This window comes from Lytechinus variegatus, chromosome 2 (genome assembly GCF_018143015.1).
Source record: "Lytechinus variegatus isolate NC3 chromosome 2, Lvar_3.0, whole genome shotgun sequence".
In the NCBI taxonomy this organism is placed as follows: domain Eukaryota; kingdom Metazoa; phylum Echinodermata; class Echinoidea; order Temnopleuroida; family Toxopneustidae; genus Lytechinus; species Lytechinus variegatus.
Window position 1 is genome coordinate 15,508,392 of NC_054741.1, and position 72,089 is coordinate 15,580,480.

The window sequence follows — 72,089 nt, forward strand, 5'->3', positions numbered from 1 at the left end:
GGAAGACAAGGTCAAATCAAGATCCAAATTCACAGATTCCTCGCAATCAATGTCGTCTGCAACTGCACGATCTTTCCGCTCCAGCCATATAGCACGCTGAGAAATGGGAAGAAAACCGTACGCACACACGTACATGTGTGCGTTGGTACTCTCATCAAGGAGCGAATACTCGTACTTCGGAAAGATCTGATCAACCAGGGACGAGATCGCGGGTCTGATGTTGTTTTGGGGGTTTCTTTCTCACAACTATGCATCATGCACACCCTTTCGTTCCCAGCTGATCAGAGGGCCGATTCACCCCCCCCCCCAAAAAAAAAAAAAAAAAATTGTCACGACAACAGAAAATAGATTAAAAAAAAGAAAAGGAAAGGGATTGCTCGCTAGCGGCATCTTATTAATTTCACGCAATTCGCCTTCTCGAACCCCCTCAAATTTGTTGGCTCATTACCACTGCCCCCCCCCCCTTATTGGTGTTGCAAAAATGAAAAAAAGAGAAAAAACAAAAAAATAAGGAGAAGATAGATGGAGAGAAAGGGGATTTGAAGAAATCAAAGAAAGAAAAGCAGAGAGGAAGAAGAGAACAAGGGAAAGGGGGAGAAGGAGTGTTCAAGTCACCATTTAAGAATAACTTTTCGGCTAGCGCTTCGCGCCCACATCATTTGAATAGTTCTATTCAAATACTATCAACCATCCATAACTTACCACCTCCCCATCATTGTTCTCATGATTAATCACCATCTTTATCATCTCGCCAACATCAGTTTCGTCATCAGGACTGGTCGTCATCAATTCAGAATGATCATCATCGCCATCTTCATCATCATCGTCGTCGTCGTATTCATCGCCACACTCTTTTTTCTCATCACCTTCGCGCTCGTGCTTGTGTTCCTTCTTCTCCTCTCATCACATGCTCTATACTTGCCATAAATTCATTGTCAGCAACACCGCCCCACATGCACCACCAATGACATCACCATTACCATGCATGCACCATCATCGCTATCATCATCAAAAACATCAATAACATATTATATTATGCAGGGCCCGCTGGAAGTATAGCTTACAGCTGAAGTGGCTACTATCCTGGGTAAATAAGAGTTATTATCATTTTATTATTATTAACATTATTATTATTCCTCTAAACAGGATCATTATTATTATTATTATTATTATTGTCGTTATCATTATCATTATTATCATCATTCTAATATTATTATTATTATTAGTAGTAGTAGTAGTAGTATTTATTATTATCATAATCATCATCATCATTAATTATTCCTAGGGGGCAGGAGTCCGCCCCCCCCCCCCCATTATCGGAGCAAAAAAACGAAAAGGGAAAGAAAAAAATAACAAAAGTAAAAGAGAGGAGAAAAAGAAGAGGAAAATAAGAGGAGCAAATAAAACAAGATGATGGGAAGACTTGCAAAATAAAAAAATAATCTTTCATTTTACTGTATAAGATTTTCGCTCGCGCTTCGAGCTCGCATTGCCTGATAATTAATATATATTTTATTTAATATATAAGCTGATATATATAGCTTATAATATCACTTTTGAAGTCAATATGCAAAAAAATATTTCAACAAATAGACATCGTGTGTTCATTATTTTGTTTGATTTACAAACTAATTTGAAAAAAAGTCCTTTGTAAAACTTTGTTTCATGTTTCATTAGGCCTGTTACTAGATTAATAAATAAGATAATAACATCGTTATGAATTACTATAAAGTGTCCCTTTATTCAGAATGGAATATCGGCAAGTTTAATCTCGCGCTTAGAAAGATGAACAGGAGGATATTCATCATTTTCATATGATGACGAATGTTATTAGAATGTCCCGGTCGTAGGTCAAAATAATAATTTAAAAAACATCAGCTCGCGCTTCGCGCTAGCATCATTTATTAAGTGCAATCCATATCCACTTCACAATTTTCCTACACAGTGCTTTAAATAGTGCCTAGATTGACCCTTTTCAGATCGGACTATCAAATACTTTCGACTCGTGCTTCGTGATCGCATTATTGATTTTCATGATAAATAATGTATTAAGAATTCCCAGATTCTAGGTCTAAATCTAGAACGCGCTCACGCATGTTTATTGAGATACGCAGCTTGTTCTTTATCTAAAACGTGCGTAAAATATCCAGTTTCAGATCAGAATATCAAAAAATTTCTGCTCGCACTTCACGCTCTCATTATGTACAAGAAGAAACCAAATTGCCCAGTTTTCATGATTTGCAAAGCACGAATAAGAGTGTCCCCTTTTTGGTCTAAATCTCAATTGTTTTCCGCTCTTGCTTCGCGCTCGCATCAATAGTTTAGTTATTCACCTATCCTGTTCATGAATACAAAAAAGTGCTTAGAATTCCATACTTTGGGTCAGAACGTCAAATATAATTCAGCTCGCGCTTCGCGCTCGCATTAATCGATTGTTGAAATATGTACTGGCTTCAAGGCTAACTATAAACAGCCCTTAACAGATCCCTTTTCGATCAGGTTAGAATGTATATCAAATTTTAATTCCGCACTATTTACATAGGGCTTATGAGATTATTATATATTTATGTTATTTTAAAATAATGAAGCTGTAGTCACTGTTAGGACTACCCCTTCATAGAAACAAACAAAACTCAATTTTGAGCGGCTGATCGGGGAAATATGGGTAAAAATTTTCACCCTCCCCACCATTGACGGAAGATGGATCCGCCCCTGTAACCATCATCATTAATCATTCCCCCACTCTTCCTCCCCCCCCCCTTCTCCTCCTCTTCCTCACATCCCCCTTCCTCATTATGCTTTCCGATCTCTTCTTCTTCTGTGCTTCACAATATACATGTACACAGAGGCGGATCCAGGATTTTTCTAAGGGGGGCACATTTTCCCGAGGGAAAAAAAATGACAAGCAAAAAAGGGTCTTCACTTTCAAAGGGGGGGGGGACACTTCTGTTTTAACTACATTTTTACATTAGAAATTCTAATTATGCCTCTCAGAGGGGGGATGGGCTGGCTTTGCCCCCCCCCCCTGGATCCACCAGTGGGTGCATGTACTTCATCTTTCTTTACAAGATAAGGCTTCGTCCTCCACCGTCAACAGACAACTGAACTACGACTCTTCCACCTACTACGACTATATAACCCAAACTGTGTGATGGCGTACTCCTAAAAACAACTTTCGGTCACATCTAACATCCACCCATATATCTATCTACCTCTGAAGCATTTTATTACTTGAATATGTTGAAAGTAGTATGTCAAACAGAGTTGATTGGTGATCTATATCGTGATAAAGAATGTTTGAATATGATTTATTCGGATTTCTGAACTGAGTTCCAACGAACTATGAAATTTCTCAGTCATCATGTAGATCATAATGAAATTGATATGATCTAATCCAAAACTGTATGATAAAAGCTTGTTATGAAATGAGCGAACTCCATCTGTAAATATGCATTGAATTAAATCTTAATCATAAATTGAATTAAATTATTAATTGAATTTCATCTCATTTCTCACTATAAATTGAATCTAAATCGACTCTTCAGAAGAAACGATCTTGATATTAAACATTGATTTGATTTTACCCGAGTTATTTATCTAATATGGATAACTAAATAAAGTTTGAACCTCATCTGAATCAACAAGAACTAATTTTAATTGTGTTTTTTTTTACAAACACCAGATTGTAGAATCCCCTTTCATATCACTAATGCTTTTATATTTCTGTATGTAATTTCTATCAATTCGGGTTTATTTTCAATTCGTCTAACGCCAATTTGTCCAACTGCCAACTCGTCTACTACCATTTGGTCTATCATAATTTTGTAAACTCACCACATGGTCTACTTTCATTTAGTCTAATGCCATTCCGTCTAAAAACCAGTTGTTCCAATAGCCATTTAGTCCATATACCATTTGGTCTAATTAAACTAAGATTGTGCAAGATGAATGAAAAGAAAATGGGTATTAGACCAACTTAGACGAAGTGGTAATAGACGAAATGATGATTAGACGAAGAGATTATCGGACCAAATGATTATTTGACCGGACGGTTGTTAGACAAAATGTAGATGGACGGAATGGCATTAGACTAAATAAAAGTAGACCATGTGGTGAGTGGATGAGTTGGCAGTGGACGAATAGGCAATTTACCGATCAGAGTAGCCGTGCTAAGCCCGAGGGAATAAAATGCAGTGCTTTGAAACATTATGAAGCGTTATGTAAATGCCGCTTGAATTCATTATTATTATCTTTATCATTATTATTATTACCATTTTTTTTTTTACTATTATCATTGTTGTTATTATTATTATCATCATCATTATAAGCATTACTATTACTAAGTTCATTTCTATTTCTCCTTGTTGGCTTTCATCTCGCCCCTAAGTCGCCAGTGGTTTGACAGATTTGACGTATACAGACATGACAGAGAAGGAAAATATGCATACACCAATTTATATTCACATGCCTTGCTTATTATTTTTGGTGTGAAGGAAGAAAATGTTTTTTTTTCTTCTTCTTTAGTACCTTTTGGCTTGCATTATACTCGCCCATGCGTGAAGTGTTCATATAAATTCATTAAGTGCAAGAAAGGAATTTAGATTATATAACACAAAGTTATAATAATAATGATATTTTTTATGAAAATGAACCATAGCAAGATTTTTGTAGCAAACAGCAAGATTTGGCTTAGATCCGGGGATCCGTTACTTGACCTGGGGCCCGTAAAACAAAGCTTAGCAATGATCGTTGAACATTTTTTCTACGATTGATTGCATTGACTACAATGTACAATCAGTCGTAGAAATCAAGTGTACGATTAATCGTTAACCTTTGTGTTACGGGGCCCTGCTGGCTCCGTAACGCAATGGTTTGCGGTGAATTGCAAATATGTAAGAACCGCACTGATTGGTCCCTGGTCAGTATTTTAAACCTAATGCATGTGTAACATTGTTATTGATTGGCCAGTTCTCTTAGCGATTGATTGTTAATATTTGTGTTACGGAACCCAGATGTATCTGGCCGACAAAATATTATGACAAGTATATACATGTAGGTATAAGTTGATTTTTATCTGCTTCAAAGGCAAAATGAAAGGATAATTTAAAAAAATACAATTAAAAAATCAATCGAGCTATTATCGTATACAAAAAAGCAAGAAAAAATAGTGATTATATAACAATATTTTATTAAGTGTCAGTAGAGAGTATGCATTGTCATATCTTGATATGCAAAATAATAGGTTAGTTCAGTCCATCGTTATAAGATATTCATTTTTTAGCAATGATATTATATGGCAGTGCGCAGTTTACTGGGAAAAAAAGAAATCTTTCCCCGTTGTCTTCAGGATATATACTTCTTACACGTCTCAAAACAAGTTCTTAAAAAAAGGTGCATCCTATTTGGTTTCACTCTGTCTAGAATCAAGATAGGCATAAAATTGTTTCCCCATCTTCTTTTCCCCCAACAAACACTTTTTATTCCGTTGGTTCAAGGATTTTATAAACCTATCAATAGTTTTATCTTCTTTCATTGAGAAGTTGCAGCCTATATTGTTCCACTCTTTCTGAAGTCTAAATATATAGGCACCATTTTTACCTTGACATCTATAATCAAACCTATTTCTATACCACTGACTCAGTGATGCTGTTAAACGTACATCTATCAATAGATTTATCATCTTTATTTTTTTTATTGAGAAGTTGCGGGTTATTTTGTTTCGTTCTCTCTGAAATCTAGAAATTCATCAACATCGTTGCTCTCTCCCTCTTTTATTCCATCTCACTAAACCTATTTTATACCAGTTGGTCCAACACGTCCAATTATCATGATTATGCTATCGATGGTTTCATATTCATTTCCTTCATAATTTGCAGCCTATTTTGCTTTACATCTCATTAAACCTATTCTTTACCGCTGGTTAGTGTCTGCTCTATGCCTATCAATAGTTGCATCTTCTTTTTGTTGCAATTTTTATTGCGTTTCATATTTCTTCAGTCATATTCACCTCTTTCAGTTCAGTTGAATGAATATTGATTGAACCCTCCCGTGCACTTATATTTCTAATACTATAATGTATACTCGAAAATACAATTGGCTCCATACAGCTATTCCTAGCTTTAAAAAACAATAAGTATCTTTGAAGTTAAAAAAATGATAAGCAAAAGGTCGAGGATACCTTGAGTAATATCAGATCACTTTTTCTCAAATAATTTTATTCATAAAATTTCTTCTGTGTTGTATACAAAAGACCATATTAGGTGAGGTTTTAAACTCGGATGGAAAATGAAAAGGCTTTAGAATTTCTGAGTATGGTCTTCCATAAAGAAAATAAGAATGAAAAAAATAAAATAAAATCACAGCTACAAGATGGTACATAACTCACATGGAAAGCCCTTTTAATCAAAGGTCAAGTCCACCCCAGAAAAATGTTCATTTGAATAAATCGAGAAAAAAATCAAACTAGCATAACGCATAAAATTTCATTTAAAATCGGATGTAAAATAAGAAAGTTATGACATTTTAAAGCTTCGCTTATTTTTCACAGAACAGTAATATGCACAACTCAGTACATGCAAATGAGACGGTCGATGATGTCCCTCACTCACAATTTCTTTTGTTTTTTATTGTTTGAATCATACAATATTTCATTTTTTGAAGATTTGACAATAAAGACCAACTTGACTTAACTATTAATCGTTTTTTCACTTGACAATGAAGAGAAAATGAGAATATTTCATAAAATAAAATACAAAAGAAATAGTGAGTGGATTACGTCATTATAGTTTCCTTATTTGCATACCGACCAGGATGTGCATAAACTGTTTTGCAAAATTACCCCAAGTAAGCGAAACTTTAAAATGTCATAACTTTCGTATTTTACATCTGATTTTGATGATATTTTCAGTGTTATGCTTGTTGGATTTTTCTCTTTTTATTCAAGTCCACTTTTTGTTTGGGTGGACTTGTCCTTTAAAGGTCAAGTCCACCTCAGAAAAATGTTGATTTGAATCAATAGAGAAAAATTAGACAAGCACAATGCTGAAAATTTCATCAAAATCGGATGTAAAATAAGAAAGTTATGACATTTCAAACTTTCGCTTATTTTCAACAAAATAGTTATATGAACGAGCCAGTTACATCCAAATGAGAGAGTCGATGATGTCACTCACTCACTATTTCTTTTGTTTTTTATTGTTTGAATTATACAATATTTCAATTTTTACAAATTTGACGTTTAGGACCTCCTTGCCTGAAGCACAAAATGTTAAAATAATAGAATTCCACGTGTTCAGGGAGGAATGAAACTTCATTTTACATGACAATGACGAGAAAATCAAAATATTTCATATTTCATATAATAAAATAAAAAGAAATAGTGAGTGAGTGATGTCATCAACTCTCTCATTTGGATGTAACTGGCTCGTTCATATAACTATTTTGTTGAAAATAAGCGAAACTTTAAAATGCCATAACTTTCTTATTTTACATCCGATTTTGATGAAATTTTCGGTGTTAGGCTTGTTGAATTTTTCTCTTTTTATTCAAATCAAGTTTTTGTTGGGGTGGACTTGTCCTTTAAAGGAAAGATCCCCCGGTATTTTTGCATTTCATCTTTATCCTCGTAGCCTAGATTACTGGATCGAGCTTCGGTTATGCTAAATGATTTATTTATTTATTAATTCAAACATAATTCATGCTTTTATGTTTTTTCTTCTAGTATTTATCTGATACATTTCATGTATGCATTTAAAATTGTCATGAATATGCATTTATTATAGTTGCGTACAAAGGACGAAATAAAACAGGAGCCATATATACCAAACTAACTATCATAATAATGGTTGGCTTATTTACCTCGTCTTTTGTATATTTAAAATCGAACCGTCGCCCCGCTTCGCAGTACCAACATATAGGCGAAGGCGGAGTAAGTTGAGCATAGGGGCAAATTGAGCCACCATCCCCAAGCCAATAATGAATCAGTCAGACATTGTGGTGGTGTTGACCCATTACATTACCCTTTATCCCGCCACATTGTTTTCGACTTTGAAACAAAAAGTACTTTTTTAGAGGGAAAAATACAAATTTACGCCAAAAAAGTTTTTTAAAAAGGGTGTAAAAAAGATCAGTGCCTTTTACCCACACACGTCTTTAAATAGAATAAAGAAATAAAAACAATATATGGATCTTCATTCTTGTCATAGTCTTTTACATGATGGATGCATAAGAGATAAGTGGATGTGAAAATATCGCATTAAGTTCGGACTGGGGTACTTTGAGCCAGCCAACATGGGGCAAGTTGAGCTATGGTAATTCTTATGGTAATTTATGATTAAAAAAAATAAACAAACCTTAAAAAGCCATTGATATGCAGGCAGAAAGGTGCAAATTCACATGACAGTTCTTTTACTTTTAGAGGATGTTAAAATTTATTGAGAATTAGCAAGTGAAAAGACTTGAAATAGAAAATTGACATTTCGTATACAGTTTTGTGGGTCAACTTACCCCACAAGGTGGCACAACTTGCCCCACACATGGGGCAAGTTGAGCCATTTGACATCTGTTTTTTCAAAGGTCACAATGAATTTCAGTGTGGGGGTAGAAAGTTATATATGGGAGAAAAATATTTCCCAAGAATCAAATTCAAAAGCAAGGTACTTATTTCTACAATATTATTAGTCATATCAATTATAACATGCAAAATGCAAAAAGTGTCACAACGTACCCCTACATGTACGTGTATCTCTGAATTTAACCACAGACTTTCTGTTGAATAAGTATGGCATTTTATTTTGATCTAAACATTTTTTCTCAAAGATAGGGGAAAGAAAACAAACTGACAAAAGGGAAAATAATGTATCACATTATTTTAATTTTATCATAACTATTAACTGATTATTATACAAATCATCATTAGGAATTGCTCTCGATATATCCATCATTAATCATTGATCAATATTAATTTCCTTACAAGTGCTTTTTGTAGATTCTGATGTCTGCACAGACTGTAATAATCGAAAAATTTGTTTTCGATACTTTTACATTTATTCATACTCTTCGCCTGGAGGTAGAGATGCTGGAAAAAGGGGGCAAGATCATCTATTGAAACTGTATAAATATTATGAATAAAGTCTAAAATACTACACCGGGAAATACTGGAGTATTCAGTCAGCTTTGTCCTTTTACCAGTATTTGTATGGTTTATTTTCCTGTATCTTGTCTTTCCAACTTTACTGATAGGAAGGTAAGCACAAACAAAAATGTACATGTACACTGTAAAAACTGTGGTGTTAAAACTGATACCAATTGGTGTTAATAGAGGACCACACCCTGAGGTGTTAAAATAACACCCTAGAGATTGAACATAACACCAAAAAGTGTAAATGTACCAACCATAGGTGTTGTAATAACACCTATAGGTGTACAACTAACATCACCATTTTAACACCGGTGTAAAATAACTGGTGTGGTCCTCTATGTACACCGGTTAACACCACAGTTTTTGCTGTGTATAATATTTTTTTCTGTTAAGGCTAACAAAGAATACTTGAAAATGTAGATCACATTACTGTTTCTACTCGTGCACAGAGAAAGTATTCTGTAATGCAAGTATTTTGTTAACTTTTTGTTAATTCTTTCTCAATTAACATGATTAATGTCTTGTGATATAATAAATTCGTGAATAAACAGTAGAAAATAAATCGAATTTATCAAACCATGGAGCTATTACAATGATGTCTATTTAGTAGATCCCATGTGGTATAGATTGCAGGAAATGTAACCATCAACCAATCAGACGTTGTTTTTTTTTTATTTCCAAGAATGTAGAAAAAAAAGTAGCTGTGGTTTAAATTCTAAATGTAAAACTTCTTTAAATTCGAAAAACTGTTTCATCCGACATCTATAAAAAATTTCAATGATGCTTATATAAGTTTCCTCTCTTTATTTAAATCATAATTATCATGAGCATTTTCAGCTTACAATGAGAAGTGTGAATAACCCGTGATACTAATATTATGAGGTGAGGTAAAATATCATTTTATTGTCAATAAAATAAGCAGTAAAAACGACTACAAGTGTACAAATTCAAACAGAATAATGATGGCGAACAGTACATAACTTTGTTGATATAGAACATGTTTTCTCAAGTCAAATGCGTGTGAATAAACTACAAGAGAACCAGACATAAAGTGTGTAAATTACAAATATGGAAGTCATTTCAGCCTGTTATACCTCTTAAGTAATCCGTTCATATTTCATTTACTTCCTACTTTTATAACCTATATTATATTCAGCTGGTATTTTCGTTTGTACTTTAGATTGTATGCATTATTTGCCATTATGTTGGACAAAATGTTATTTTGAATTGTATGCTTTTATCTGCACGGTATAGTGGAAGAACAGTCTATTGTTGTTACTTTACTTGATTCTGAGTGATAATTCTGCTCATTGCTGAATATCTGAGGGGCGTAACATGAAGCGATATGATTGATTTTTTTTCAAAATTTTTATACATAATTCGCCATATATTTCATACACTGACACTTAAACATATCTCGGGGTGGGTTCATGAAGGCGTGTGCTTGGAACGAACTGTCGGTGTGCCGCGTGTGCGTTGTGTGACAAAGAGTGTGAGTGTGTGTGTGTATTTGCAGAGATTGTCTAACGAAATAAATGCAGGAATGGACGCATCTTATTGTGTATTTCATTATATCTTAGTCATTATCATTATTGATTCTACAAAATGCAAGTTATGAAGAAATTACATTGATATAAAAAAATATATACATGTATATAAAGGAATGGCATGTGATGAAGCAGATGATTTAAAAGCTTGCATAATATATTGTACTCAATTAATGTTTTTGTGTATAAATTTGCTTTTACATGTTACATGATATAACAAAATTCAGATGTGACGCATGCACTTAGAATGAGTTTGTATTTAATCATGGAACGGTCGCAAAGCAATTCAGACTTTGTACCTGTCTAGGGATTTTAACAGTGCAAAACAAAATTTATATATTTATTGTTCCCCAATGAATACAGTAATATTATTTCAATAGTGTTATGGAAAGTATGACAATGTCTTACATAGAGAAAAAGAGGTAGTCTCTCTCCCACTCAGCAAGATTCCCTTTTGACATTGCTTCCTTTTCCAACTGCATTTCGTGTCTCTTTACGGCAACGAAGCATTTAATAAACTCGGGACCGAGGGCGTCAGTGATGACATCATCTTCCAGTAAAGACCCCACGGCTTCTTCCATGTTGTTCGGTAATATCTCTATTCCCTCTGGGAGATTGGAGTACCCGTCTCTCGCACCATCGATGCCTTCTGGGAGAGGAAGCTTCTTGATTATACCATCTAACCCTGCAGCAATCGTCGCAGCCATGCTGATGTAGGGATTGCACGCACTTGCACCGATCCGATTTTCTATGTAGGTGCCTTTGGCTCCATCAAGCTTAACTCTAATGGAGCAGGAACGGTTATCAGGACCCCAGGTAGCGCTCCAGGGAGCCCAGGAATCACGTTTGAATCTCTTGAGGCAGTTTGTGGTAGGTGCCATAAAGATTGTGATAGCTCGGGCATGGGCGAGAAGCCCAGCCACCCAATGCTGTCCGATCTCTGACAAACCAGTAGGACTTGACGAGTCATAGAGCTTTGGGATCTTACCCTCCGCATCCCAGAGCGAGTGGCAGTAGTGTGCAGACGAACCCAATTCATCTGGCCAAGGTTTAGTCATGAACGAAGCGATATATCCGTGCCGAAGTGCGATCTCCTTGATGCCCATCTTGAAAGTAGTAGCTGTGTCGGCAGCCTTGATGCCAAATTCTGGACGGTAGGTGATCTCCATCTGGCCGACACCGGCTTCAAGCTGGTAGTTCTCTATATCAACACCAGCTTTTGGAAGGTCAGCTATCACTTGTTGAAGAAAGGAATCATAGAACGATAAGCCGAGGAAACCCATGCATTTTCCTTTATCCTCTACTGGTTTCATTGTTTCTCTATCGACTATGAAGAATTCATGTTCATGGGCCGACCAGAGACACAGATTGAACTCTTTCAAACGCTCAAGCTGTCGTTTGGCAACAACCCGAGGGTAAGCGGGCACCTTCTCGCCGTTGTACTCTCCTTCGATCAAGACCCTAGCCGTGTTTGTACACCACGGTAGAATCTGAAATGTGTCCAGGTCAGGAAATGCCTTGCAGTCGGCATTGTGGATCTCTTCGCCATAGCCTGTGTTCTTACACGGTACACCTTCCGCGCCGAATGCCAAAAAACACATCGACATATTCACACCATTCGTGGCATTTTCACCAAAATGTTTTGCAGGGATCGACCGACCATGTGGCATACCGTACATGTGCGATTGTTCAAATCGAACAGTCTTGATGTTATTTTCTCTCAGTATTTTTAGAACTCTCTCCATTACTGATGCGTATGAAGTTGCTGTGTCGATCTGGGGAAAAACAAAAATACAAACAAAATTGACGACCTATAATTATAATATAACATACACATGAAATATTAAAGCAAAGTAGAACCAGTTATGCGATATATTCAAACACTTTTATTTTGGAAACATAACTTAAAAATGGTTTGGTTTCTTCAAGCTTTGTGTAGCAATTACTACCGGCTGACAATGACGTATTTGTACAGTAGTAGATGCCAACTATGTATATACCGCTTTTATACAAATTGAAAACCTATAATGACTTTCACTTTTCTTTTCAATGATTGGGAGTGATTTAATTTATATTTTCTTTTGATAATTGTACATTGTAAGTATATGTTCATCTTCACATATACTTACATGTGATTGTATGTTACTATGTCAACTGTATAATAACTGTAAATATCAAAAATTAAAAGTGGAAAATAAAGACAACTGAAATGAATCGAATTGAATTAATTTGAATTGAACATTCCCTGGGGTCCGTGGCGGAAAGAGGTGTATTCAGGGACGTTCCACAGCTCAAATTAAATCCATGTCATTTTCCACAAAAGCTTGCACCGAGTTACTTTAGCACCTAAATATTATCATGGGTTCACGTGCCTGATTTTTTTATATCGACCTTTGAAGTTAACCAATTTGAAAGGTCTCGAGAAATACACAATGAAAATGATTTGGCATTTTTAGACCCCATGAAATCACAACGTGGGGTGTAAACCTCTATTACTCAGTCAAAATCAATCTATATTTTACCAAATTTTACGTGATAGTTTAGAATTGTATACTTAAGATAATGAATCCATTCATATTGCTATTCGTTTGCATATTAAAGATAAGCAGCACCTTAAATTTTGAAAATATGGTGTAAAAGATAACAAAAACAAATCTAAAAAATTTGAAATTTATATAACAAATTTAAGAAGTACAGTAAATGCTGCACGTTATACAAAACCCATGTCATTATCACCAGATTTTGCATAGTTGTAAAGAAAGGTATATTAAAGAGGTGTGATATACAACAAATGTGCCTTTAATAACCGAAAAATTGTCAAAGGCTTGTAATGTATACGCAAAGAAAAATATGGGCTAAAATTTTAACCTGCACGAGGGTAATTATGTGTCCAACAATTCTGAGGCAGTATTATACCCATTGCGGGAAGCATATTGTCCAGTAAGGTTAAAGAATAAGCAGCAATTACTTTAGAATGCATGGGCAAAAATTTTCATCACACCTGGTAAATGAAAAATTCCAAAAAGAAATGCCCAATTACCCTCATGGAGCATTCTTACCCAATATTTTTAGAGTGTAACCACTATCCCATTTAACCAAACTCCGGGGGGAGGGGGCATACATTGACGAGTGGATACCATGTGCGACCAAAAAAAAACACGTAAAAAGGATGTCTTTTTCAAGATAGGGCACGTTACGTACGTAACGTAATAAAGGTGTCAAAACACTTAAATAATGAAAAAGGTATCTCTTTTTGCTAGGAAGGCTACTTGTTTAGGGTCAAATTTCATGAATTTTAAAGGGTATAAAAAATTAAGACTATTTTGTTTTATAAAGGACATGTTTTTTGCCCCAAGAGTCAACACTACGTGTTAAGAGTACGATTTGCGCGAGGTGTGGGAGGTGGGGCTGTATTTAACCCAATGATGTAGGTAAAGGTAAAACCGACGACCGTGACATAACATTTAAAATATCGCTGTACTTGTTTAGGGGTCCAATTCAGGGAATACTTGCCAATATAGTATCGTTTTGTTTCCAATACATGTTAAGGGTAGGGTTTCACACGCCAATACTTGTTAAGGGGTGCATTTTCAGAATATGGAAAATACTTGCTTCGGGTGCCTTTCGAGACCCCATGGTCGCGCATGGTATCCACTCGTCAATGGAAGTGGCCCCCTCCGGGATCAAGTTCGAGGTAATATTCGCCATACTTCGCAGCACTACAGAGTAAAATATTCTGAATATGCCAGATGGGGATATGCGAGTCAGTGCAATTCCCGACAGCGCGTTATTGATCGGTTGAAATTCAAGTTGAATTTTATTTTTAGAGTTACGTTTGATTGCAACTCTATATCGGCAACGGCCGGGCCCCATGATTACTTGGGGCTGAGTAGGTCAAAGCTACATAAATATATCCATTATGCAAAATTTTGAGGAACACACTCCTTCTCATGCATCCCCAACTTGACCTCCCCTCCCCCACAAAAAACCTTTGGCAGTAGCGCCTGCATTACAACATTTAAAATAGCAGCAGTGCTGACTCTGAAAACAATTGAGATGAATAATTTTTCACACAATATACTCCCTTCATTTCATTTCCTAAGGAAGTACTAATTTTTTGTTGATCTCAAATATGACCTTTGACCAGTGGCGTACCCAGGTTTATCCATGGGGGGGGGGGGCAAATTCTTCCGCCAAAAATTTGACAAGCAAAAAAAAACGTCTTCAACCGCAAATAGAGGGTTTCGTACCAGAAAAAAAATTGACTAGCAAAAAAAAAGGTCTTCAAGTTCAAAAGAGGGGGTCGGTTGTGGCTAGTCAGGGATCAGTTTTGACTCGTCAGGGGGGACAGGGGTACGTCCCTTGCATAAGTTGTGACTCGTCGGGGGGGCACTCTGCCCCCCCCCCCCTCTTAGGTAGGCCAGTGCCTTTGACTTTCATCATCAAAACTGGGGAACATTTCATGGACCCTACTACCCTTCTTCGTAGGGTCCATGCTGTCAGTACTGAAAAAATACTTTATATACTATAGTACTGAGGCCAGTACCTCTCAGCCAGTCAATGCCCCCCCCCCCCCTCCTGAAAATGGCACTGATGATCACTGATCATTTGTAGTCTGCAGGCACAGACCCTGATTGAAACTTTGATCAACAAGTGTGCCTCCACGCAAAGACTAGCACGTACAAAACTTGCTGTTCCAACCTGGGCGAAATAGCCTTCAGTACACAAGGCATGAGTATGCTGCACATTCAGACCCTTAACTCGAGTGAAGGGTTTGCCCAGCAGACTAGATCATTATTTTGTGCGATTTTCAAGAGTCTCGTCAATAGTGGATGAAACTCACATAACTACTCTCTGCGTGACTACGATAGAGCCGCGTATTTCCGGCGCAACAATGCAGGCGTTTCAATTCTGCATAGTAATGGCAACCTGTCACTGACAAGAGGAAGACATACTTCTTATTACCTACCATATGCCATGCATACGTTACCTATATATTCAATGTTTGCACACATCAGCTCTGGAAAATAACTATAAAGATATATAATTTTCGGATTGATTCAACTTACCAAAGAACACTTTCTCTGATTCTAATCAGGTTAAAATCAACTGGAAAGAGGTTTGATCGCTAACAAAGCTATTTCGACGTACTGTACAGCTCTACACTCGCATATTAAAGGTCCAAGAGGAGGGCGATTGAAATCTCACTCAACGTGACCTGATAATGAACTTAACCTTCGGACTGGAGGGCACATGGATGTTTACGGCTGAAAATTGCATGTATGTACAGCCAACAGAAGAACAAATAAGATTCTGTTGATCGTGATATATCACATTTACTCTACCTCGCATTTTGTCAGGGTCAAAAATTGAAAAGGAATGAAGAAAATAAAGGAACAAATAGGGAAGATTATTACTGAGAGAGTGAGAGTATGTAGTATGTAGTGTAACATTATAATCCCATGTAGGGGCCGCGGAAGGGGGGGGGGGGGGGGTGGGTTAAGAAAACCGTGTACAAAAACGTAAGAAATGACCATATATGATTGTGATATTTTGCATGGTCAGCCCCCCCCCCCCCCACTTTGAAAACCGTTCCGCGGCCCCTGCCATGTTGTTGTTTTTTCTTTGAAGACAATGAGCTTAACTATAGCAGGAAAGAGTTTATATCAGGGGTTCCGAGCGTGAACCAGATGGAGGTTCGGAACCTCTCTAGTATGATCACTTCCGGAACTCCCCATGGCCAATCAAACTTTCGCCAATGTAGGGGCCCCGAAAGATATTTTCATCCACAATTTCCCCGATCGGCCGCTAAAATAAATAATGCGAGCGTAAGCTCAAATTATTGGTTATTTCATGTATTCAGACAAGAAAATGAACGTGCACAGCAAAATTTGAAATATATGGGGCCTGCTGAACTAAACACTAAAGACTGTTTGCAGTACGGTGACTCATAAAGACTGGCCTATATACATTTATTTGGCCACCCAAATAATGTGAGGGCGAAACAAGAAGTGAAATCTTTTTGATACTTCTGACCTGAAAACTGGACAGTCTAAGCACTTTTTGTACCAATATTAAGCATGGAGCCATACGTGGATACAGTGAAGTGGGCGAAGCAGCCGCCCCCTATCGGCGGCGCAAAAAAATAAGGAGATTGGAAAGAAAGATAAGAGGAGGAAAAAATTGTTTGAAATGAAGGGACGGGTGCATGTAATTGGAAAAAAGGAGAAAACTTTTTGGTCAATATATAGAAATAACTGTAGTTTGCGTTTCGCGCTTGCATTATTGCCTGTTGAGGGAGATAAAACACGGGACTTAGATTATCCCGTACTCAAGTCAACGTTCCACGACCAAGAATATAAAAAAGAGAAAATGAAAGGAGCAAGATATGATGTTATTTTCTGAATATCAAGTCAAAATCAATCACAAAATTGAAAAGGTCAAAATGTTTGCTCTCTGGCTTCGCTCCTTCTGATCTTTTGTGAAATTTTGCCCCAGCGCCATGAGATGCCCTTCAATATTTTTTCTCAGTACTCTTTACGCAGTGAAACGCAATAAATAAAAACAAAACTCGTAGCTGTTGTTGGTAGTTGTAAATATCTTCAGAAATCTCTTAACGTTAGCTGTACAGTGCGTCCCATAAAAAAACGAAACCGTAATTGAGTGTAATTTCTTGCTATCATGACCATAACTCTGCTTCATGGGATGTACATAAGATTTGCTTCTCTCCTTGCATTTAACGCCCATCCCAACGTTCATAATGCACGCATGACTGAGTCGGAACGATGGAAAGTGGTGCTACCAAATTTTCATTTGCACGAGCCAGTTGCGATTTAGAGAGTAAGTTTTCTGTCTTTGTACTGCTATCTATTCGGAAAACAAAGCTCATAACTATAACATCCAACTTTTCTGTATGTTACGCGCAAAATGTGAATTATGCACGATCGAGAAGAGGTTGCATGAAAACTTGTGTAATTTCTACTTATTCTACGGATCGTTGAAAAAAGCATTGCGTTTTCTCAACAAAGCAGCTATAGCAGACAATGTTCTGAGTTACGGCGAATGCACGGTGGGTACGATCTTGCAACGTTGGATGAAGGAGAGAGGGGGGGGGGGTGAGATACAAATAATGAAAATTACCATCGCAACATTGAATTCCCATAGCCATACAGCCCAGACCGAGTAAACTCGCGATACTATAGTCTTGATTCAGTTAGTCAAGTTTCGTAATTTTATTCAAATTTAATACCAACACTAAACGACTTTTCTTTCCCGGCCCGAACAGCATTCACCGTTATAGCCCATTGTCTGCTGCTTTGAAGCGAAATTATTATTTTTTCAACGATCCGTCGAATAAGTAGAAATTAAGCAAGTTTTGATTTACCCTTTTCTAGACTATGCGTAATGCATAAGGGCTCATACGAAAGAGAAAAGATTGATATTTAAGTTATGAACTTTTTTCCGAATAGAGAGCAGTAAAGTAAGAAAACTCACTCAAAATTGTAATTTGCTCATGCAAATAAAAATTTGGTAGCGCCAGTTTCCATTGTTCTAACTCAGTCAAGCGTGCATTATGAACGTTGAGATGGCCGTCAAATGAAATAAGAGAAGCATATCTTTCCATTCGTGTATATTTCGTGAAGAAGTTTTATGATCATGAGAGCAAAAAATACACTGAATTACGATTTCGTTTTTTTTTCTGGCACGCACTGTAACTTCATTGGTTAAATGTCCCTTCGAGATCTGACGCTGAAAGAAACTGATTTCTTTAATGAAAATCTAGAGAAACGTGAACTTGTTGCAAAAATGAAAATTGAATGATCATACCAGTGAAATGTACAAAAGAAGTTTCAAGGAATAAAACAGACCATAGAAATGATTTACACTCGGCTGAGTTCCTTTCTCGAAGAGCGACAATGATTATAAAATCCAAGATCTTCTTTGATATAGTTCACAAGCTTCCGGAGATACCTGGAGATACTGGGGCTCAGCGGAACAGTATTAAAAGAAAACCCCGAGACTATAAAGTCTCTCAATCAATTCACCTCAAACTGTATTTTCGATCACGGAATACTAAGGTTAAGCAAAATATCAGCACTTCATTATTCTAAAATATCATCGTTAATTTTAACCTGGACATCGCGTTTTTCGCATTCATCGCACTTCCCTCGTTCTTTCTGAGTCTCAATCGTTCAAGTTTAATAAAACACATCCCGATTGTTTTGTTTGGTACTGCAGATGGTATATTACATTACAATATTTCATGTGAATAGAAAATTTCAAAATCCTTGTTATGATGAAAGGAATAATAGAATGCGAGGAAAATATCCGAAGTCATATGAAGATATAAAGAACTTACGAGAAAATGCCATTGACATGATTCTGATTCCATTTTAGTTGACCCCCCTCCCCTCCTCGATCCTCAAGTCCTCTCCCCCGTAAGTAAACATTTTTTAATATTTAGGACAGCCTTTCTACCTATATTACGGAGACAAATATTTTCATAACATATCAGGAAAAAATAATAATCCATTTTGGAAAATATTTTTTCTATGCTGTTTCAGTATTTACGAAATGTAAAAATGGGAATTGGTTAGGGCAACCTTTATGGAAAAACCGTAAAATGGAAGTCTGCTTTTGTTTATTTCAAACAGTGGCATGATAAGGGGACGAGATTTATTATGATGATTAAGAAGGAAATATAATTATACATTTAACCCAATATGTCAGGCACTGTGATATACGTTTAATTAATTGGAACTTAAAAAACCATAGAAGTCATAGAATATGTGAGCCAATTGTTATTCCACTTATTTCTCGTATAATGCATGATAAAAAGGGATGTATAGAAATAAACTCCTCAAAAAAAGTTTGGAAACCTGAATTTGATCAATAATCCCTCCTCGGTTTTATTAAATATCAATGTGTAATTAATATTAATGAATAGACCATTTAATTTTCTTTAAAATGATACCCAACATGATATGATTATGGTTCACATGTAGGTGCAGTGCCTTGAAATCCCGGGGGGCCAGTTACATTGACGAGTGGATACCATGCGCGACCAAAAAAACACGTAAAAAGGATGTCCTTTTCACGATAGGGCACGTTACGTACGTAACGTGATAAGGGTGTCAAAAACACCAAAATAATGAAAAAAGGGTATCTATTTCGCTAGGAAAATTACGTGTTTAGGGTCGAATTTGCGGGGATGATAAAACAAAATTAAAATGTTTTATAAAGGATGTCCTTTTTGCCCCAACACTACGTGTTTAGAGTCCTATTTGCGCGAGGGGTAGACGGTTGGGTCGTACTAAACCAAATAAGGCAAAGCCGACGACCAAAGGACCCGTAACAATAAAACATTCCTGTACTTGTTTAGGGGTTCATTTCAGGGAATATTTGCCAAAGTATCGTTTTGTTTCCAATACTTAATAAGGGTATAGGTTTTCACACGCCAATACTTGTTAAGGGGTGCATTTTCATAATATGGAAATTACGTGTTTAGGGTGCTTTTCGAGACCCCATGGTCGCGCATGGTATCCACTCGTGAATGGAAGTGGCCCCCCCGGGCTTGAAATGTGGGGCAAAGTCAAAATTCTAAAGTTGCAAAAAGACACAATATTGAAAGTCACTGTTCTTTTTCCGTGGTGATGAGTGAGATTCTCAGCGGTTTCTTTTGACTTTGATCGATAACCCCTCCTCGGTTTTAGTAAATATCAATGTGTAAACAATATCAATAAATAGATGATTCATACCCTCTTGATATGATTATGGTTCACATGGAGGTGCAGTGCCTTGAAATGTGGGGCAAAGTCAAATTTCAAAAGTTCCTGTTTTTCCCGTCGTGATGAGTGGATTTCTCAGCGGTTTCTTTTGTTTTCATGCACCTTAACATCAACATTAACATGCAATCAAACACAACTCTGCACAGGAAAACACATAAGAAACAAGCAAACATGCATGGGTATTTCAAACCACGACTCAAACCATGTTAAGTCACAAAACCATCATTCCCGACCTTTCGTTGGAAGAACGCGAACGCCAATTTACGACGCTAGTCGATTTTGGAAGAGACTTTTGGGCCCGTCGTCATGGTCGTAAAACTCTGTCCTGCAATGCAAATTGTGTGATATGAGATTTTTTTCCTTTCGCATCTGGAACGGAAACATTCAATTTACGTTTCGTGTGCAAAATTCTGGTTGCTACTATGGTAACAGCGATATATCCGATTTAAGACGACTTTCCAAATCCACATTAGGTTCCTCCCATGCAGAGCTCGAGAGGCCGCCTGTGGGGCCCACTTCCATTGAAAAAGGGAATACCAGGCGCGACCACGCGTAAAAAATGGAAAGAGTGGGTAAGTATGTTACGTACAGTTATAAGGGTGTCAAAAACGATGATCAAAATACTGAAAAAGGGGATATATTTCAAATACTTGTAGGGTGTCACAGCCCAAATACTTGATAAGAGATGCATTTTCATAATCTGGAAAAGACTTACTTCCCTTATTAGGGTGCTTTTCGAAACCCCATGGTCGCGCCTGATATCCTCTCATCAATGGAAGTGTACCCCCGGGAAATCCACCATTTCTGCGGAAAGTAAAATATACTGCCCATTACATTATGTGCTAGAGGCATATCGTTTGTGTAGAAGGAGCAGGTGAAAGAAAAAAAACGCAAATTTTGATGTTATTCAGACGGTTTATGGCCTATTGCATGCTGTGCACATGTCAACGCATGTGAAATGATTCGGCCGGAGAGATGATCAGACCCATGGAATCAATTGCCTGTGATCCACAAATAATGCACATTAAATGCAATATCGATTCAATGGACTGTAATTATCTACATCTAAGCCTTAATTCGGTAAGTTTTTCCTTACTCAATATGTACTCGATTTGTTTGAAAAACCACTTTCTTATCAATGTCATAATCTACATTTTGCATGTCTCCAGCCAGCTGGAGTCATAGCCATGATATAAAGTTACAGTCCCGCCGCAAGCTCATGGCATGGCATGCTGGTATCGTATGAAAGAACTTTGCACACGAAAAGCAAGATCTACAGGGCCAGAAACACAAAGCTTAGCAATAATTGTAGAACATTTTTCTACGTTTGATTGTATTGACTGTAATGTAAAATCAATCTAGGAAATCAAGTCTATGATTAATCGTTAAATTTTGAGTTACCCGACTCTAATCTCGCGTTGTAGAGGTTTGCGAAAGGTGCCTAATTAATAAACCACGACAAATGAAGAAGCAGGGGCTCGATTTTAATGGATTTTGACACAGACAAAAGATTCATGTTCTGTATTGACCCTTCATGACTATTTCTGCTCGTTTTACAGCTTTTCAATTCAGACCTCATCCATCACTTTTGAATCCTGCTCTTTTCGTGATGGCATGATCATAACAAGCATGGTATCATTTTAAAGAGAATTCAACGATCTTTTGAATGATGTAAATCATGCATTGTGTAAAATTGGAAGTTGGGAGAAATTAATGGCCAAACTCAGATTTCCAAACTTTTTTTGAGGGGTTAATATACAGACTATACTGATAGGAAATCAAGATTTTGGCAAAACTGTTGCAACAAAATGGGGAAGAATTCCAATCTTTTAGATCACACCCCGGGATCACACCATAATCCCTTTTCTTTGATCGGATGATTTTCAGAATCATAATGATCAACATTAGCCTAGAATATTTCAAATACAAAAATTTCGATAGAGTTGTGTTTTTAAATGATATTCTATTCAAAGTGACGATTACAGATACGGAGTGCTGTACATTTTGTACTGTAAAGGAAACAAAGGAACATTATTTTTACTTTTGTATTTTCAGTAGAAATATATGGAGCAAAGTAGACTCGTGGATATCATCGCCTATCTTCACTATTAATTTTGCTCTACAGAATATATTGTTTGGATAAATGGAAAAGCGAAATGATGCTTTGAATTGTATAATTACTTTAGTAAAACAACAGTTTTTCTTTTTGAGGCGAGCAATACTATACCTGAATTTAAAAGATTCGAAAATCAATTTTAAACAATTACATTAAATATTATTTAGATGAATGTTACCTTTATGGTTTGTATTGGAACGGAAAAAATAATAATGTGAACTGAATTATGCTGATGCATTTGCCTGTATAATTTACATACATCTAATTTTTTTCTTCTGTAAACGTGCAAGTTTTCTTTTATTGTAAATAAAATTGCCCTGTAGGACAAAACTATGGGGGAAAAGAATTTATGACAATAAGGTCCTGTTACTTTGGAGCAGTAAATGTGCCCTTTTAGGCCTTTATCAAAATCTTCTGCTTATTTTTTGTTCCTTCTTCTTGTTTTTTCTTCTTGTTCTTTTTCTTCTTCTTCTTCTTCTTCTCCTTCTTCTACATCATCATCTTCTTCTTTTTTTTGTTTTAAATCATATTTTATTTCTTCCTCATATCACATGTAAAAATAAATATAACATGACATCATTAACATAATTGTTTCAAGTTTACACATAAACCTTTTAACATGGTAAGAAAGGGAATATATATGAATTTCAAATGTAAACTGGTCAATCTGGTCACATTTCTTTAACAACTTATAATCACGAAGGGATTAATACAGAACAGAATCCGGGTACAACAATTCTATTAGCTGAATTACGGAAATACACGACTTAAAACCAGACCCTTAGCTACACTTAATCCCCCCCCCCCCATAAACGACGAATAAAGAATAATAATAATAATAATGGTAATAGAAATAAAAAAATAAAACCTTATTAGTGGTGGAGGACTGTGGGCTGATTCGTCAAAGTGCTCCCATTTTCTTAAACGGGAGTTCCCCTTTCCGTTGCAAGCCGTTTCTCTTCTTTTCTATTTTCAATTAATTTATCTCTAATTTCCTTTACATTTGGAGGTAATCCCTTTTCTCTACCATGGAAGATCATTAATTTTTTCAAAATTATAAAGTGGTTTAAAGGTATTGTTTAACTTTGTGAGCAGCTGATTTAAAAAATTCTCAAACCAAGATGAAACATGTGTACAAGTGCATATATTAGAACTAATAAACCCTGAAAACAACCATTATTGAGAATGAAAAGCCAAAACTACAAGGCAAACCTCGATTTTGTAAATAGGCGTCTTATAGACACCTAAATAGTACACATAAGTGTATGGGATGAAATTAAGATGCTTTTTCCGGTCACTTTATATTTCAATTTTTGAAGCACTAAATAATCATTTTCGAACGCAATTTTTTCGGGGCTTCATTTTTGGAACATATCACAGACACAGGTGACAAGTGTGACCTTCTAGCTCAGATTTTTTAAAAGTCAAACCAATGTTAAACAATCACTTTAATAGTTGTCCTGTTTCTACATTAGTCCCATTTATTCCAATGTGAATTTGTTTCCAAGATATTCTCTTAAGAAACGGTAAGTTTAATCTATTAGCACATATCTCCCACGGTCTTTTAATTATATTACACTAAAAAAATACATGTTGATATGTTTCTTCTAAAATATTACAATATGAACACAACCCATTTATCTGAAGTTTGAATCTGTGTAGATGATGGTTCGTATAGACTATTCTATACAATAATTTAAACTGAAACTCTCAATTTGCTAACTAATGTGCACAACCTAGGCTGAACAAAATCTTTTTCACTCCTTTAACTGTTATATTACAAACTTCCATTTCCTGTTTTTACATTAGTCCCATTTATTCTAATATGAATTTGTTTCAAAGATATTCTCTTAAGAAACGGTAAGTTTAATCTATCAGCACATTTCTCCCACAGTCTTTTAATTATATTACACTAAAAAATACATGTTGATATGTTTGTTCTAAAATATTACAATATGAACACAACCCATTTATCCGAAGTTTGAATCTGTGTAGATGATGGTTCGTATAGACTATTCTATACACTAATTTAAACTGAAACTCTCTCAATTTGCTAACTAATGTGCACAACCTAGGCTGAACAAAATCTTTTCCACTCCTTTAACTGTTATATTCAATTCAATTCAAATATTATAAACTTCCATTTAGTTATAAAAAAACAGAGCTAATTTCTACATTTTTGCTTATTTGACTTCTACACCATTTTTGCATTTATTTCTTCAAATGTATAAGCTTTCTTTGTAAATACTATTTCTAGGCTGAGGCCACAGTGGAAAGACTTCCTTTCCGGCTGAACGTTTCTTTTCCATTCATGAGGAATTATTGAATACATTTTTTTAATTTTTGTTATTTCTTCTTTACTTAAACCCTTTGAAATAAAATAAGCATCCTTTTTCAATAACCCTTTTCATCACAAATATGGTGAAGTCGATATATATTTTTCAAAAACAAATTTTCATCAAATAATGTTTTGCCATACAGCTGAATATATTTATTGTTATACAAAATTTCATTTCCCTTGTAATTCTCTTCTGCTTTAACATAATCTTTTCATATCCGTCCATCTTTGTTGAAGTTTTTGTTTCTCCAGAGAGATCCGTGATAGTCTAGTTAGTTTAGTTTAATATAGTTTGTCGCAATGCTTATCATCACATCTAAAATATTTTTAATTATTAAAGAGCGATTCCTCTTAATCAGTATCATTAGAGCATATGTCTAATACCTTGGTCACATTTGCTCTACGGCGGCCGTACGGCGAGTCGAAAACAGCCGTTTTAACATTTTTGTACCAACTACATATAGGTGGTCTCCATTAAATTTAATACAACGGCTGTTTTCGACTCGCCGTACGGCCGCCGAGAGCAAATGTGACCAAGGTATAAGTATTCATTCTCCCCTGCACCAGGGAAATACAATCCGAATGGTTGTATTTCTGACTTATTAAGGTGTTCATTATTAATATAATGTGGGTGTAACCAGTCAAGGTTTAAGAGCATATTTTTATTCAATAACCACTCATTTTATGAGCATGCGCAGTCCAATGCCAAACCCAATTTAGATCTGGAATCTCATATATACCTGTATAACATCTCACATAGAAACTTCACAGCAAATTTGCATCCATTAAAGGAGAGGTTAGAAGCAACATCTTCCTAAACTTCAATCTGTTTGGGTAAATTGAACGGTGTTATTAAAACGTATTAATATATTGTGAAAGATAAAATTCTTATTTTTTAACATAATATTATACATCAGATAGTTTACAGAATATTGCATTTCGTTTCGAACTTAACTAACGAAATATAAACATTCCACCATTCATTTCAGAGTGCCAGTTCATCGTTTCAAACATGGGAATACATTTCGTAAATCGCTACCATATCTTTATATTGATCACCTTTCATCATGCTTCGATTGGACATTCCATGGAAACCCACACCGAATTGAAAACGAAGCAAGCGGAGACGAAAAAGAATGTGAGTCTTGCAGAGGAATCCTACTCAACGGCATATGATTATGAAGTCGGCCCAACAGATGCTGCATTCACACAGACACAGGATACTGCTGACAGGTTTGGCGGAAAAGATGTCTCCACTCCTGATGGCTCTACTACCGAAGGACAAACTCGAGTCAACGGAAGTGCACCTGACCACGTTCAGCAAACCTGCGATCGATGGGTATGGAATCCTATGAGATGGCGGTTAGCAGAATGCGTCCAGATAGTAATATCTGTGTTTGGCATCACTGGTAATATTTTGGTCATTACAGTCCTAGCGAAACGTAGCAACACCTTGCGTTCGATGGACACCCTAGTTGCAACACTTGCGGTTGCTGATCTCTTCAGCTCAGTGTTTATTTTCCCGATTCCAACCAGTAAGTTCCTGCCTAACACCATATTTGGTGTACTCTACTGCAAACTGATCGATTCCCTGTTTCTTTTATTTGTTGGTCTCACCACATCTTCATATATCTTGATGGCGATCGGCATTGAACGATACCTAGCCATATCATCTCCATTCAAGCATATTCTTATCTTCACTTCCAGAAACACCAAGATACTCATTTGCTCTGTATGGCTTTGTGCCGGTGTTTTGTCCAACCTCTTCATACCTTTCGTATTTGTCCTTACTCCAGAGTGCACATGTCTCTACCACGTAGTTCCGAATCTCATTCTGTCTGTTGGAATATACAATTACACCGTGACAGTGTTGATTCCTGTTTCCTCTCTAGTCGTCGTGCAAACCCTGACGGCATACTCCCTTCACACCCAACGGTTGATCACCAAAAACGCACAGATCCAGAAGAATGCCAAACCATCTTTTCACGTAGTCGCCCGCAACAGAATCATCAAGCTGATGTTAGTCGTTGTCAGTATCTACATCATCTGTTTCTTTCCAAACCAGACAGCGTTTCTCTTGCTTAATGTGGGTTTGCTGCCTACCTCCTTCGTCTGGAGCCCTCTAAGTTCTGGTTTGATAAACCTGATGTTCCTGAATTCCTGTATCAACCCAATCATCTATACCATCAGGTATCCACCTTTCCGTGACGCTGTCAAGGATCTGCTGTGCGGTATCACCTCATCCTCACAAAACGCTCCGCTCTTTGGTCAAAAGTCCGAGCAGTCAACTAAAAGTCAAGTGAATGGAGAATCGCATGAAATTTGAAAGAGAGCGGTCATGGATGCAGATACCACAAGGAGATACACCAACCATGGACCTACTACTGCTGGTAGGTCCATGCACCAATCAAGCAGTGCAATTTTAGGTGGAGTCAGTACCACATGCATTTGATTTTTTAACAGTTTAGTGCTGAAAATATTAAATTTCAAGATAATACTAGAAGGCGACATTTCGGATATGTACGCTTATCCTAATCATTTGAATGTGACTGAGCCGGCAAAGGCGTTACGTACACTGGAGCGCCCTCTCCCATGTGCATCAAACATGTCAAAGGTATCCGACTAACAGAGCGCATCCGTTCAAATTAAACCTCAGGTACACATGCGTAAAAAGAAACATTTTACCTTTATTTCTGAAGGGAATATTCACATGAACGTGGGTGACTTCACAGGAGGGGGGAGGGGGTGAGCGACAGTAATGAATTAGAGGAAAGAAACACAGTGGGGAAAGAGGGGGAGAGCTATGGGAAAGATAAAAATATATGACACCACTATAGTCTATTATGAGAAAATATCCTCGTGCCACCATAAATAAACTCATAATGAAAAAAACATTAGCAAAATGCAGACTAGAACCTATATCCTTCCTTCTTCCCCTAATATTTATCAAGAAAATTTGAGAAAGCCTTATACTAAGTCTTTTTTAGCCCTCTCCCCAAAAAGAAACATATGTATACATATGTACATATATATATCACTTCAACTTGCATTTCAAGTCAGGATTATAATAAGTGTCAGCATGTATTGCGCCCGTGATGATTACCCCATATTATGACCTTTTTCAGGTCAAAAATTTACCAAGAAGAGTTTAGATGAGAATATCAATTTGTTCTGCTCGCGCTTCGCGCTCGGATTATTAATGTATGAAGATGACGAATTACCTATCCTTTTCATGATTTCGAAACATGCCGTTTGGGGGTCTGAATCTCAAGTTTTTCCGCTCGCGCTGCGCGCTCACATTACTGGTTATATTTAAAATCACACAAAAGTGCTTAGAATGTCCATTTTTTAGGTAGGAATGTCAAAATTTTATAGCTTGCGCTTTGCACTCGCATTATTTAATTGTTGAAATATGTATAGTCTTTATGCCTATCTGCAAACAGTCCTTAACAGGCAACTTTTCTATTAGGCCAGAATGTATATCAAAAAGTTCTGCTCGTGCTTCACGCTCGTGGTAATTACCTTATCATGCATCTTGTTTAGGACAACAAACATTGCACAGAATGTTCAATTTTCAGGACAAAATACATGAGATTTTCAAAATATATAGGGCTTATCAGATTATCACATATTTATGTTGTTTTAAGAATAAAGCTAAAAAGTGACTGTTAGGACCACCCCTTCAAAGAAATAATTAAAAATAATCTTTGACCGGCCGATCGGGGAAAATGTGGGTGAAATTTTTTTTCGCCCCCCCCCCCCCTATTGGCGAAAGCTGGATCCGCCCCTATCGATGGCAAAGTGTGGTTGAAATGTTTCGGTTTTAGATCGGTGTAAAGAGACATTCTAGTTCGCGCATTAATTGCCCTTGCATTATTTTGTTTAGTGATAATCATTTCATGTAAGTGAATTTTCACAAATTGGTTGGTCCCAGTGGAATTTTTAAAGCAAAATGCTAAAGAGAATGCTGTTAGAAAAAAATGAATGATGATTGGTTTTGACTGCCTAAGACAAATGATTTCTTTATAAAGATTTTGTACTTAATCATGACGATATTTTTCCTATAATTAGTGTAAATACGTTCATTTAAGATGATTGGAATTATCTTCATCAGTTAAAAGTATAGTTAATACTGAAGTTGATGTACAGATATTGTGATTTACTCTAAATTATTGTTTAAACTATATATGATATTATTTGGGGCTAACCTTGATTGGCATTCTGCTATAATATCATGATTATGTTAGTTTCAATTACCATTTTTTTTGTCATATGTGACGTAGTGACTTTTATTTCATGTACATTTGACATTAAAATTTTGTAATAAATTCACTTCATGTCCACCCCTCAAAAGTTTTTATTTGAATCAATAAAGTAAAATAAAACAAACGTAACAAGTATAATTTGATATAAAATCAATTTTCAGGGGAAAAAATCTATATTCACAGCTCAGTGATATACAAATATGAGAGCGGATTATGTCTCTCACTCACTATTTCTTTTGATTGCTATTGTTTGAAATATACAATATTTCACTTTTTTACAGATTTGACGATAGAGGCAAACTTGACTCAACCAACAAAATAGTTAAAAACAATGGTAATTCCAGTGAGGAATTAAAAAAATTGTTTCACATGACAATGAATTAAATGAAAGAATAAAAAATACATATTAAATACCAGCATACAAAAGAAACGGTGAGTGAGCAATGTTATCAGTCTCCTCATTTGCATACCAACCAGGATGTGCATATAACTGTCTTTGCATAATAAAGCGAAAAATTGAAAAAAAATAGGGAAAAAAGGTCATAACTTTAATTGCATCCGATTTTTATGAAATTTTCAGTGTTAAGCTTGTTGTTTTGTTTTGATTCAAATCAACTTTTTTCAGGGGTGGAATTGTCCTTTACATACTGGTTATGGTTTTGATATGATCCAATATCAATAATAGTTTTCATGAAACACTTAAAGTCTAAACGTAATGTAACTATAATGTAAGCCTATTACACTAATTTGTTACATGTTAAATATCTGTTAAAGTTGAATCCAAAGTTGCTTTGTATTGAATCAAACTGTATTTGTGATCGTAGAATTTTCTTATATATCTTTTCATTTCATTTCATTTATTTTCCATTTCCAACAATCATTAACATTTACAATAGTTTTGTTACATACATCTTGATATAATTATAATCAATAAAACAAAGAAACTTATTATGTATAATAATCAAGATAACAGGTCGGAAACGGAGGAGGCTGCTAAAAAGCGAAGCTTGTAGGATGCAGCCTCCTATAACACACGTATGAAGAATATAAACAAAACATAAACCCAACATAGTAGACATTTGAACTTAAATCTATCTGAATGAATAATTTAAAAGAAATAAAAAGAAATAGAAAATGAGAGAAAATAGCAAGATCAGTGGTCTCCAGATTCTTGCCCCAACACTCAAGGCGAATTTACATAACAGGAAAACGAAAAATATCATATTTCACAGCTCGTAGTGCTGAGTATATATGAAAAATATAATGTATGAGTGATGAAGAGTTAAAAAAAACTAACGAGTATCTTGGAGAAACTTTTTCAACTTAAATTTAAAAGAATTTAGGCTTGGGGAATCTTTGATAGTATTATCAAGAGTGCCCCAAAGTCGAGGGCCTTCGAAAGTGAAGATGGATTTGGCAAGAATTGTCCGGGGTAGAGGAAAATGAAATTCCTCGGATTGACGTGTAGGGTATTTATGAATAGTTTTGTTTTTATTAAACGAAGAATCAAAGATTGATGGTAGCATATTATTATTTAATTGATACATAAATTGACCCAAGTTATATTGATATAATGTTTTTACTTTTAAGATTTTATTGTCAATAAACAATTGGTCTGTGTGGGATCTCCAGGACATATCAAAAATAACGCGCAATGCCTTTTTCTGTAAAAGTAATATTCGTTCTAGATATGATGTATGTGTATTTCCCCAGACAATTATCCCGTAGTTTAGATAGGGTAAAATTAATGTTGAATAAAGCATTTTTAGGGAGGAAGTTGGAAGAAAAAACTTGACCTTATTTATAACACCAATATTGCGTGAAATTGTACGGCATATAAAATCAATGTGTGTTTTCCAAGATAAATTGTTGTCTACTATCAGACCTAAAAATTTTGTTGTAGTGACCACTTCAATGTCAGCGTTGTCCAATTTAATATCGTATGGTAATTTATCTAAAGAATTGCTGAAAAGCATACATTTCGTTTTTTGTACATTGATTGACAATTTATTAGATCTTATCCATTGTACTAGCTTCTCCAGTTCAATGTTCAATATATTGACTAAAATATCGGGATTAGGATGAGAATAAAGTACATTTGAATCATCTGCAAAAAGAATATAAGATAACATTGTCGAAGAATTGTGAATGTCATTTACATAGATCGAAAATAAAAGTGGGCCCAGTATGCTGCCTTGAGGAACACCCCAATTAACCTTTAGTAGAGAAGAATTGTGTTCATTTATGTGAACAAACTGTTTACGGTTTATTAGGTAATTCCTGAACCACTCCAAGGCCTTTCCACGGATTCCGTAATTTTCAAGTTTGTATAGTAGTATTTCATTATTTATAGTGTCAAAGGCCTTGGAGAGGTCCAGAAAAACACCTACTGTATGTTCAAAGTTGTCAATAGCTTTTGTGATTTTTTCAACAAATGAAAGAGTGGCATGAGAAGTACTATGCTTTTGGCGGAATCCAAATTGAAAGTCAGAAATTATGTTATATTTATTCAAAAATTCTAATAGTCTTGTATATATCACTCTTTCTAGAATCTTTGATAGAGTAGGCAATAAAGATATCGGTCTATAGTTACATACATTATTCTTATCTCCTTTTTTGTACACAGGTATTACCTTAGATATTTTCATATTGTCAGGAACGACGCCATTGATTAAGGATAGATTAAATATGTGTACTAAAGGATCAACAATATATTCTATGACATTTTTTAATAAAATATTATCAATACCATCATGACCACAACTCTTTTTGTTTTTTAAATTATTCACTGTATCTATTATTTCATTCCTATGTACTGGTAATAGAAAAAGAGAATTAGGATTTGGTCGGTGAGTGAAATCGGTAAATTTCTTTTGTGTTAATGGTATATTGTCGGCTAGATTTTTTCCGATCTGTGAAAAATATTGATTGAATATGTCAGCTATCCGCGCAGAATCATGAATTTCGATATCATTGTGTTTTATTGTTCTTATGTTCGATTTTACGCTATACTTATTCAAGGCATTGTTTATAGTTTGCCATGTTTTTCTTATATCATGCTTGAAATGAATTAATTGGTTTGTGAAGTATTTTCGTTTTTCGCTGCGCAAAATTTTTGTGAGGGTATTTTTATACATGGTGTATTTGCGATGCGACTTCTCTGAACGATTTATTTTGTCGGCATAGTATAAATTGTTTTTACGATTTATTGACCGTAATATTGATTTCGATATCCAAGGAAGTCTTGGACTCTTTTTATAATTGTAGCATTTAATGACTAGTGGTACGTGTCTATCTAAGTGTGTGGTTAAATTTTTAATGAATATATTATATGCAGTATTGGTATCTTGCGAACCGAACACCTCAGACCAGTCGGTGTCTTCTAGACCTTCTTTCAACCTCGCTATATTATTTGGCGTTACGTTTCGGAACTTATGCTGCGGGGAATGATTTTTTGTTAAACTAAACGGGACTCTTGAAAATATCGGAAAATGGTCTGAGATATCAGATAAAATAATTCCCGACTCGGGTAAAGGAGTAACATTACAAAAAATATTATCAATAAGAGTTGCAGATTGGTTAGTAACCCGGGTTGGTTTTGTAATTAAAGGTAAAAAAGATGAGGATATCATTATGTCCAAAAATTCTTGTGAGGCATTATGGTTAGTATTAGATATATCTATGTTGAAATCTCCTGCTATATAACAATCTTTATTTATAAAAACTGGATTTTGTAGAAAATCTTGTAAGTATTCTAAAAAAATATGTGTGTTGGAGTTGGGAGGTCTATAAAATACCGCTATAATAATGTTTTTAGATTTTTGGATTTGAATTTCAATAACGATAGATTCAGCAAATTCATTCATACAATTAAGATCTGTATGTATGAAATATTCTAATTTGTCATTAATATAGAAACCCACCCCTCCTCCTCTCCTATTAGCTCTATTATTTTCTACAAATGTATAACCAGGAAGTGAGTATAGAGTATTAGATTCCTGAGATAACCATGTCTCGGTTAACGCGATTACAGACAAATTCGTTTGTGGAGATGTATCAGTTAAAAGACGTAAATTATCGAAGTTGCAGCTCAGGCTCCTTATATTCATGTGCATGATTGAAAATGTATTCGCTGACTTTTCCGGAGATTTAAATTGATTTATGGTAAAGTAATTTGAACTGTGATAATTATTGTCATTATTATCGTTTAAGTCTACAGCTAAATTCATTTCCTTGGATACAAGGTTTTCAAAATACGGCAGGTTGCAATTTTTCTGTTGGGTTTCAGTATTCGGCCTAAACAAATGGTATAACTAATCATCATTCAACATTGCAAAAGGTTGATTTTCAATGACCGGGAATTTTGTGAGAATAACACGAAATGAAAAACAGCGCTTCCTGTGGGGACCATGGATACCGCTTGCACGTGAGTGTAGACGAGGCAAAGACCTGGAGAGAAGAAGAATTCGATGAAGAAAAACTGGTTACGCACAAAGAGAACAAGAAAAAATCTACAAACAAACAAGGATTCAACAGGTTAACATTTACATATATACAATGTCTACTGAATGTTAACATTTGCGTTCTTAACAGACGCATAACGAACATGGGTGAGCTCCCATAGATAATAACGAAGATGGGAAGCCTCCCTATAACAATACTTAAAGTGGCATAGTCATTGATGCAAACAATTCAGGGCAGACTTCCCAGTAAAGTAAATGGAGGTGAAAAGAGTCAATGTTCGAATTTTACAACAATATTCTTAATCTAAAATCAAAGTGGTACATCGTCTACTTAATTTCGCATTTGGTGTATGTACAAATTATTCATCTTGCTTAAATTAGCAACACTCTGAATAAAAATGCTTTACAGGTTTATGACAAATGCAAACTTTATAGAAAAAAATAATTTATTCAAACTCAATTTAACATTGAATTAGCTTCTTTTTCCCCTGTAAGGATGTGAATTACAAAAAACTCCTGCTGATTAACCCTTTTTTCATTGATTAATAAAATTATTTAAACAAGCCTTAATAATAAAACATCTAAGATTTTATGGTTTTATTTTCCATTATCCTCTAAACTGCAATTTGTCATTATCATAATTATTCATAAATATGAAACAAGAACATTGCATATTAGAGCAGGTCAATGATGAACTGAGCAGTTTAAATAAAGGTCAAGCTACTCCAAGCAATTGAAACCCGTTATTCATGCCACTAGACCTTTTTTAATCAGAGAAAAGGCACTGAAACATAGGTAAAAGAAAAAAAAACTCCTTTACACTTGGCCTCGCAAACCTTTCAAGGACTTAAAAAATAGACATGCAAGTGTCATGCGAATACATTATAAACATGTATATATACACCTATATACAAATGAGTGTGCCTTATATTTTTTTTCCTGATTTTATATATGATGTAAACAAAATTATATAACATGAAAAAAAGAATTGAATGAAATCTGTGTATCTCAACTCTCTCGATACCGTCATATAGCATTTTTTAAATGCGTTTTCTATATATGTCAAACATATCCTTGTTGATGGAATAACAAAAAATAATGGACTCATGTCCGAGACATTAAACCTCTACATCAGATTTTGTAGAATCGTTTAAAATGTCTATATTTTTTGCTACAAATGCAAGAGGAATGCAATACGCAAATAACAGCACCAGCTTTTTCCATTTTTTTTCATTTGAGGAAAGGCACTCCAACATAAAAAAAAATCATTTACTTACAGTTGACCTCAACGACATTTCATGGAAATAGAAGACCAAAATATTGACACGCAAAATATTATGCATGCATTTTATCAGATACAATTTAACAAGTGAGTATTCCTTATTTGGAATTATTAGTTGCATTAAGAGAAGAAAAGAGATTATTTATGCATGCGTTTGGAGCTGTTAGACGAAATCATACCCCATTATCTATACAAATACAAGTATGGGAATTAAGACCTAAATAATTCTTTTGTAATTTTATATCTATATGTAAAGAGATTATGTCAAGTGATTTGTTCCTCCTCAATCAATGAAATCCTTTCTATATCTTTTCAACACTTCTTTCTAAAAATGACTTGATATCAAAACAACTGTAATTAAACATTTTTTTTTGTCATCATTTTTTTTTTCATTCCATCCAAGACTTGCTGTCATACTTTTATAATACTTTGGTTCAGCTTTGAGTTTTCTAATCAGTTATTGTAAACATCTTTTAACATTTTCTTTCCTTCTTTTACATAAATTAAAAAGAGAAAAGAAAACCTACAAGAAATTGAAGGTCTTTCAATCGAAAAAACAAAAACAAACAAACAAATAAAGGACCTTCTTCTCACTCCGTCATCTTTCTATCATTTCTTTCTAACATGATCTGTCGGTTGAATACTATTGATTATTTGCTCCCAAAAAAGAAAAGTAACTAAACCAATGCAACCATTTTACTACACATATACAGGTAATGATTTAATGATTATATTTTTAAAGAAAAGAAGAAACGTGAAGGACTTTCCATTTGGAGAATCTAAAAGTATTCTCATTCTGTTTCATTCCATTCTGCCCTTTCTTCATTTAAATCTTCCAATCACTTCCTTTTAAACATTTCCTATCCAACGGTGATTGCAACAACGTTTTATATATATGTACACTGGAACCACATTCTATAATATTCATTAAAATGTTCGTGATACAAAGGTAAAGGACATTCAGTTAAAAAATGTATTTTTGAATTCTATTTCAACTTATTCAATCCTTCTTAACCTTTCTATTGCTTGTTTTTTTTATAAGGACATGCTGCCAAATTCAATTATTTGATTCAAAACTAATTTTGATGCCAATTTTTCACTTTTTAATTATTTTTTGTTCACCCTACTTCCGTAAAAAAATTCATAAAAAAGTGAGAGGCATTTTCAAATTGAATAAAAAAATATATATATATTCATCATTCTGTTACATAATTTCATCGTTGTTCAACATTCCTTTCTAATGGCTTGTTGTTAGATGCTTATTATCATTTGTTCTCATTGTAAATACACAAGTCAAACGATGTTAAAGATTTTTCATAGTATTTGATCATTAAATAAAATATTAAATATCGAATTAAATCGAATTAAAAAATTAAATATCGAAACTAAAATTGTCGTAAGTTCGTAATCTAGTGTTCTATTCGTGTGTCATGGTAGAATTTTCTTATATCCAAACTAAAATTGTCGTAAATTCGTATTCTAGTGTTTTGTCATTATTAAAATTGCAGGCCTTCTGTTTTAAGTGATATGCTTCTGAGAAACTGAGTGAAGGTATTATTCAGCTGTATTTTAGTTCTTGATCACACTTTGTTTAGTTTGAACTAATTATCTGCAGTATTTCATTTTGACTGTATATCAAACAGTTAAATTGAGCAACATAATTTACAACATGTGCAAGATCAGACTAATCTTTGTCTTCATCAGTAGAACGATTACCATGGTTATGTTCATGAAAGAAAATGGAATGGAAAGAAAGCAAAGGAAAATTATGAAATTTGATACTTCAAAATCTTTCAAAAAATTGAATTGTATTTTCAGTTCTAAAAAGTCCTCGCTCGCTTTGCTCGCTCGCAATTGTTGAGGAATCTTGCCAATACGCCAATGAATGTTCTCTCCCTAAATTTTAGCACATCACATATACGTCAATGACTACTTATATCTCCAGGAGATACTGGGGCTCAACGGAACAGTTTTAAAAGAAAACCCTGAGACTATAAAGTCTCAATCAATTCACCTCAAACTGCATTTTCGATCACGGAATACTACGGTTAAGCAAAATATCAGCACTTCATTATTCTAAAATATCATCGTTAATTTCAACCTGGACATCGCGTTTTTCGCATTCATCGCACTTCCCTCGTTCTTTCTGAGTCTCAATCGTACAAGTTTAATAAAAACACATCCCGATTTGTTTTGTTTGGTACTACAGATGGTATAATTATATTACAATATTTCATGTGAATAGAAAATGTCAAAATCCTGGTTATGATGAAAGGGATAAGAATGCGAGAAAATGAAGAAATAAAGAACTTTAGAGAAAAATGCCATTGACATGATTCTGATTCCATTTTAGTTGACCCCCCCCCCTCCCCTCCTCCTCAAGTCCTCCTCCCCCGTAAGTAAACATTTTTGACTATTTTAGCACAGCCGTTCTACCTATATTACGGAGACAAAATATCTTCATAACATATCAGGAAAAAATAATAATCCATTTTGGAAAATATTTTTTCCATGCTGTTTTTTTTTTATATTTAAGAAATCGGAAAATAAAAGTTGGTTAGGGCAACCTTTATGCAAAAACAGTAAAATGCAAATGGATGGAAGTCTGTTTATTTCAAACAGTGGCAAGATAAGGGGACGAGCTTTATTATGATTTATTAGATCAAAAAGGAAATATACATTTAACCCAATGTGAATCAAAGTTTGATTTCAAGGTTGATTTTTTACAATTTTTTTTAATATGTCAGGCTCTATGATATACGTTTAATCAATCGAAACTTCAAAACCCTAAGTCATAGAATATGTGAGCCAATTGTTATGCCACTTATTTCTTCTATTATGCATAATAAAAAGGGATGTAAAAATATATACAAACCACTGATAGGAAATCAAGATTTTGCCAAAACTATTGCAAGAAAATGGGGAAAGAATTCAAATCTTATAGATCACACCATAATCCCTTTTCTTTGACGGGATGATTTTCAGAATCACAATGGACATAAGGCCATAGAAAATTTCAAATGCAAAGTTTTCAATAGGATTGTGTTTTTAAATGATATTCTATAACTGGAGATCACCAATACTAAGTGCTGTATATTTTGTAATACTATAAAGGGGAACAAACGAACACTGTTTTTACTTTTGTATGTTTAGTAGAGATATATGGGCAAAGTAGAGTCGTGGATACCATCTCCTTTGTTTACTATTAATTTTACTCCACAGAATATATTGTTTGGATACATATAAAAGCGAAATGACGTTCTGAATTGTATCATTACATTAGTAAAACAAGTTTTTCTCTTTGAGGCTGAACATGACTATATACATGAATTTAAAAAAATAGAAAGTCGGTTAAAACATATTAATTAGAGGAATTTTACATTTATGATTTGAATTGGAAGGGGGAAAGAATTAATGTGAAATGGACTATGCTGAAGCATTTTGTTTGCATGATTCATATAATTATTTACTTCTGTAAACTTGCAATTTTTCTTCTAATGTAAATAAAATTGCCCAGTGGGACAAAACTACGGAGGAAAAAGAATTTATGACAATAAGGTCCGGTCACTTTGTATGCAGTAAATGTGCCCTATTAGTATTAGGCCTTTATCAAAATCTTCTGCTGATTTTTTTTTGTTCTTTGTTCTTGTTTCTTTTTTCTTATTATTATTATTGTTGTTGTTGTTCTTCTTCTTCTCTCTCCAGAGAGATCGCTAATAGTTTAGTAAGTTTAGTTTAATTTAGTTTGTCGCAACGCTTACCACTACATCTAAAATACTATTTTTTCAACAAAGAGCGATTCCTCTTAATCAGTATCATTAGATCATATTCATTCTCCCCTGCACCAGGAAAATACGATCCGATTGGTTGCCCGGGATTGGTTGTATTTCTGACATAAGGTGTTCGTTATTAATATAGCGTGGGCGTAAAATAATCACCCCCTTTTGTGGGCATGCGCAGTCCAATGTCACACTCAATTTAGATCTGGAATCTGATATCATCTCACATTATAAAACCTTCACAACAAATTTGCATCCATCCAAAGGGAGGTTGGAAGCAACATCTTCCTAAACTTTAATCTATTTCGGCAAATTAAACGTAGCCTACGTATTACAATATTGTGAAAGATAAAATTCTTATTTTTTTAACATAATATTATACATCAGATAGTCACAAAATTGCATTTCGTTTCGAACTTAACTAACGAAATATAAATTCCACCATTCATTTCAGAGTGCCAGTTCATCGTTTCAAACATGGGAATACATTTCGTAAGTCGTTACCATATCTTTATATTGATCACCTTTCATCATGCTTCGATTGGACATTCCATGGAAACCCACACCGAATTGAAACCGAAGCAAGTGGAGATGGAAAAGAATGTGAGTCTTGCAGAGGAATCCTACTCAACGGTATATGATTATGAAGTCGGCCTAACAGATGCTGCATTCACACAGACACAGGATACTGATGACAGGTTTGGCGGAAAAGATGTCTCCAGTCCTGATGGCTCTACTACCGAAGGACAAACTCGAGTCAACGGCAGTGCACCTGACCACGTTGAGCAAACCTGCGATCGATGGGTATGGAATCCTATAAGATGGCGGTTAGCAGAATGCGTCCAGATAGTAATATCTGTGTTTGGCATCACTGGTAATATTTTGGTCATTACAGTCCTAGCGAAACGTAACAGCACCTTGCGTTCGATGGACACCCTAGTTGCAACACTTGCGGTTGCTGATCTCTTCAGCTCAGTATTTATTTTCCCGATTCCAACCAGTAAGTTCTTGCCTAACACTATATTTGGTGTACTCTACTGCAAACTGATCGATTCCCTGTTTTTTTTATTTGTTGGTCTCACCACATCTTCATATATCCTGATGGCGATCGGCATTGAACGATACTTAGCCATATCATCTCCATTCAAGCATATTCTTATCTTCACTTCCAGAAACACCAAGATTCTCATTTGCTCTGTATGGCTTTTTGCCGGTGTTTTGTCCAACCTCTTCGTACCTTTCGTATTTGTCCTTACCCCAGAGTGCACATGTCTCCACCACGTAGTTCCGAGTCTCATTCTGTCAGTTGGAATATACAATTACACCGTGACAGTGTTGATTCCTGTTTCCTCTCTGGTCATCGTGCAAACCCTGACGGCATACTCCCTTCACACACAACGGTTGATCACCAAAAAAGCACAGATCCAGAAGAATGCCAAACCATCTTTTCACGTAGTCGCCCGCAACAGAATCATCAAGCTGATGTTAGTCGTTGTCGGTATCTACATCATCTGTTTCTTTCCAAACCAGACAGCGTTAGTCTTGCTTAATGTGGGTTTGCTGCCTATCTCCTTCATCTGGAGCCCTCTAAGTTCTGGTTTGATTAACCTGATGTTCCTGAATTCCTGTATCAACCCAATCATCTATACCATCAGGTATCCACCTTTCCGTGATGCTGTCAAGGATCTACTGTGCGGTATCACCTCATCCTCACAAAACGCTCCGCTCTTTGGTCAAAAGTCCGAGCAGTCAACTAAAGGGCAAGTGAATGGAGAATCGCATGATGTTTGAACAGAGCGGGCATGATGCTGATACCGCAGCGAGAGAAACCAATCAACCAAGCAATGCAATTCTCGGTGGAGTCAGTACCACATGCATTCAATTTTTGAACAGTTTTGTGCTGAAAATATTAAATTTCAGGATAATACATTTCGGATACGCTTTCCTTGATTATTTTAATGTGAGCCGGCAAAGGCGTTGTGTACACTAAAGCGCCCTCTCCCAAGTGCAACAAAGGCATCCGACAATATATATAATAATGATGGTGAAAATGAAGATAATTTATGTAAAGAAATGTCGAATGATGACTGCATTAATGACGATTTTAACATGAATGAAATGAGTGTTTTACAAGAATTGAAAAACTCAGCGCCAGGTAAGGATGATATTCATTCGATTATGTTAAAAAAAAAAAAACTTACCCCAAATAGCGCTTGATTTTATATTAGATCTGTACAACGACATATTGAAAACTTTACATTTCCCTTGTCAGTGGTACAAAGTTGTTCAAATACCTATTTTGAAACCTGGAAAGGTTCCTAGTTTAGCGTCATCCTATCTAGACCTATTTCTTTATTATCAACCCTGTTTAAAGTTATGGAGAAAATGATTAAAAACCGTCTGAATCGGTTTTTGATAATAAGAAAACGTTAAACCCACTTCAATCAGGATTCCGCAAATATCAGTGTCAAAGATCATTTAGTCAGGCTTGAAACAGATGTTCATTTAGCATTGAAGGAGGAAAAATACACCGTGGCAGTTTTTTTGAGACCTGGAAAAGGCATTTGATTCGTTATGGAAAGGAAAAAAAATAAAAAAATATTCAATGTTGGATATTAGTGGAAAATTATTTTTCTTTATTAGAGTTTTTTAAGAAATAGATATTGTAACGTGAAAGTTAATAATAGTATGTCAGAAAAGTATGTATAAGACCACGGAATCCCGCAAGGGAGCTCATTAAGTCCTGTCATTTTTACATTGGCGTTTGTCGCGCCATCCTGTGTCGTTTTATGATCATCGTATAATTAGAAAAAAAGGATATGCTAACGGCCGAGATGAAATCTACATGTATCGTTCTAGAAAGAATTGGAATTGTGTGGAATGGTTATTTACATGTATATACTGATGGATCCAAACTGGAAAAATTTAGCACGGGGGCAGCATTTTATGTTCCTCAATATAAAATAAATAAGTATTACAAGTTATCCAATGTAAGTATCATTAAAGAGGAACTCATGGGCCATTTTAATGGCACTTGAATGGTTAGACTGTTTTGATAAATCATGTTCAGTTGTAATTCTTTGCGACTCTTTGTCAGCACTGAATATGATTGATTCATATTTCATAAAATGCATTATTGTTTAGGAAATTTTATTTAGAATTCATAAACTCTGTTTGAAAGATATTGTGTTAATTTTGAATGGATTCCCTAACATTTTGATGTTAACAGCAATGAGACCGTTGATAAAGCGACCAAGAAAGGAGCGGTGAAAAATTCTGTAGACAACGTTTTACCAAACACTAAAAACGAACTTACATGCTCACGCGTGACATTTTATTAAGGTTTCTGGCAAGCAGATTGGAATGCTTCTAGAAATGGTAGATTTTTATATGCTATTCATGATAATGTTTTAAGCAGGCATATAGAAATTTTTTTTTTCTCGGAAAGAGGAATGCCTCCTTCATCAAATTACGGTAGGTAAGAGCAAATCAAACTATTATATGTTTCAAATTAAACAGCACTCTGTTGAGGTGTGTAAAGTATTTGCGACTATTAAACATTATGTTTTATTTTGTTCAAAATATGAAAAAGAGAGACGAATTATGTTTCATAAACTTAAGATGAATGACCCGAATCTTAAACAATCATTAATTAATCCCGATTATACAGGGGAACTACTAATTTTATATATGCCACTAACCGTTTTGACAGTTAGGGTGGGTTTTTTTTCTTTCTTTTTTTTCCAAACACATAACATGAAAGGATTTATAATTCTAATTAATAAAAAACAAAGAAAAAAAAAGAATAAGAAGGACGAGAAATATTAGAAGAGAGGGGGGAATATATTTAGAAAGATATTAATAAAAAATATATACACAGTTGATAATAAAAACAGTACACCATCCAATTTTGTCCTTACAATGTACAATCATTTATCACATGCGTTATTTACAATTATGTAATTTCATATTTGAATTGTTTTTTGACGAAGGTTTTATAAAAAGTCGTTTATAGTACTAGCCGTCAGGTTAGCTGGTGTGCCCTTTTCCACGAACAATCATTTAGCCCGCGCGATATTCAATTTGTATATTTGTATTAAAGTGTTTTCCACGAAGATGTTCAATTTGTAGGACATACTAATACAATAGGTGGATGGGTGACTAATCTATATCAATATGTCATATAATCGTCACCAACGGTTTGACGTCGTATAGATGTTTTCCTTTGCCGACGACGTCCTACTTACGAAAGCGACTGGCGCGTATAATCTGGAGAGATTGAAGAGCGCCATCATATTCAACAACAACTATCCGCTCAAAACTTCAGATACACATGCATGAAAACAAAGAGTTTACTTTTATTTCTCAAGGGATAATTCACATTTCACATGCACATGGGTTACTTCACAGGAGGGGGTGCGAAAGAGAATTTAGTGGAAAAAGAGGGGGAGAGTTATTGGAAAGTTGAAAATACAAATCACAACTAGTCTATTGTGAAAAAATGTCCTCGTGCCATATATCATAACTCATAATAATTCAATTTATCAAGGGACTATTCACATTTCATATGGACATGGGTGACTTCACAGGAGCGGGGGGGGGGGTGAGCAACAGTAATAATTAAGAGGAAAGAAAAATTAAAAATTAGTGGAAAAAGAGGGGGAGAGTTATTGGAAAGATAAAACACCACTAGTCTATTATGACAAAGATGTCTTCGAGCCATCACAAATAAACTCATAATTAAAAACATTGGCAAAATGCTATGTTTGCCAAATTGAGAAAAGAGTTACCTTCATTTACCACAATTATGTCGGCTTTAAAACTTTATTATGAAATGGAAAAATATATTTATGAAACAAATTTCAGAGCAAATAAGTTCAGAAAGAAATGGTTTCGTTTCAGAAACTTTTTAGAACAAGCTGGCAATCTGTCACATAAACAAACATAACCAGTGTTTATTTCGAAGACATATGTATCAGATCTCTTATTTTTCTTGCCGAATTTGCTTTGGCTGTGACAACTTATTGATTTTATATAACTCAGTTTGACTACATGTCCCGGAGGGGCCACCTACATTGACGAGTGGATACCATGCGCGACCAAAAAAACACGTAAAAAGGATGTCTTTTTTTACGATAGGACACGTTACGTACGTAACGTGATAAGGGTGTCAAAAACACAAAAATAATGAAAAAAGGGTATCTATTTCGCTAGGAAAAATTACGTGTTTAGGGTCGAATTTGCGGGGATGATAAAACAAAATTAAAATGTTTTATAAAGGATCTCCTTTTTGCCCCAACACTTCGTGTTTAGAGTCCGATTTGCGCGAGGTGTAGAAGATGGGGTCGTACTAAACCAAATAAGGTAAAGCCGACGACCGAAGGACCCGTAACAATAAAACATTCCTGTACTTGTTTAGGGGTTCATTTCAGGGAATATTTGCCAAGAGTATATCGTTTTGTTTCCAATACTTGTTAAGGGTAGGGTTTCACACGCCAATACTTGTTAAGGGGTGCATTTTCAGAATATGGAAATTACGTGTTTCATGTAAGTGAATTTCCACAAAAAGGTTGGCCCCAGTGGATTTTTTAGCAAAAAAATGCTAAAAAAAGAATGCTGCTATAAGAAAATGAATGATGATTGGATTTTACTCCCTAAAACAAATAATTTCTTTATAAAGATTTTGTACTTATTCATGAAGATATTTGACCTGTAAGTAATGTAAATACGTTCATTATAGGTGATTTCAATTATCTTAATCAGTTAAAAGTATAATTAATACTGATTTTGATGTACAGATATTGGGAATTTACTCTAAATTAATACATGATATAATTTGGGGCTAGCCTTGCAGACTGGCATTTTGCTATAGCCCATGCATGATTATGTTAATTTTCAATTACCTTTTTTTATGTGACGTAGTAACTTTTATTTCATGTATTTGACATTAAAGTTTTGTAATAAATTCACTCCAAGTCCACTCCTCAATTTTTTTTATTTGAATCAATAAAGTAAAATCAAACCCGAATAAAGACCATAATTGGATATAAAATCAATTTTCAGGGAAAATGTATATATTCACAACACAATGCGAGGTGTTTAATCATTTCTTTTAGTGGCCCAAACTTGTAGTAGTTATGTGCGCAGCGCTTTGTCACCGCCGAAAGGAACTGAAAATTCGCTATATCAAATAACCTTTGGATTGGATATATGTTTGGTTTTAATGAGTTGATATCATGCCGCCTGGGGCCCGTAACACATCAAAACGTAGCAATGATCGTAGAACATTATAAAAAAATAAATAAATAAATAAAAATCAAACGTACGATAAATCGCTAACGTTTGTACGTGTTACGGACCCTGATTAGACTTGGGTAAATGGGATCTTATGAATATGTAGCGTTCATATATACCCATATTCATTGTTATTATTCTCATTTTTAAATTGGCCAACTTATATATATATATATAAATATATTGTGTGAAGAAATGGATGAAGAGAACAATGGTAGGCGTAGCTTAAATCAAGGTTCCCCAGAACTATCTACCCTCTGGAAAAATTGGTGATGCCGAAAAATGTCTCCGGAGGGAATCGAACCCGGGTCCCCAGCTTTGAACGCCGGTGCCTTAACCACTAGACCACAGAGACGGGTTAGTGGCTAGGGCGACCCTGACCCAATTGACCGTCAGATAGACAGATTTTCGACACCATACCAATTATAATTTCCTTTGTCGGGTGAAGTTACTAACCCGTCTCTGTGGTCTAGTGGTTAAGGCACCGGTTTTCAAAGCTGGGGGCCCGGGTTCAATTCCCGGCGGAGACATTTTTTCGGCATCACCAATTTTTCCAAAGGGTAGATAGCTCTAAGAACCTTGATTTAAGCTACGCCTACCTTTGTTCTCTTCATCCATTTCTTCACACAATATTTAAAATAAGAGTTGCCAAAGCTGTTGTCATGTATAGCATCACACACACGCACACACACATATATATAAATTACATTACATTTTGTCAAAAAACGATTCATCAGATATAGCACTTACTGAACTTTGTGATAAAATCTCGGCTTCTCTTTCTAGGAAAGAACATGTACTTGGTGTATTTATGGATATAAATAAGGCTTTTGACACACTTATTCGATATTACTGGAAAAATTGAAATATTATGGTATACGTGGTTTTCTAATTATCTTTCAGACCAAGAACAACACATATCTTAGAATGATTTCAACTCCAACATTTTACCTATAGTTAATTCTTTAGTTAGATGCACATCTTTTTAATGACAGCAGAAATTTTGCTCGGATTTTTAAAAACTTATTTTCATTTCTTATTGAAATACCCTAAAGTTTTAGCTTGTGATTCACGCTCGCAACACCTCGCAATAATGCCATTTTAAGAATAATTGACCCCAAAAAACGTTTTACAACTTCACCTTTGAATTTGTTTTACCAAGCCGCTCGCTCATTATACTCTCCCGAAAAATAAAGCCTAAATATACGTTTTGCCATAATAAGAAATCACTTCAAAAAAGTTTTTCTCTACTTAATCACTATCAAACACACAATGACTTCAAGCAGATGATAATCTTAAGGCGAAAATATCACCAAAGTGTCCATTTTGACGTATGAGTTTCATTTTTTGGCTTTACCCCCCCAACCGAAAATTCGCTCGGCCGCCCTTGCATTCCCATCCTCATAACAATTGAACGCCCCCCCCCCTTGCCTCTGCCTCTGCTTTCCGTTTTCATTTTTCATTTCGATTAACGAACCTTATTTTTTTTGGATTAACGAACCTTATTTCGTTTTCGGATTAACGAACCTTCGGATTACGAACCTTATTTCGTTTTCGGATTAACGAACCTTCGGAAAAACGAACCTTATTTCGTTTTCGGATTAACGAACCTTTGGAACAACGAACCTTATTTCGTTTTCGGATGAACGAACCTTCGGAACAACGAACCTTATTTCGCTTTCGGATTATCGAACCTTCGGAATAACGAACCGTCGGAATAACGCCACAAATGTTCGGATTAACGAACCCTTTTCCGTTTTCGGATTAACGAACATCGAGGTATAGGCAATTTACGTGTTTCGGAATTACGAACCTTCGGAATTACGAAGTGTAACCATTACTAACGAGATATATCATTCATTATGTCATAAATAGGAACATTTCTGTATTTTTATACAACCGCGTAGCCAGGATTTCTTTTGGAGGGGGCGGTAAATGTACGCAAAGCGTGCCAACACTTACAGAGCGCGCGAAGCGCGCTCTCTAGGGGGTGGGTGCAGGGAGGGGGAGTTTCCCCCTACCTCGCGAAGCGCGAAGCTTTTAGTGTTTCATAAATTAAAATGAAAAGGAGCCGTTTCTCTTGTCTCTAGTACCTCCAATTCGGTTGACTATATTGCGATTTTGAACCTTGTTTTTAAATGATTGTGAATGCACAAAAGAGGTATACAATGGAGGAAGCTAAAGCGTTTTATCAATTTTTCTTGCCATAAAAAGGGTCCCGAGAAAAGGGTTTTTTCAAAGATATATTGAATACTTTCTTTGGAAATTTCAGATTTGATTACAAACAATTAAGCAACAGTGCGTATTTTCAACTCGCAAAACAGAGGAGAAGATTGGTAGAGGAAGATATTCCTCCCCGCGCAGAGCAATGAAACTCTGAAATTTCAAAGGGCGGACGTTTCATCAAATGTAGATGAATACCCAATCGGCTCTAATTCAATTGATTTTCTAAGATTATTGAAATTCATTACAAGGAAAATAGTGCGCAAAAAGTTGAAACTTCTGCGATTTATTGAAACTATCTATCTATATAAAAAAAGGATGCCTAATTTTTTTGACTTATCCTAAGTGCTTCATTTTGAATATAAAGAAACTTAAGTGTCATTCAAAATTTCAAACTGAGGGCGCAAAACAGGACAGGAGATGAATGTATACAGGGAAATGACATGAAGTTTAATACAATTTGATAAAAAATATTGTACTTTTTTATTTAATACGACACGAATTTCATACCTTCCTCTTTTTAAATTAGGAACCTGTTTGCCCCAAAATTATGGTTGTTTAGTAATGAGCTGAAAAGCGGGAGAAGTTGACTTTATGGAGGTTTTATATATTATTAATATGTCATGTATGTGATGAATGTTATATTTTGATATTCAAAATGGCTGCCAAAGGCCCTAAAAGTATTATCCACAATGAGAAAGTGGGGCAAAGAAATCACAAGAGTAATCACTAAAATGCATATATATGTGATAAATTAATGATATACTGTTTAAAAACATATTTTCTAACGAAATATATTATTCAGGTTTAAAGTGTGTGTTAAATACTGAATTCTTACTTTCAAAATGGCCGCCAGAGACATTAACAGTATTATGCACAATGCAAAGTGGGAAACCAATATTCACAGGAGTGAGCACCATAAATGCAGGTATTAGTGATCTATGAGTAAAATATTGTCTGAAAGCATAATTTCTATTAAGCAGTTAAGAGATATCATTTATTCTGCCAGTTAGGTGATAAATAGTGTTAATGGAAAGTAAAAATGGCCGCTACAGGCCCTTACGATACTATGCACAATGTGATTGGGAACAAATTATTTCAGCAGAATTTGGCTTTGCTTGGCCAGATGGTGCCAGGTAAAAATGGCAGAGGTAATAATGGCAGATACTGAGGTAAAAATGGCAGAAGTAAAAATGGCAGAGGTAATAATGGCAGAGGTAAACAATGGTAGAGGTAAAAATGGCAGAGGTAATAATGGCAGAGGTAAAAATGGCAGAGGTAAGAACAGCAGATATAAAAAGAGCAGAGGCATAAATGACAAGAGGTAAAAATGGAAGACGTGACAATAGCAGAGGTAAAAGTGGCCGAGGTACACTATTAGAATAAACAATAGATTCTACAGAAGAAAAATAAAAAAAACAGGTTTTACAGAAAAAAAAACAAATAATTTTGAAGATTATGATAACAGGAGGGTTTTCCACAATTTTTCTACAATTTTACAGAACAGATATAATTTAAAAAAGGGGAAAACAGTTTTATTACAATAAATTTGTAAAGGTACATGCACAAAATACCAATTTTCTGTAAGTTTATACAAATGCATGCATGTAGGATTACACAGTGCAGTAAGATTACAGGTGTTCTCCAGACTCTGTTGCAAGATTTTTTTATTTTTAAGTATAAATTTTCTAACAGTGTAAAAAATGGCGGAGTTGAAAATGGCAAAGGTAAAAATGGCATAAGCAAAAATGAAAGAGATATGGGGTGCTGGTTTGTTAAAAAGCCGAGAAGAAAAAAGTTTTCACTCTAAAAACAAAGGGGATTTGGTTCAGGGGGAAAATGACTTTAAAAATTATTTCAATAAACAATGATTTTTTTTAGCATACCAAGCTAATTACCAAGAGGGTTCTGCTTATGGTGTACAAAATACCCAACAACACTTCTGCTTCTAAGGGTTATGACCATCAAGCCGTCATATTGGATGCAATGGTAAAGAAGGTTCAAGGTCTTCTTTTATGCAAAGAATCTGAACCAGACGGTCCCCCTCGATCGACCCCAAATTGGTTTACCAGTCAAGATTATTATTGATTTTCATAATCAGTTACATATTCAGTGCCAAGCCTGTGAACGCATGCTTATTGTCATTAAAATATTTAAAAAGAATAGTACAGACGACATTACAATTAAGGACATAATATTCAACCACAGTCATTCGTGACAATTTCAAGGTCTAAGCTTTTCCCGCTATGTTCTTTTCCCACCCCTAACCCTCTCTGTCTCTCCACCTCTCTTATGTCTACTCTTCCTAATTTTTGTAACGGTAAACCTGGCAAAACTTTAGATATAAAAAAAACAGCTAGACAAAAAGTAATGTTATAAAAGGATGAATGAGAATAGTGCAGTTTCATTTTGCTCCTGATGAATTGAATGAAAAATATTTGTCGTTTGATTTCTTTTTAAAAAGCCTTCAACGAAATATATCATTCAGGTTTAAAGTTTGTGTTAAATACTGTAGTTTTACTTTCAAAATGGCCGCCATAGACATTAACAGTATTATGCACAATGCAAAGTGGGAAATCAATATGAGAACCATAAATGCAAGTATTAGTGATCTATGAGTAGAATATTGTCCGAAAGCATAATTTATATTAAGAGATATCATTTATTCTGCCAGTTAGGTGATGAATACTGTTATTGGAAAGTCAAAATGGCCGATACAGGCCCTTATGATATTATGCACAATGTGAATGGGAACAAATTATTTCAACAGAATTTGGCTTTGCTTGGCCAAATGGTTATGAGTGAAATATTGTCTGAAAACACGATTTATAACAAAATATATCATCTCTTATGTAATTTAGGTGATAAATACTGTATTTCAACATTCAAAATGGCTGCCATATGCCCTTTTTGTGAACATTATTTGTCTACACTCAAATTGTATATTATACGATAAGGGCCTATGGTGACCATTTTCAATTTAAAGATGCAGTGTTTATCACCTTATCTACACGACATTATGATATATCTTGTAAGAAACCATGGTTTTAGACAGCATTTCACCCTTGCATCAGAATTCACAATTATAGGCAATATTTTGAGTCAAACAAAGCCAAATGATGTCAAAATTACATGTCCAATGTTACAATGTACATAATACTTTTAGGACCTATGGCAGCCATTTTGGATTTCAAAGTACAGCATTTATTACCTCCACAACCAATATGTGATGTATTTAGTTAGAAATCATGTTTAAGACAATATTTCTACCATGTCTACTCGTATATCACAGTCATATGCATTTTATGATTCTCACTCTTGTGAAAATTAGTTTCTCCATTCGCATTGTACATAATAAATATAGGGATTATGGCGGCCATTTTGCATGTCAAAATACAGCATTTATCACATAAATGGCATATTAACAATGATGTTTTTAGTCAGTATTCCACTAGTTTATCTTAATTATATGCATTTTAGTGCTCACTCTTGTCACTTTTTTTGCCCCGGCCATTGTCCTTGTACATAATACCTTGTACATAATACCAATAACATTGGACATATAATTTTGACATCATTTGGCTTTGTTTGACTCTAAATATTGCCTATAATTGTGAATTCTGATGCAAGGGTGAAATGCTGTCTAAAACCATGGTTTCTTACAAGATATATCATAATGTCGTGTAGTTAAGGTGATAAACACTGCATCTTTAAATTGAAAATGGCCACCATATAGGCCCTTATCGTATAATATACAATTTGAGTGTAGACAAATAATGTTCACAAAAAGGGCATATGGCAGCCATTTTGAATGTTGAAATACAGTATTTATCACCTAAATTACATAAGATATGATATATTTTGTTATAAATCATATTTTCAGACGATATTTTAGTCATACATCACCATCTGGCCGGCTCGGTGTAAAAATGGCAGAGGTAATAATGGCAGAGGTAAAAATGGCAGAGGTAATAATGGCAGAGGTAAAAATGGCAGAGGTAATAATGGCAGGGGTAAAAGTGGCAGAGGTAAAAATGGCAGAGGTAATAATGGGAGAGGTAAAAATGACAGCTCTAGGTAAAAAATGGCCAGCCTCAAACCCCGATGCAATGAATTGTCAAAAAGCCCCCGCATGTACATAGATTAAATTAGAAGTGCATGTCACGGTTAGGCATTTCATCATGTCTTTATGTCTTTATCGGCCTAACAATGCTATTTACGAATTCGTTGGAGGTGTACCGTGAAGGCTTTTTAAAAAGAAATCAAATGACAAATATTTTTTCATTCAATTCATCAGGAGCAAAATGAAACTGCACTATTCTCATTCATCCTTTTATAACATTACTTTTTGTCTAGCTGTTTTTTTATATCTAAAGTTTTGCCAGGTTTACCGTTACAAAAAGGAGGAAGAGTAGACATAAGAGAGGTGGAGAGACAGAGAGGGTTAGGGGTGGGAAAAGAACATAGCGGGAAAAGCTTAGACCTTGAAATTGTCACGAATGATTGTGGTTGAATATTATGTCCTTAATTGTAATGTCGTCTGTACTATTCTTTTTAAATATTTTAATGACAATAAGCATGCGTTCACAGGCTTGGCACTGAATATGTAACTGATTATGAAAATCAATAATAATCTTGACTGGTAAACCAATTTGGGGTCGATCGAGGGGGACCGTCTGGTTCAGATTCTTTGCATAAAAGAAGACTTTGAACCTTCTTTACCATTGCATCCAATATTATAAAGACGGCTTGGTGGTCATAATCCTTGGAAGCGGAAGTGCTGTTGGGTATTTTGTACACCATAACCAGCACCCTCTTGGTAATTAGCTTGGTATGCTAAAAAAACATTGTTTATTATCTGATTGTTATTATTTTTGTTGTAATTCTTTTTCTGAGTCAAAAGAACTTCACTTAGTTGAAATAATTTTTAAAGTCATTTTCCCCCTTAACCAAATCCCCTTTGATTTTAAAATGAAAACTTTTTTCTTCTCGGCTTTTTAACAAACCAGCACCCCATATCTCTTTCATTTTTGCTTATGCCATCTTTACCTTTGCCATTTTCAACTCCGCCATTTTTTACGCTGTGAGAAAATTTATACTTAAAAATAAAAAAATCCTGCAACAGAGTCTGGAGAACACCTGTAATCTTACTGCACTGTGTAATCCTACATGCATGCATTTGTATAAACTTACAGAAAATTGGTATTTTGTGCATGTACCCTTACAAATTTATTGTAATAAAACTGTTTTCCCCTTTTTTAAAACATATCTGTTTTGTAAAATTGTAGAAAAATTGTGGAAAACCCTCCTGTTATTATAATCTTCAAAATTACTAGTTTTTTTTCTGTAAAACCTGTTTTTTTATTTTTCTTCTGTAGAATCTACTGTTTTTTCTAATAGTGTACCTCGGCCACTTTTACCTCTGCTATTGTCACGCCTTCCATTTTTACCTCTTGTCACTGATGCCTCTGCTCTTTTTATATCTGCTGTTCTTACCTCTGCCATTATTACCTCTGCCATTTTTACCTCTGCCATTTTTACCTCTGCCATTGTATACCTCTGAAATTATTACCTCTGCCATTTTTACTTCTGCCATTTTTACCTCTGCCATTATTACCTCTGCCATTTTTACCTGGCACCATGTCTTCATGGCTAACTGTATGCAGTCTTTAACAGGAATGGTAGGCCTACCTTTCCGATCAGTTCAACACGTTTATCAAAAATTTCTACTCGCGCTTCGCGTTCGCAGTAATTATTGCAGGCACATCTTTTTTTCCGAATGTTCAAATTTTAGGAAAAAATACATACAATTGAAAAAAAAATTACTCGCACTTCGCACAGGCATTATAAAATAAGGATTATGATAATATACATTTATGCTTACTTAAAGAATAAAGCTAAGAAGTGACTTATAGGACTACCCCCTTCAAAGAAACAAACGGAAAAAACACATCTTCGAGCGGCCGATCGGGGAAAATATGGCTGAAAAAAAATTCCGGGCCCCTTTATTGGCGAAGGCTGGATCCGCCCCTGATTCATGTGCCTATGAAATAAGATAATTTAACATGCATTTACGGCACTTATGATTGCCTGGGGGAGGGAGGGGCCCCATTTTTCCGAAAAGTACACAGGGGCGCCAAAATCAGGTCGAATTTGCCCCCCCCTCCCTTCGAAATCCTGGATCCGCGCCTGGTAATAGATGTCTAATCATGTTTCTACTGCTTTACATTAAGAAGATAATTGGAAAAGTATAAAAATAAAAAAAGTGGCCCTAATTACCCCCACTGTCCCCTACATGACCATTATTGCAAAGAGAGGCGCTGATCAAGGAAATAAACATTGGAGTATCCATTCCTGAGTTATTCATGTCCTCTTATGAAATCGCGGGAAGTTAGAGTTTGGTGTTTCCGCTTATCATGGGACGTGCATCATGATCAAATAAGATCAGAAACAATGATTGGACAGAGAGAGGTAAGCGTGTAAAATTGAGTAAGAATCAGGGGCGGCAGAGCGAAGTTGAAAGTGAGGGGGGCACAGGGAAAAAAAGGGCACATTTACTTTCGAAAAGGGCTCTATCTAAAGCAAAGCAAAAATGACTTATCTACAGTGGCGTAATGAGCCAAAGGTTTTGAGGGGACTTGATATGGGGTATCACATAAACTTTATGAGTTGCGAGCTAGCAAAGCGAGAGAGAAAAAAATGACACGTTTATAACGGAAATCCAATGGTGTGATAGCTTTTGATGTAATATTCAGAAAATAATACAATATTTCGCCCTTCTCCCTTTCCTTTTCTGTCCTTTATTTCTTTTTATTTACTTGGTCGTGAAAAATATTGGAGGGAGGGAGGGGAAAACCCCTAAGCCCCCCTGTTACACCCACAAATGTAATAATCGCCCACAAATGTAATAACGCCCACAAATGTAATAACACTTTACCCACAAATGTAATAACGCCCACAAATGTAATAACACTTTACCCACAAATGTAGTAATTTCACCCACAAATGTAATAATGCACTTGACCCACAAATGTAATAATCTTTGATCGCCCACAAATGTAATAATGACTTTACCCACAAATGTAATAAATTTGAAGGGATTTTTGGCGAATCCGTTCTAAACTAATATCCTATAGTATACGTTCATATAGCACAAAAGTGCGAAGACTTTATTTCCAGACCCGGACAATAACAAAATTATAATATAAGTTAAAAGTCTTTTTTCCAGACCCGGTTGTTTCAAAAATTAAATTTAAGTTCAAAGTCTTTTTTCCAGACCTGGTTATTTAAAAAATCATAATATAAGTCCAGTCTTTTTTTCCAGACCCGGTTGTTTAAAAATTATAATATAAGTTGAAAGTCTTTTTCCAGACCCGGTTATTTCAAAAATTATAATGTAAGTAAAAAGTCTTGTTTTCCAGACACGGTTGTTAAAAAAATATCATGTAAGTCCAAAGTCTTTTTTCCAGACCCAGTTGTTTAAAAAAATTACAATATAAGTTGAAAGTCTTTTTTTCTAGATCTGGTTGTTTCAAAAATTATAATCTAAGTTCAAAGTCTTTTGCCAAACCCGGTTGTTTCAAATATTATAATATAAAGTCTTTTTTCCAGACCTGGTTGTTTCAAAAATTATAATATAAGTCCAGAGTCTTTTTCCAGACCCGGTTGTTAAAAAAATTATAATACAAGTTGAAAGTCTCTTTTCCAGACCCAGTAGTTTCAAAAAATCTTTCTTCAAGACTCAGTTATTTTAAAATAACAAATCATAAAAAAGATATATGAAAATAATACAACAAAGGCCCCGCAATCTTATTGATGTTGAATAATATGGAAACATAGCGTAGTCTTCCCTCCAGAACCACATATTTCAAAATTACAAATCATTTCTTAAAGAGTCAAAAAGTAGCAAAGATCCCCACTCTCTTGTTAAATAACATGGGAATATAACGTATTCTTTCATCCAGTCCCAGATTTTTCAAATAAAAAATGAATAATAATAATAATAAATTAGTAATAATGATAAAAAGACCAACGAACCTATTTATGTCGAATTACTGTTGTTGTTGTTGTTGTTATCTTGGGTTTTGAGGCGCGTGTCATTCAGATATGAATATTTACGCCATGATATGAATATTAACATGGACATATAGCGTAGTCTCTCCTCCAGATCCAGTTATAAAAATCGTTAAAAACACAACAACAACAACAAAACAAAGACCTTGCAATCTTATGAACAATTACAACATTGAATAGCTTCTTCTTCTTCTTCTTTCCTTGGTTGGCAACCAGTCAGGATTGACTATTTTTGCCACAGCTTTTGTTCATTTTCAGTAGCTTATTATATATTTTTTTTCCATTCCTTTTTTCCTTCTCTCTCTAATTCTTTTTTTTTCTTTTTTTCTCCCTTCCTTATTTTTTTTCTTCCTTCCATGGAAATCAGGTGTAGTCTTTGCTCCAGACCCAGTTATTTCAAAATAGGAAATAATGAGAAACAATAAAAACCAACAATATTAGCAAAGACCCAAAAATACAATAGATGTAGAATAAGATTGTTGTTTTTATTTTTATCAAGGGTTTTAAGGCGCATGTCATTCAGATATGAACATTTACGCCTATGATTAATTTGCCGTTTTCTTAGTTAGCGTTATCACATGGTTTTTATAGTTTGTAAGATGCTGGGGATTAAGATTAAAGTTTCGCTTATTTTGTATTTTTAAGAGAACTGGATGTGGGATGAATAGAACACTCTAAACCCAAGCATTTTAACTGGGTTTAATTTTGAAGATTGGTCTTAGCTTTGATTTTTGTTTTAATATTTGTTTATCTTTTAAATAACCGGGTCTAGACGAAATACTAAGCATAATACTAAGATTGTTTAAATTATTATTTAAAGGACTGGGTGTGGAATAAAGACAACGATCTAAACACTTGCTTTTCTACATGGTCTTAATTTGGGGGATTGTTGATTCTTAGATTCGATGTTGGGGGTTGGGTTTTATTGTTTTTTTTATTCTTGAAATAACTGTCTGGAGGAAAGTCTACAATCGATCTTCATGTTGTTCTACAGTAATTAGATTATTGGGTATTCGTTTTAGAATATTTGTAAAAAAATATTTTGTTTGTGTTTTTTTTCAAATAATAACAAAGTCTGTAAAAAGGATGCTTGCTTTACCCATACATTATTACAATGTTTTGTAGGGGTCTTAGTATCATTTATTAAAAAAACTGGGTGTGGGGTAAATACATATTTTGACACCCAGTTACACCCATTAAGGGTGTAACTTTTGAAGATTAGTCTTAGATTTGAATTTTTTTAATTCATTTTTTTTTAAATAACCGGGTCTGGAGGAAAGAGTACGTTTTAAAACTCGTGTTATGCCACAAGAATAAGAATATGATAGGGCTTTACATAATTTGTTCAAAAATTAGGCATAGAATAAAGACAACGCTCTTAACCTCTTTTAAAACAGGTTCATAGGTTTAAGGATTATTTGGTCTTACATTTTGAGTTTTTCTCATTATTACTATTAGCGTTATTTAAAAAAATAACTGGGTCTGGCTGAAAGACTATGCTATATGTACAGGTTATCCAGCATTAATAACATTATGGGGTCTTTATACTGTTTTTTTTTTTTGTTGTATTGTTATTTATCATTTTGGAATAACAGGGTTTGGAGACAGGACTAAGCTCGATTTTCATTTTTATTCCACTGGAATATCATTATCGTATCTAAGTTTGGACTTATATTATACTTTTTGAAACAACTGGGTCTGGAAAAAAGACTTTCAACTTACATCATGATTTTTTAAACAACCGAGTCGGGAAAAAGACTTTGAACTTATATTATAATTTTGGAAGCAACAGAGTCCGGAAAAAAGAGACTTTGGACTTATGTTATGAATATTTGATTAATCGGGTCTGAAAAAAAAGACTTTAAACTCTTGTTATAATTTTTGAAACAACCGGGTCTGGAAAAAAGTCTTTCAACTTATGTTACAATTTTTTAATAAACCGGGGTCTGGAAAAAAGACTTTGCACATTTGTGCTACATGAACACATTACTATGTACAGTCAGACTGCAGGTCCCAAGAAAGTGGCTTCTTTCATCCAAGTGATATTCATGACTTGAGATGTTTTGCATATTTAATGAGCTTGATGCGGACCAAAACACCTCTTTTCATTCGGCTATTGCTGCTCTAATTGTGCATTGAATTTCATGAATTTGGTACCATTGTAAAGAAGAAGAATCATTCTTTCAGGTCATGTGTTTGGATTTATTCAAAGAATTTGTGATATAGGTTAAGATTTTGATCTAAAATATGCTACAAAATAAATATTTTCACCTGACAAAAGCTGCTATTTTCACACTTTATTTTTGTTTGAGCTCAAATGATTTTTATATCATGATGAAGCTAAATACGTATGCTTTGAAATGATATAGGTTTCAAAATAAGAATTAGTTCAATCGGGTCAAGATCACACTTTTCATTTGCCAAGTACATAAAGCAGTTTGAAAACAAAAATACTGCACTCTGATTGGTCAAAGAGACCACACAATGGCAATTCCAATGGTCCCAGTGCCTGAGTTCGTGGGAAGGTCACACTTCCCATGTGGTAATCTCCTCAAATACCCCGCGCCTGTTGTTTTGTGAACCTTATCCAGCCAATCAGAACTCTGGATTTCATGCAAGTACAAAATTTCAGAAATCTCGTCTTGTACCTTGGTGGGAAAAGTGTGTGATCTTGACCCGATTAAAAGGTGCCGCATATCAAGAGTTGCATTGTGAGAAAGTACAGAAGTTCAGCTTTTTGGTGATATAGATATCATTGAGGCTCAAAATAAAAAGTTTTGCACAATTTGCAAAAGAAAACAGAGGAAGAAAATTCAGTTTTGAGGCACATTTTCAGGCCAGAAATTTACTTGGTTAACAAAATATTGTATACAAAATAAATGACCAATATGAAAGAGTAACTTTTACTCTATCTTAATAACATTTCATTTCACTTGACGTTAAACAGGTATATTCTTAGAGAAAGAAAATCTCACGAATCACAAGATTTTGCAATGAGGAGGATTCAGCCACGAGATGATTTGGATGAATCTGGCCTGTTTGCTCATTATAGCATAGGGGCCTGCGGTCTGACTGTAAAGGGTTTTAGTTTTTACTTACCGGGTCTAAAGAATAGACTATGCTTGATTCTCAATTTACTCTTAGCGCGTATATTCACAATACGCGCCATATAAGTGAAAACAGCAACAAAGACGTTTATTCCACCAGATTTAATAAACAGGGTCTGGAGAAAAGACTAAGCTGGTTTCTCACTTTTATTCCACTGGAATATCATTATCGTATCTTAGTTTGGACTTATATTATGATTTTTGATTTAACTCGGTCTGGAAAAAGACTTTGGACTTATATTATAATTTTTTAAACAACCGGGTCTGGAAAAAAGACTTTGAACTTATGATTTATTTTTTTTAAAGAACCGGGTCTGAAATAAGACTTTGGACTTATATTATTATTTTTGAAAACATCCGGGTCTGGAAAAAAGACTTTCAACTTATATCATAATTTTTTTATCAACCGGGTCTGGAAAAATACTTTGCACATTTGTGCTATATGAATACTTTCCTTTGGGATTTTAGTTTTTACTTACCGGGTCTGGAGAAAAGAATATGCTTGATTCTCAATTTACTCTTAGCGCGTATATTCACAATACGCGCCATATAAGTGAAAACAACAACAAAGACGTTTATTCCACCAGTTTTAATTAACTGGGTCTGGAGAAAAGACTAAGATCGATTCTCATTTTTATTCCACTGGAATATCATTATAGTAACTTAGTTTGGACTTATATTATATTTTTTTCAAGAACCGGGTCTGGAAAAAGACTTTGAACTTATATTATATTATCTGAAACAACCGGGTCAGGAAAAAAGACTTTCAACTTATATTATAATTTTTGAAACAACAGGGTCTGGAAAAGAGACTTTGGACTTATATTACAATTTCCTTACTATCCGGGTCTGGAAATAAAGATTTTGGACTTTTGTGCTATATGAACGTGTAACTATAGGATTTTAGTTGAGAACGGATTCGCCAAAAATCCCTCAAATTTATTACATTTGTGGGCGATCAAAAATTATTACATTTGTGGGTAAAGTGCATTATTACATTTGTGGGTACAATTATTACATTTGTGGGTGAAATTATTACATTTGTGGGTAAAGTGTTATTACATTTGTGGGCGTTATTTCATTTGTGGGCGTTATTACATTTGTGGGTGCAACACCCCCCCCCATCTGTAAGCTACTGCTTATCTACCCCCATGCACTCACATGACTCATGAAACTTAAGCAGTTAAGGATATTCTTATTAAGTAGTAAAATATAAAACAAAAGTATTTCATAGGCAAATGTTAACACATAAAACGGGTCATTCTCGGGTGAAAGGGGCACAAAACACGTCCATGTTGGACATTTTTCTTTGGTAAAAAGGGGTACTGATACGAGAAAGGGCACTTTGTGGTAACACTTAAAACGGGTCCTACTCAGGTGAAAGGTGTACACGTTCGTGAGGGTGCATTTTTTTCTTGTGTAAAAAGGGCACCTTTTCCGTAGGCCTACTTCAAAGATTGGGGGGTCACTGTGCCCCAGGCCATCAGGATCGCCGCCCCGGTTAAGAATAGACTAATAATGATCGATAAGCCTCATAAGGCGAAGAATATTCAAACCAAAGTAATTGTATCACTGAAACAGTTTGCTGATAGTTGATGGAAAATCAAACAGCAAGAACAGAAACGTTTCAGATGCCGATCAAAATAATCCTCTCTATAATGTGGTTGCTATGAGGTCAAATTCAGCCCCCCCTCCCTCCTCCCCCTGCTTCTTCTTTTTCTCCCTTCTCCTTTTCAGGGACGAGTCACAAGCCTTTCCACTTTTTGTTTCATATTGAGTTTCTTACTCCTATAAATTATTAACAGGCCTAGAGACGGGGGGGGGGGGTAAGAAAATAAAAAAAGAGTAGCTTATAACAAATAAGATAAGTTTTGGCTGTGTTACTTTATTAAATTGAAAGGAACTTTCGTGCGACCCCTCCAAATATGGCGCCGCCTGCGCGTTACAGTAAATATCAAGTTGGTAGTCACCCCACTGCATGCTCACTTCCTATCTGACATCAGTATAGCGTTACAAACTTGATCGAAGGTCCAGACGTGGCATACGGGGGCAAGTGGTATACAACCTTTTTAAATTCTTTTTTCACTTTAGTTTATTTACAAGATTGAATTGTTCAATAAGTACAAATAAAAAGGCATAGTTCCTATATACAGGCTTATATAAAATATCCATAAACAGTCATTCGAAAAATGAGGCAGCAAACAAAAAACTGACATAGTAAACCACTTGTCGCTACACAAAAAAGAACGAAAGGTTACCTACCCAGAGAAAATTTGATTTGATTTGATTTGATTGTTTACTTCTGCCATTACATCATTCGTATATAATACATTTTCCATAACATAACAAACATAGTATATTGAGAACTTTTTTTGGCATGAATCATAACTAAGTGTACTAAAATTATCATTACAAACAAAACTGATCTCATACCAAATTAGTTAACATTTACAATTTGCAGGAGAAGGATTGTCATCATAAGCAGATTGCTTGAAAAAATGACAACCCCAGGTTAAAACTCATTGATTCATATAATACATTAATACAGCAGAATCGATATACAGTACATTTCATGAAAAACAGCAGTAATGTAATTTGAGCAATGAAGATGGAGATGATAGGGATGAAGATGATGGTGAAATGGTAAAGATGAAGGCGATGGAGAGGATGATGGTGATGATGCTTTAATGATGACACATCGACACAGAATTTTTACTTCAAATATTCTGATATCAACATAGATTTAACGTTTGCCTTAAATGAGTAAAGAGACGTGGATCTTTTTATAGATTCTGGTAGAGAGTTCCACAAATCAGGACCATGGTGTCTTATGGATCTCTGCGCAATAAGCAATTTGGGGTTGATTAAATGGGAATTAGAAGAGTTCCGCGTAGGATATGAATGGATAGATGTGTTCATAGTATAAAAATTGTGAAATGAAGGTGGGAGCATGTTATTTACATATTTGAACATAAGCAGTAAGCTTTGAAATGAATTTATGTCCAAAATAGTTAGAGTTTTTAGTTTATGAAATAATGGATTTGTGTGTGATAAATATTGCGAATTAGTACAAATTCGAATTGCTTTTTTCTGTAATAAGTATATTGTATTAATTTTAGTTTTTGCACACGTTGCCCAAACTACATTGCAATACGATATATATGGCAACATTAATGAATTGTATAGTAAAACAAGTGTAGTATGAGGAATTATGTTTTTCATTTTGTAAAGTACACCTACGTTTCTGGAGATGTTAGTAGTTATACAACGTATATGTTCATTCCAATTTAAATTTTCATCTATTGTGACACCTAAAAACTTTGTTTCGTTTTTCCTTTTGAGAGGAATATTATCTATGCTTATGTCGTATGGAAACTCAGTAATATGTGAACTTGTATGCTTAAAATACATAAAGTTTGTTTTGTCTATATTAAGTGAGAGCCTATTACATTTAAACCATAAAGATAGTTTAGGTAATTCACGATTAAATGTATCTACTAAAGTTTCTAAGCTAGTGTTTGAACAAAAAATGTTTTGTGTCATCGGCAAATAATACAAATGATCATAAAGGCGATACAGTAGTCAAATCATTAATATATATAAGGAAAAGTAAGGGGCCAAGGATCGATCCTTGTGGAACTCCGCATTTTATTGACTGAAAGTTAGAAGAAATATTATTGTGAGTGACATATTGTTTTCTATCAGACAAATAACTCTCAAACCATGATAGTGTGATAGCCCCGCTAGTTCATTCCATGCACTATTATTTTTTTATATATAAAAAAATGCTATCATAGTTAAAAGTCTTGCCAATTATTTCCTTCTTGTATCATTTTGTTTTCGTCGTCGCTAATATTATGGGGTAAAGCAATTTATACGGCATTGGTTTGACATGTCCCCCCCCCCCCCCCCGATCCCAAAAATTCGAAAGGGGTGGATTCGGAGTGAACTCACATCACGTTAGCCTCGTTTGTTTACGTTTCTCAGCGCAGCTCGGCATGCAGCTAGCTTGTCCGTACGGCACCGGTATCAGAAAAGGGACCGACCGCGGCCGCAGTGAGACGAATTGAATGATCCCGCTTTAGTCATAATCCCACATAATTCTCTATGGGGAAATTACAGGTGTTCGAAGTTCTTTTTGCAGGTAATCAGGAAGTCTTTAAACCTGGTGATGTCGTTCAAGGAGAAGCAAGGATAGTTGTCTCAGAAGAAAAGGGAGATATTCGTGGTGAGTAGATTTTAACACTGCACGATGGGAAGGGTGCTATCCACCGGGCATGGGACCCGACACTCGCCTGGAACAATTCGCCGTTTTTGTCTCACCTGCATAGCAGAGTGAGACTATAGGCGCCGCTTTTCCGACGGCGGCGGCGTCAACATCAAATCTTAACCTGAGGTTAAGTTTTTTGAAATGACATCATAACTTAGAAAGTATATGGACCTATTTCATGAAACTTGGCCATAAGGTTAATCGAGTATTACTAAACATCCTATTAGAGTTTCATGTCACATGACCAAGGTCAAAGGTCATTTAGGGTCAATGAACTTAGACCATGTTGGAGGAATCAACATCAAAATCTTAACCTGAGGTTAAGTTTTAGAAATGTCATCATAACTTAGAAAATATATGGACCTAGTTCATGAAACTTACATAAGGTTAATCAATTATCACTAAACATCCTGCGTGAGTTTCATGTCACATGACCAAGGTAAAAGGTCATTTAGGGTCAATGAACTTTGGCCGAATTGGGGGTATCTGTAGAATTCCCATCATAACTTTGAAAGTTATGGATCTGATTCATGAAACATGGACATAATAGTAATCAAGCATCACTGAACATTTTGTGCAAGTTTCAGGTATCTGTTGAATTACCATCATAACTTTGAAAGTTTATTGGTCTAGTTCTTTAAACTTGCCCTAGTCGAAATAAAATAGTCAAAAAAAGATGAAAAAATAGCCTAAAAATATAACAAAAAATATATTTTTATGCTATATCTTCTCCAAGCAAAATAGCGTAAAAATATGTAAAAATTATCAAAGAAATACAATAAAAATAGAAAAAAAAATATATTTTACAGCTTTTTTTCTCCTGAAATTAGAAAAAAATAGGTTGAAAATAGGACTAAAATAGAAAAAAAATATATTTTTAGCATATTCAATTTTGAACAAAAAAAAATAGCCAAAAATATATTTTTATGCTATTTTTTCCCCAAATGAAATAGTGTAAAAATATGTACAAATTATCAAAGAAATACAATAAAAATAGAAAAAAAAATATTTTACAGCTATTTTTCCTCCTGAAATTAGGGAAAAAATATGTTGAAAATAGGACTAAAATAGAAAAAGAATAGAGAAAAATATATTTTTAGGCTATTCAATTTGGAACAAAAATAGATAAAAAAAATATTTTTTTTTTATATTTGGAAAAATATATAAAAAATATAATTCTCAGTTGCACAGCTATTTTTTCGCTATTTTATAATAATTTTAAAAATATAACCTAAAATATATAAATTTTCCCTATTTTCAAGAAATGACTATGTTTCCTCTATTTTTATTGTGTCAAATCATATGGATATGTTCCTGATCTTTCACACTTTTCGTATCACTCCTTTTGTTTTCCTTGCACACACACACTTAAGAAAATTGGTAACACTCCCCTCCCCCTTGGCTGTTACTTGAATTAAGTATCTTTACAATGAATGTCCGCTCCTGTTATAACAAGGTGCAGGGAAAAGTGAAGTAATTATCCTTGCACATAGGATTGAAGAATCAAGGAAAATTGCCTCATTGTATTGAAACATTGTTGTTAATTGCCACATGCACAACAATACAACAGGAATTGACAAAAGTTGCCCTAGAAAATCAGTCTCTCAGCCTTTTGAAATCTGTTCAAAAAAATATCAGAAAGTGACAAATCATATGGAATTTAATGAATTAAAATTGTAACAAACTATGTTCGAGACATAACAAGCTGTGTATTATTCTTGTCTTATGTGTCAACGATTATCTTACACAGTAAGAAGGTAGTCAATCGAATTTTTACAAGCTAGCTTGGGGGATAAAATTTCAATATAATGCAACAAAAGCGAACATTCATGATAAGCACTAAACTGTCTCACCAATAAAGGAAAAAAAAATTGAATTGTCATATCTTTGTTATTCCTCATTCAATTATGATGAAATTTTCAGTTTTTTTTTTTTTTTTTTTTTGGGGGGGGATCTGATGTACTCAATACATGTTTGTTCAAATCACATAACTTTCAGTCTTAGGGTACCCTTAAGGATCAATACCAGGCCCATCAATCAAATGAGTGAGACAACCGGTTATAAAAACATTTATTTTACAATGTAAAATGGTCCAAAGAGATCTAAAGAAAGTTTCAGACAGAGGGAACAGGAAAAAAAAGAACCCCCCCGCCCTGTGTAAAGTGATAGGCTGCACAGAAGATATGATGGAGGCACCTTTTTTTATCAAAATGACTTAGCCTACCCTAACCTTGGGTTTTTTCAAGATCATTATTATATTTGGCTCAACTTTTGGTATACTTGTAAAATACTGTCGATAACCTGGAGGGTTTTACAGTTAATCCATGAAAAAAAATCTAAGTACAATTCCTTTTTGTTTCGCACCTGGGCCACTTTTGTTTGTACATATTTAAAAACTGATAGCATACCCTATATATTATTTTGTATTCAATAAATAAAATATGTAGATCTAGACCTATTCAGTTTTTTTGAAGGAGAGGGAGTATAGGTTTTTAACTAATAATTCTACTGTATGTTTTCACGCAATTGAGATCCTGGAGCCCTCGATCACTGCGTCTAAAGAGTTGGCCAGGGACGGTACCTTCATTCTCTGTACTTCTAGCATAGCACTTGTCCTTTGCTGGTAGATGCGATGTATCTGAAGATTTAAAGAAAAAACAATGGAAAGGAGAATAATCACTACAGAGAGTAGGCAACTGTACCACGGCCGTGAACGATCTAACGTTTAAATCAGATCAAGATTTTTTTAAAAATGTCAGACTCAGAGAACCAAATAGAGGTCTAGGCCTAATTTAATTCAAAGATACAAAAGCCATCTCAAGTCCTTACGATTTTCAGGAAAAATTCAGGAAATGTAATTTCATTCAGCTTAGTTCAGATAAGATAAATGTGCAGGTTTCATCTGAATTATACTTCGAATTCCATGTCATTTTTTCTATACAAGTCGGAATGCAAAACTTATCGTATGCTGGGCATGGCAGGTTTGTTTTCAGCAATCATTTTTTTATCATCAGAATATTTAAAAAAAAGGCCTTGAATCTAGGCCTAAAAATATATGAGATATTACCAGCAGCATTAAAAAATCATTCATATTCAGAGATTAAACTAGATACAAACTTGTTTGATTAGAATAAAATAGATAGAAAATAGCCTTGCCAACGTGGCAAGGTTGAAAAAATAGCAAAAAAATAGTTTGCGCGTTAAAAATAGAACTAATTCATCCTATTTTTTTTCTATTTCACTTGTAAAAATAGAAAAAGAAATAGCATGCGCGTTAAAAATAGAAATAAAATAGTCTATTTTTTTTATTTCACCTGTAAAAATAGCAAAACATAGCATGCGCCTTTGAAATAGAAATAGAATAGCCTATTTTTTTCTGTTTCACCTGTAAAAATAGCCAGAATATAGCATGCTTGTTAAAAATAGAAAAATAATAGCCTATTTTTTTCTATTTCATTTGTAAAAACAGAAAAAAAATAGTCCCTTTTTACTAAAAATAGTCAAAAAATAGGGAGAAAATAGGGGAAAAGTATATTTTCTCGCAGCAAAAGAGTATAATCAAGTAACACTGAACATCCTGTGCGCATTTCATGTCACATGACCAAGGTCAAAGGTCAATGAACTTTGGCCGAATTGGGTGTATCTGTTGAATTACCATCATAACTTTGAAAGTTTATTGATCTGATTCCTGTGCGAGTTTTAAGTCACATGATCAAGGTCAAAGGTCATGTAAGGCCAATGAACTTTGGCCATGTTGGTTTTTTTGTTGAATAACCATCATATCTCCGTTGGTTTATTAGTCTAGTTCATAAAAAGTGGACATAAGAGTAACCATGTTTCACTGAAAATCTTGTGCGAGTTAGAGTAGTTTTCAAAGTCAGCACTGCTGCTATATTGAACCGCGTGATGCAGGTGAGACGGCAAGAGGCATTCATTCCACTTGTTAATTAACATGATTAAGGCCCTGTCAGTGTCACATCGTTCCGTGCAACTGCTAGACAGGATTCAGAAATAACTCACTTGCTCACTGCAACCATCCTGCCTGTGGGGAATCTACAGGTAGTACTATGGTATGCCAATGCAGTACACAACACACACTTTAAAAAATCATTGAAATAAAACACTCTTGTTACCAAAATACTAATTTCCATAGACCTCTACATGTACATGCTTGCTACACACAGTGAGTAGACAGCTGGCAGCCGTCTATTTCGAGGGGTTTTTTTTACATTTTTTTCTTTTCTTTAATTTCTACTTGTACACAGACGGCTCGTTATCGTGCAGCCACCATTGGGGGACTTTCAATTTATTTTATAAGAATATATAAAAAGAACTGTACCAAAAATAAGATTATTAATTTTGTTTTGGCCTGAAATGCACCAAAACGGGGGAAAATAAACTTAAAAGGGAAAAAACAGTGACTTACTTTGGCTTTCGCGAAACTTCACTTCCCTGTTTTATCCGAACTTAATACATAAACATATGGCCATTGAGTCCCTGTACAGATTGAGCTAGAATTTCTGTCTAGAATTTGGTGAGTGGAATAAACGGAGTTCAGTGGAACAACCAACATAACATAGATCGAAGCTTTTGGTCTAAACTCTAATGCTATGGTTGCAATTTATTTTTCATTATATAGATCTGTTACTTTTTATAGTTTGAGTAACTTGGGAATTCTTGTATTCACCAGAGTGCTCAAAAACTTGAATTTTGAGCATAATTAATTATGTTAATTGTGTACGCCCTCTATAACTTTAGTGGAAAGTATGGTAATGTGGAGCGTTGTGGCCCAGTGGATAAGTCTTCTGACTTTGAAACAAAGGGTCGTGGGTTCGAATCCCAGCCATGGCGTATTTTCCTTCAGCAAGAAATCTATCCACACTGTGCTGCACTCAAACCCAGGTGAGGTGAATGGGTACCGGCAGGATTAATTCCTCGAATGCATGAGCGCTGAGAGGCAGCTCGAGCTAAAGCCGGGTAATGATAATAATAACAACGTGCCTCGGAATAGAATATTTCTAGATAGATGGCGCTATGTAAATGCCTATTAATATGGCAAAAACATTTTCATTTTCAATCTCTATTTTTAATTCTAATGTAGGGTTGACTGTTGGTCTTTTTCTGAATGTTCTTGAAACTTTCAAAAGTTTGTTTAGGCCTATATCTAGATTTTTTGTCAGAGCATGTTTAGAATGTCTTTTATTTTGTTCTATTTCTTTCACAAAACCCTACATTTTTCAGTGAATATGCATCAATTGTAACCAGTTCCCTGCTCATTCCTCGTTTCTTTATTAGGCATTCAATTCAAATGTGTCGGTAAGGCCTACACAAATTGGACAGAGTCTGAGGGTACTGGAGATTACGAGAGGACAGTGACCTACACCACCAATCATGAATTCTTCAAACAGGAGATCACTTTGCGTGGTGCGGGTGAGTAAGATGCTTGCTTAATCCTTTCCTGAAATTGGATTGCGATGCAACCTGCAGTTACTCTTTGGCAATGCAAAATCTTCACTACTACTTTACTCCAACCAGGGTCAGCCCCAGTATATTTTAACCCTATCTAGGCCGGGGAATTTTGGGAGTTCATATGGCCGGGGGGGGGCCCTCCCAGGCCCCCCCCCCTAAGATCTCGGCCGTCGACCGCGCGATCGCGCCGAAAATTGGCACGCGGGTTGCCTGGGGACATAATCTACAAGACTGTATAGTAATTTATTTCATGCAAATCGCTATTAAGTGATTATGCTAATTTATGCGTAATTAGTATGCGAAATCATACTTTTTCATCTAACTCCATAAATGAAGCTCCAAATGTACTATTTTTTGGCATAGAAACTCTTTGTGGTGTTCTTAGTAAGTGTACATGAAAGAAATTGCGATATCAAATCATTTTCTTATGTATTGTATTGTTTTTTGCAATTTCTTATGTATTTCTTTGGGTTTTTTTTACCTTTTGTTTTTCATTGTTTTTTCGATGAAATTTGTTGGGGACTCTTCTGTGATCGTAAAAAGCGTAAAATAAATACATTTAAACCAGCAAAACTAAAATACATTTATGAATTTTGGTTGAAAACACAATTTGCATAGACTTTGTACACAATATTAAGTTTTTGAGCAATTTTCGGTCTGACATGCACTTACATAATGTTGCGTAATTTCGGAAACACATACCCGGATGACGCAAAGCTGGTCTCAAAAGTTGCGCAAGACTTGAAAGTAAAAAGTCAGCGAGCGGCGCGGTCAAAAAATTTCGCGTGGCGAAAATATTGCGCGATACGTTGAGGGGGGCCTCCTCCCCCCCCCCGGCCTAGATAGGGATAATGGGGGGGGGGGGTCAACCTACATGTAAATGTGGTGGTATAGAGTTTACACAGCACATACCTCTTTTTTAATGCTTTTCTTTCTTTTTTCCCCCTCTTATTATTTTTTTCACACCTCTGTGTAATGCTCCCCCCCCCCCACCCCAACCGCACCATTGTCTCCAGTCGCTCCACCCATGACCCTTTTATACATTATTGTACACTGGAGAGTACCAATAGAAAGTACTTGTGATCACTTACTGTACATCCAATTAACTGGCATTATACTAATGCATAGTAACAATTGCTAAGGTACATCAATATACAACCAATCTACTCGGGACTTGAGGTTTTAATGGCTGTAAAATGGACATTTACTTTGGACTCACTGTTGCCTTTAAGGGCTTTGGAAATCCCATTAAATCAGTTCTTAAATCCTCCCAATGATTCTTCAAATGGTGTAGAAGAAAGATGGAAGAAAAAAAGAGAATCGTTTGCTGAATTTCTTGATGGTCCCCTTTGAGAGGACTAAAATATGAATCCCTGCTCTCCTTTCCAGGTAAGGATAACAAGACTGCGAATCGAATCACCTTGACTGCCGGAGAACATCGATTTCCCTTTCAGTTCCAGATCCCAAACATAAATCTGCCACCACCGTTTGAAGGTACATGGGGGTATGTCAGGTACTATGTCAAGATTAACATCGATCGACCATGGAAATTTGACCATCACACTCAGAGGCTGTTCAGTATCTTCACAGTAAAAGACCTGAATTATGAGTACAATGTATTGGTAAGCACTTTCTTCCATTTCTGGATAAATGTGCAAATACGGTGTAATCCTTCACAGCATTTTGATTTTATTATTGTATATTATATGTTTGTTGTTTTTTTAATGTATTGAAATAGACATTCTACAAAAGACTGGCAAAAAGCTGTTTTTCACCAATGCCCTAATGAGAATATAAACAAATTAATTTATTATTTTTAAACAAGTGCGCACATTGTTTAATACCAAGGATCATACATGTAAGGATGCATTTTCCTTTATTTGAATGTAGGAGAAAATAGCTTGGAAATACTACATTGAAATTATTTTTTAGGGTGACAATTCTCCGTTTGAGAAAACAGTAAAGAATGTTCTGAAAGGGAGTATATTGTTTGACCCATGGTTGGCATTTACCATAGGTGATGAAGGTGACATTGCCTTGATAAATAAAAAATGATAAATCCATAATTTATTGTTCGAAATAGACATGAAATGAAATACTCCGAAAATTTGCTTTGCCCAATTGATCGTGGGCCCGGCAGCCGCTGTGCAGCGCCAGATCGACGAGGCTCTATCCCTTTAATCGTTGAACGCCAAACAGGGTAGCAGCAACTCCCATCTTTTAACGTCTTTTGGTCTGACGCGGCCGGGGTTTGGTTTGAACCCCCAACCTCCCGGTTGTGAGACGGACGCTCTACCAACTGAGCTAACACACCGGTTGAGTGCCCACCTTAAGTGCCTTGATGCCCTAAAATCCCCCAATGTGGTATTTCATAAAAGATTTCACTGCCCTCCATCCTGCGAGGGCTGCTTTGGCAAGTGATGGGGGATAATTCGATATTATTAAAAGTATTCAATATTGAAAAAATAGTCCTAATAATACTTGGCAATATATCATGTTATCAGCAATATACATGTTTTTTTTCCTGGTTATAATCGACTAACATTGAAGTAAAATATTGACCACTAAAATGACCATCACTAGCTTTGATGATACATGTATGAAAAATATCTGCATTCCAAATCATGGATGTTTAATGAACTTCCGATCCCCATTGCCAAGACAAATATTGCAAATTAGTGTTTGCAATTGATAAATGTCATATTTAAAGGGATAGTCCAGGCTGAAGATATTTATGTCTCAATAATTAGAGTAAAATTCACAGAGCAAAATGCTGAAAATTCGATCAAAATTGGATAACAAATAACGAAGTTATTGAATTTGCATTATTCTGGTGAAACAGTTATATGTAGGCATTTCTTCATGAATATTGATTACATGTAGGTGGGCTGATGATGTCATATCCACACTTGTTATTTTGTATGTTATTATATGAAATTAGGTTTATTCAAAATTTTACTACCAAGAACTAAATTTGATTTCAACATGAGAAAAGGGAAAGTGGGGATATGACATCATCAGCCCACCTTATGAATATTCATGACGATGTGCATATACAACTGTTTTCGATTCTGGGTAGATAGAAATATCTTTAGCTTGGACTATCCCTTTAACTCCTGATTCACACATCCAGTAGATTGCCCATGTGAAGTTAAAGGTGTCTTTTGTGTATAGAGCTTAATGAATAAGATGAGGAGGGGGGGGCTACATGTACATGTTATCAGCCTCCTCCTCTACCACGGAGCTGAGGAAGATATTTAATTTATTTGCCTTGTCATTGGGCTTATACTGGTCAATCAGACGAAGACCCAGGCCACCTATTAGCAAAACCGGAATCTATTTCTAGTTTCTGTTGATACAGGCTGGTGTTTGTACAGTACGTAGATCATAAGAGGATTTTTCTGTCATATTTATATCCCATACTATAGGTATGTCTCGCACCCCCACCCTTTCTTTTGTCTTTATCTCTCTCTCTCCTTTCTTTAATGTGCATTATACACACTTGGTTCATTTGAAATGTTTATTGATTTTTTTTTCTATTAATTAATGGCAGCTACATCCTGCTCTTTGTAATTATAGTACTACAAATACAGGTATAAAAGATCCCGGGCTGTTCATCATCAATTAATCATCATCATCAATTAAGTCTCCTTTAATTGTTAATTGTGAGATTAAACATTTTCATAATAGCCTACATGTAATTTATTTTCAAGGAGAGTTAGTGTGGGAAATAAAAATCAATAATTGCTTTGATTCACATAAGAATCACAAAAGGAGCTTCTAAGGTGTGAAAAATACATGCACACTTTTTCAATTGTCAATTTTTTTTTAAGACATTGGTGGAATAATGAGCGTAAATTTGAGAGGCAAAACATATAATCACATATTTCTGAAAAGTCGCAAGTTACGAAAATTTTGATCCTCTTCATATGAATA

General features: G+C 35.0%; 4 protein-coding genes across 4 annotated transcripts in view; 3 read left to right on the forward strand and 1 right to left on the reverse strand.

The window, feature by feature from the left end:
* Positions 1-9,858: 9,858 nt before the first annotated feature.
* LOC121407418 (lengsin-like) lies at positions 9,859-15,926 on the reverse strand. The gene is made up of 2 exons (XM_041598484.1): positions 15,756-15,926; positions 9,859-12,461 (listed from the first exon to the last, which is right to left on the reverse strand). The coding sequence occupies exon 2, from the start codon at positions 12,429-12,431 to the stop codon at positions 11,091-11,093; it is 1,341 nt and encodes a 446-aa protein (XP_041454418.1). The 5' UTR covers positions 12,432-12,461; positions 15,756-15,926; the 3' UTR covers positions 9,859-11,090.
* A 10,089-nt stretch (positions 15,927-26,015) lies between these two features.
* On the forward strand, positions 26,016-27,254 carry LOC121409667 (beta-2 adrenergic receptor-like). The gene has a single exon (XM_041601576.1). It carries the CDS (start codon positions 26,016-26,018, stop codon positions 27,252-27,254), a length of 1,239 nt encoding a protein of 412 aa, XP_041457510.1.
* A 12,015-nt stretch (positions 27,255-39,269) lies between these two features.
* On the forward strand, positions 39,270-40,508 carry LOC121409668 (galanin receptor 2a-like). Its single transcript, XM_041601577.1, has one exon. The coding sequence runs from the start codon at positions 39,270-39,272 to the stop codon at positions 40,506-40,508; it is 1,239 nt and encodes a 412-aa protein (XP_041457511.1).
* Positions 40,509-62,425: 21,917 nt separating this feature from the next.
* LOC121407419 (arrestin domain-containing protein 3-like) overlaps positions 62,426-72,089 on the forward strand; it is a 23,130-nt gene continuing 13,466 nt past the window's right edge. The window contains exons 1-3 of the mRNA XM_041598485.1: positions 62,426-62,642; positions 67,980-68,114; positions 69,543-69,775. Coding sequence (XP_041454419.1) covers positions 62,522-62,642; positions 67,980-68,114; positions 69,543-69,775 — 489 coding nt within the window. The 5' untranslated portion in view covers positions 62,426-62,521. The remainder of the gene's footprint in view (positions 62,643-67,979; positions 68,115-69,542; positions 69,776-72,089) is intronic.

Coding starts and splice junctions, on each gene's coding strand:
- LOC121407418 (XM_041598484.1), bottom strand. CDS start 12,431: ATGGAGAGAGTTCTAAAAATACTGAGAGAAAATAACATCAAGACTGTT.
- LOC121409668 (XM_041601577.1), top strand. CDS start 39,270: ATGGAAACCCACACCGAATTGAAACCGAAGCAAGTGGAGATGGAAAAG.
- LOC121409667 (XM_041601576.1), top strand. CDS start 26,016: ATGGAAACCCACACCGAATTGAAAACGAAGCAAGCGGAGACGAAAAAG.